The sequence below is a fragment of the Balaenoptera acutorostrata genome, chromosome X, assembly GCF_949987535.1.
Source record: "Balaenoptera acutorostrata chromosome X, mBalAcu1.1, whole genome shotgun sequence".
Classification (NCBI taxonomy): domain Eukaryota; kingdom Metazoa; phylum Chordata; class Mammalia; order Artiodactyla; family Balaenopteridae; genus Balaenoptera; species Balaenoptera acutorostrata.
The window spans coordinates 89,780,761-89,852,849 of NC_080085.1; the positions used below are offsets into that span (position 1 = coordinate 89,780,761).

The 72,089-nt window shown below is 38.3% G+C and overlaps 1 protein-coding gene and 1 long non-coding RNA gene across 2 annotated transcripts; one reads left to right on the top strand and one right to left on the bottom strand.

The window, feature by feature from the left end:
• Positions 1-17,088: 17,088 nt before the first annotated feature.
• LOC102999184 (uncharacterized) lies at positions 17,089-45,300 on the bottom strand. Its single transcript, XR_451221.2, has 4 exons — positions 45,199-45,300; positions 43,927-44,065; positions 34,575-34,726; positions 17,089-17,653 (listed from the first exon to the last, which is right to left on the bottom strand). It is a non-coding gene; the product is annotated as an uncharacterized LOC102999184 (long non-coding RNA).
• Positions 45,301-68,031: 22,731 nt separating this feature from the next.
• Positions 68,032-70,081, top strand: TCEAL6 (transcription elongation factor A like 6). The gene is made up of 3 exons (XM_028167108.2): positions 68,032-68,157; positions 68,710-68,776; positions 69,144-70,081. Exon 3 carries the CDS (start codon positions 69,171-69,173, stop codon positions 69,771-69,773), a length of 603 nt encoding a protein of 200 aa, XP_028022909.2. The 5' UTR covers positions 68,032-68,157; positions 68,710-68,776; positions 69,144-69,170; the 3' UTR covers positions 69,774-70,081.
• Positions 70,082-72,089: the final 2,008 nt, after the last annotated feature.

Here is a 72,089-nt window from a genome sequence, read left to right on the forward strand (position 1 = left end):
ATGGCTGATGCATAATCCATCTGAGCATTGCAATAAAAAGAAAATATCACAAAATATGCATAGAGATTCATAGAAATGAGTGCCCAAACTTTCAATAGATAGGAAGTGAGTATACACACGTGCACACACAACCATGTTCTTTACTTAGATTTGACTGATGTTGTTTGCAGAAAATTAACTCCTGTTGGGTTTTTTATTGAATAGTTCTCTTAAATGGGGCTCTTTATTGAATCAAATAAAAAATACTGTAACCCATACCAAAGTGATAGTATGATTTGAGAGAGTTTAGCTATTTTACCAATGCCAAAGCATCCAGAGAAAATGTAAGGAAATTCTCTTAATCATACATATGTTTTACTATTTGATGCCAAACATCCAGATGCTCTAAATATGTGGGTGTTTTGTCATCACATAAAGTAAGTAGAAAGAACCCCTGATAATTCTTGGTAATTATGTAGATCATTTACGTATCTAGTCATTCTACAAATATTTATTTTGCACCTATTATATGCAATGTGCTCTGTTAGGTGTTGCAAAGGAAACATAGGTGTACAAGGATCCGAATCTGTGTTCAAGAAGCTTACAATTAAGATAGAAGGGATAGAATGTGAACACAAGAAAGAATGAGGTCTATGCTTTAAGTGGCTAAAAATTGTCACCAGAATTAATAAATAAAATAGCCTTCCAAATCTGATGACCAACGTAATGTTTAATCTGAAATTTGAAAAAGTGGATAATAGTTTTATAATCAATGACTAAGAATACAGTAAGAAATACTTAAGCAAGGAAATTTATACAAGAAAATTCCATGTGCATTCATGACGGGTTGTAATCCAGAGGAACAGAGTAATAGATAAAACTGGGAAAGTAGGTTTGATTTATTTAAGAAAGGACTTTGAATGTATAATTTTTATTTAATTTTTAAGTGGCAAGACACCACTAAAGGCCATGTACTATGCTGAAAACAGCTTTAGAAAATCAATTCCTTACATAGGTAATTTTCCCTCCTTCATCTTCAGTTTTTCTATCTGTCAAAAAAGAGAGAGAGATATATATCTAAAGTTCCTTTGGGGTCCAAAAAGTATGAAAAGAATATTTCATTTTGTTGGCAAGAGAATTCCATGTAAGGACCGTGAGCACGAGAAAGATACAATCATCATAATACTCTAGGAAGCTGTATCTGTTATTGATGTGCAGGATGCATTGAATTATGGAGACTGTGAATATAGGGAGAATAGTTAGAGGGCTTTTGTGATTGTCTTCACAGAGCTTGATCTGAGATGACAACTTTGGAAATGGTAAGGAATAGACAGGAAAGACCCTTGTTTGTTTGTTGGTCAGAAAAGTGCACATGGAATCAGTGTATTTTTAATTTTATTTTCCATCAGTCACAACCAGACCATTTAAATTTTTTATAGTAGAGCTTCTAAATATGCAGAGTAAGACTCAAAATTCCTGTACTGCCATATGGGAATGTCTAGGGAGTCTTAATGCTTTTTATTTTTTTCATGTTTGGAAACCCTGTGATGAAAGATACTTTAAGTATCTTTTTTTTAAGTATCTTTTGTTAAGTTTCTTTTTTTAAATTAATTTAGTTTTGGCTGCGTTGGGTCTTCATTGCTGCGTGCAGACTTTTCTCTAGTTGTGGCGAGCGGGGGCTACTCTTCCTGCAGTGCGCTAGCTTCTCATTGCTGTTGCTTCTCTTATTGCGGAGCACGGGCCCTAGGCACGTGGGCTTCAGTAGTTGTGGCTCGTGGGCTCTAGATTGCAGGCTGAGTAGTTGTGGCACATGGGCTTGGTTGCTCTGTGGCATGTGTGATCTTCCGGGACCAGGGCTCGAACCCGTGTCCCCTGCAATGGCAGGCGGATTCTCAACCACTGCGTCACCAGGGAAGCCCCTCTTTTGTTAAGTATTACCACTTTTCATATTTTTCTGTCATTCACATTAACTAATGGGCATTTCCATGAAAACTCGATTTCCTCTCTTATCCCCATGTAAAATACAAATTAAACTACGCTTGCGTGACAGAACACCTTCGCAATATTTATCTAAACCAATTTTAAGCAGAGAAGAACATAATACAGTCATGATAGCTCAATGAACAATGAGATATTGTGTTTGTTTTTTATATAAAGATATGTTTCATACTCTCCTGTTTCCAGTGGGAGCCCTTCTGATGTTTCAGAAGCCAAACACTAAAATGAAATAAAGTGATTTTGAAAACTGACATATCAGAGTTTGAAACTTCAGCCACTGAATAACTCTGTGCTGAAATTCACTTTATTTGTCTGTAAATATTAGAATAATGATATCATAAAATATATGTGGTGCATGTCCAATGAGACAGTGAATGAAAGGTCTAGTTCAATGGCTGACACATACTACATATAGTAAATTATTTAAAAAACTCATAAACAAATTGTAGCTTTGAGGTCATCTTTGCAAGTGGATATGAGTGGGGTGAAAGAGAAAACAAGGTAAATAAGGTATTTAGGAACAATGCCAAAGGACAATTGCTCTTCTAATGTCATTTCCAGAAATTGGGAGGATAGTTGCAAATAGGAATCAAGACAGTACCAAGAGCTATTCCTGAAGACTGGCAATATATTTAATGCTTATATATTAATGCACTGTAAGCCAAGTGTTTGCTTACTATTTATAATCAGATACTTTCTCTAGATACTGGACATAATAAATAAATATGGTCTTACAACTATTGCCCATACAGGAAATGGTTAATAATATGATGATAGTGTAAGTTAATGAAGGTGTTCTTCATATGTATACTTGTCTAAGCCAAATATGACAGATGAACAATTGGGAAAAAAATTACTTCTGGCATTGAATGAAGTGATCTGAAAGAGATAAACAATAAAATATGGAGAAAAGCTAGTTGCTTTAAATTAGATCAAATTACTATTATTTGCAGTGAGTACTTTATTTGAGTCCTTGGAGAGGCGATACATATTAATAAATCAGAAATATCTACTGCTTTTTAAAAAACCTTATATATTCATCATGAAATTAAATTTTATATTGTTTTCTAAATATAAAGCTCGTTTACTTACCTGCACTTCCTTCTTATGATAACCATGGATTTCTTTTCCCCCTGAGAGCCTAGAAGTCTGAAATCTTTAACCTTTGGGCTACAGAAGTTTTGGAGTGACTTCCTGCTGTCAGCAGACATGATGCCATGGAGAACTCTGATTGTGATTGTGATTAATAATGTGTTATACTCTCCAGACTGTTTCTGTAAGTTTCATGATGAATTGCAGTTACAAATTTTCATTGCACTTTAATGGTTGATTTACTGATGTTTATAAAATGAAAGGTCAATTCAATAGTTGAAAATAGTTGCAATAACATTGATAGTGAATGAAAACTTGTTTGTAAAAATGGAAAAGAGTAGAGAAAATCTGGCTAATAAGGTCATAAAGTTGAACAGCTGAATTTGTCTAATTGCCCTATTTTCTTCCAAAGGCCATAAACTTTGTCACATTTTGTAAATGCCAGAGTTGCAGTCTCACATATAGAACTATTCCTAATACACAGTATCAAAGATAGGAGTTCAAAGGAAGATGGAAAGGGAACTTTGCATGAATCCTGCTCTATAAATTATCTGCTCTAAAAGGCTTGAGGAAATTTTGAACTCAATGTTGACAAAAAATAAAAAGAAGTGTATTGCAAGAAGAGAAAATATTTTAAAACTATTTAAGCACTTAGATTTATTTGGTTTTAGATGTCTACATTTTGACAATATTAACCTTTCATTTTGTTCATGAGGCAGAGAAGAAGAGAAAGAAGAATTTATTTGCAAGATAGTTGAAAGTCTGTTCTTGTGCTTAGCATTTATTTTTCTTTCAAGTTTCAGTTGTGATGCTCAAGTATTTTTGGTTTTGGACAAGGAAAAACAAGAAGCTCTTTACAGTGCCAGAACCTGTCTCTAGTATTTCCCAGAATGTGTTGAAGTTACTAATTTCCATTATATTCAAAAATTGATTTATTGATGTTTGTAAAACACTGCACTTATAATTACTTGATACTTATATATTTTCTTTCTGGTTTAAGTGTGAGATTAAAAATAAATCACACCAGGTCATATAGGGTTTTTTTTTTCCTATTTTGTTCTAAAGTCTTGTAATTTTGTTTGCCTTTCTATGTTTATCAAAAATCATATGGGTGTATTTATGAAATCTCTGTTTTGGTTTTATTGATCTATGTGTTTTTCCCTTTACCTAAAACCACATAATCTGGAGTCTTAAAATTGAGAAGTGTAACTCCTGCAACTTAATTCTTCTTTTCCAATTGAATTGTTTTACATATCTTAGCTCCTTTATTTTTTCATACACGTTTTAGAATCATGCTATTTCTATCTCCAAATTATCTTTCTGGGATTTTGATTGGAATTGCATTAACTCTATAGATGATCTGGGGAGACTAGATATCTTTACCATGCTTAGTCTTCAACTCTATGAGCATGATATACTTCTCATTTATTTATGACTTTGATTTTCTTCATCATCATTTGTAGTTTTCAGCATAGAGATCTTGAATATGTTTGCTAGATTTGTGCCTAAATATTTTCCTTTTTTTTTTTTGAGAGAGAGAGAATTATCCATGAAGCTACAATCCATTGTAAAAGAATTTTTTTTTCAAATTTCAGTTTCCAATTATACATTACTAGTGTATAAATATACAATTGATTTTGGTGTGTTGGCCATATATCCAGCAACCTTGTTAAACTCACTTATAATTTCTGGATTATTTTTATAGATTCATTGGGATTTTCTATCTAGACAATCATGCCATCTGCAAATAGGGATAGTTTTATGTTTTTCCTTCTAATCTATATGTCTTTTATTTCTTTTTCTTGCCTTATTACCCTGCCTAGGATGTCCATTATGATGGGAGTGAAGAGAGCAGTCATCCTTCTCTTATTTCCAATATTAGGAGGAAACATCCAGTCTTTCAACTTTAAGTGTGATGTTGTAGATTTTCTTCTAGACATAGTTTGTCAGGTTCAGGTTCAGGAAATCCCCTTCTGGTTCTAGTTTGCTGAATGTTATATATATATATATATATATATATATATATATATATATATATATATATATATATATATATATATATATATAATATGTATTGTCAAGTGCTTTTTCTGCATCAGGAGATATGATCATGTTGTTTTCTTTTTTCATCTGTTACTAAGATAAATTACATTGATTGATCCTTGAATATTGAACCAGGTTTATGTTCTCAAAATAAAATATTAGCAAAAAAGTTTATAGATCTATGGTCATGAGGGCTATTTGTCTGTAGTTTCTTTTGTTTGTAGTCTGTCTGTCTGGTCTTAGTATCAAGGAAATGTCGACCTCATAAAATGATTTGGGAAATGTTTCCTCCTCTTCTATTATTTAGAATAAATTATGGAAAATTGTTAGTTCCTTTTTAAATTTTATATTGTTTGTCAGTGAAACTGTCTAGAACTTGTGATTTTTTGAGGTTTTTAACTATCAATTCAATATGTTTAATAGTCATATTACTATTTATGTAATGTATTTAATTTTGAATGAATTTAGGTGGTTTACAGTTTTTGAGGAAATGGTTCATTTCATATAAATTGTTGAATTTATGCTCAGAGTTGTTCAGAGTGTTCCCTTATTATTCTTTTAACACCTTAGGTGTATGCATTGATATCATTCTTTAATTCCTAATATTACAAACTTGTATCTGTGTCTTCTTGTTTTTTTCAGTTTTGCTATGTTTTATCAATTTTATTTATCTTCTCAAAGAATTGGCTTTGTTTTCATTGATTTTCTCCTGTTTTCCAGGTTTCAATTTTATTGATTTTTGTTCTTATATTTATCACTTTCTTCTTTTTGCCCACTTTGGGTTTGTTTTCTCCTCTTTTTCTAGCTTCTTAAGTAAGAAGCTAGATTTTTAGGTTTAGACTTTTCTTCTTGTTCTAATATGACCATTTAGTTTTATACATTTATCTCTAAGCAATGTTTTAGCTATGTCCCACAAATCTTGACATGTTGTGCTTAAATTTTGCTCAGTTTAAGATATTTTCTAATTTCCCTTGAGAGTTGTTTGTTGCTAAATGGTTGAAATTTGTTGTTTAATTTCTAAGTATTTTGAGACTTTGCTGTTATCTTTTTGTTATTGATGTAATGTGTAATTTCACTTTTGTTATAGAACATACTTCATATTACTTCAATTCTTTTAAATTTGTTAAGGTTTAGTTTATAAAACAGAATATAATCTTCCTTTGTTAATGTTTCATGTGCATTTAAGAAGAATGTGTATTCTTTTTTTTTTTTTGGTAGAGATCTCTATAGAAGTCAATTAGATCCTGTTGGTTGAATGTGTTATACAGCACTTCTATATCATTGCTGATTTTCTGCCTATTAGTTCTATCACTGAAAGAGGATTGTTGAAGTCTCCAACCATAATTGTGAATTGATTTATTTCTCCTTTTAGTTCGGGCAGCTTTTGTTTCATATATTTTGAAGATCTGTTGTTTCTCTAGAAACATTCAAGTAGAATAAATATTTCACTATTGAAGAGGCCTCCTTTCTTGTTCTTATGCCATATATGCATATTATACTCAGTCTAAAACTATAAGCACTAAAATATATGAAAAATAAATTTTAAATTGCTCTCCCCAGATTTTTAAAATAGGGTTAAAGATTGCCAAAAAAAGTGAATTGTGTTCTCTATGAATTGTTGACACCTCCTTAATCCTGTAGTTTTTCTTATTTTTATGTTTTACACAGATATTCACCTTGTATATATATTTGATAATGTTTTATTGTTTAATGAACTGCTGTTCCAGCAGTTTAATGTAATACATGTATATTTCCCTCTATCTTAATTCTGCTTTTTATAGATCTTCCAATTTCCCTTTCTAACAGATATATTTTTAAAAACCACCTGTGTATTGCTTACACAACTCTTTGCATTTCTACTTAAATATGTAGGCCTGTTTTGCCCTTTTCCATCTTTAGGTTTAATTAAATTTTATTTTATTGAAATCTTTAAGTTTTTTAAATATTTTAAATTTATTTGCATAAGGTTACAGAAATCCTTATGCAATACATTCAAAAGTTTAAAGGACAGTCCAATAACCCCTCAAAGTCACCTCTAAAATCACAGGATACTGCTTTGCTTCTTTTATGTTCATATAGCTCTCCATATTAGATGACACAAATTTCAACATTTTAATCACAACTGCTTCATTCTCTCCCAGACACAAATTGCAATAGTTTTCATCTCACATATTTTAAGAGAGGGAATATCTGTTCTATTTGTAAAATGAGCTTGTATATAACTGATACTACGGCCAATATCTGAGTGATTAAAACCTCCACGATGTAAATTCTAACCTGTTTCAGGCTTCTCTTATCAGCAAAAGTAGTTTCTGATCCACTTTCCCTCACTGCCTTGTAGCACTGTAATAACATAGATAATATTGTTGCCATTATCTTCTAAACTCTTATGTGTCAGCTAAAATATTCGTATTTTTATTACTCTTTGCAGATTCAGTATTCTCTTTTACCACTTTCATCAATCTACTTTGTCTATTATTCTCCCATTTCTCTAGTAGATTTTTTTTCCAGTTTCATATTTTTAATTTTTTATATAATTGAATCTTTAAAATATCTAGTGAAAATTGTGCAATATTTATTTAGGGGCCTTAAGAGGACTTAGAGTTCTAATTTTTATTTTTCTTATTAGCCATTTTAGTTTCTGACTTTGCTATATCATCAATGTAAAGTTCTAGAGGATAAGAACTATCACTTTCTTATGCAAGGCATGTATATTAACTCTTTTGTGCATCATATATCTGCAAAAACAATAAATAAAAATAGATATTTCATGAGGTAAATCTTACCATAATGTAATGAGTTTTCTGAAATGTTAGCAATGACTGTTATATAATATTCCTCTTCAAACAACTTACACTCTCTAACAAGAGAATAACATAATTATGACACAATTTTTGGAAAGATCAAATACTAATGTCTTTTTTTCAAAGCCAACTTAATTTTTAGAATCACTTTCATGACTATTCTCTCATATTTTGAGAGTTTAACAAATATTTCCACTTTGAAGTTTTATATATTCTAACTTTAATATGAGTCTTGCCTACCAGACAATTTTCCATAATGGTAAGAAATCTATCTGCCCACCTTCTGTCAAACAGTCTGGAGTTTGCATATATTTTCTCTGAAATTATCCTATTTGATTAAAAATTACCCAAAATATTCCACTTAAGAACTGTGTAATCCCTGACTCATCTCTAAAATCTTACTCATGGATGAATCATATAACAACTAGTTTATTTTGAAAATAACAAATCAAAACTAAACAACATCAATACATCTTTTATACATTTATAAACAATGTTTAAAATTCTAGATTCTCATGTCTCTGTTCTAGCATTGGTAACTTCAAGACCCAGTTGATTCCTAAGAATGAATTAAAAAAAACAAACACGTATATGGAATCTAAGAAAAAAAAAAAGGTCATGAAGAACCTAGTGGCAAGACGGGAATAAAGACGCAGACCTACTAGAGAATGGATGTGAGGATATGGGGAGGGGGAAGGGTAAGAGGTGATGAAGTGAGAGAGTGGCATGGACATATATACACTACCAAATGTAAAATAGATAGCTAGTGGGAAGCAGCCGCATAGCACAGGGAGATCAGCTCTCGGTGCTTTGTGTCCAGTTAGAGGGGTGGGATAGGGAGTGTGGGAGGGAGATGCAAGAGGGAGGGGCTATGGGGATATATGTGTACGTATAGCTGATTCATTGTGTTATACTAACACAACATTGTAAAGCAATTATACTCCAATAAAGATGTTAAAAAAAAGATCATTAATGACATGGATGCATTGTTGCTTATACAGGTCTCTAGCTATTTGGCCTCAGGTCTCAAAGGATAAAAATAAAAATCGTTTTGTTCTCACATAGAGCTTTCTCTTCAGCATGGTAAGAGGCTGAATTTTCTGTCTGGTGCCTCTCAGTATCCTTGTACACTAGCAATGCCCCCCCTTTCCACCCAGACTTTCAGAAACCTGTCCGGTGAGTTTTGGCCACCCCTCCTTCCCACCTTCCAGTTCCGGGAAGTTCAAGCTGCAGTTCAGGCTTGTGTCACGAGGTGGCACCAACGTACCGCTATCGTCAAACTTCTCTACAAAGACGTTTATTCAAGGAGCAAAAAAATACAGTACTCTCCCTTAAATGCCAGCCTTTGAACTTATGCACTGAATAATTCTAATATTGTCTGAAAAAAAACTCATCGTAAAAGAAGACTGTAAAGATATATATTCCAGGGACTGCACACAATGAAACACCAGGTGGCAATAGCTCCTTGGCAGTGGGTGGCAGGCGGGTGGAAGGCACCGCAGGCAGAGGTGACTGAGAGAGGATGGGGCATAGGAGCGATGTCTGGGTAGCTGTGTCCAGGGTCATGGACAAGAGATGCCCGACAGGGGGTGGGGGAAGGTCTGGGAAACCTGTACAGGGTGCGGTAATGGAGAGTGAAATGCTGTGTTCTCTGGGAGGGACCTTCTGCAGCCTAGATACTTCAGCCTACACTGACGGAAGAGATACATCAATGAACGCGATGTAGATTTGTGGTCAAAAGCAGGTGGAACTGTTTTAATATAGATATGAATTTTCCAAAAAGAATTGGTATCATAGTAAACAAATCATATATCGTTTGTTACTTTTGGAAAAGGTACTTTTTTTCTTTAAAACGGGGGGGGGGGGGGAAGGGATGGATGCCATCTGGTGCCCAGACCCAGGATTGCAAGCTCTGAGAGTCTCAGACCAGGGGACTGGTCAACAAGAGGAACGAAGGGATGGAGGTTGTGATCTTGGCTTAGTGATTGCAGCCAGTATTTTCTGGAAACTTGCGCTTACTGTGAGCAGTCCCTCTGTGTCCATCACTTTCTGGGATCTCTAAACCTGAGATAGGGTGTCCAGCCCTGGCCCGAACTAAAGAGAAAGCTGCACTTGTAAGCATGTGTTTGGGGTTATAGAGCTAGAGGAGACCTAGAAACACACACACACAGACACAGACACACACACAGTCAATTCCATTTTAAAATCTACTTCATTTCCCCAGGAAACTGAATACAGTGAATGCTTTTCCAAAGTAATAAATACATGTTCACATTACCTTTGTCAGTCTGTTCACAGTACTTTGTTTTCAAATTTTTATGAAAATGTTTTCCTGAATACTTTCCAAACAATACGTGAAAGTACATTTTCTCACCTCTCTTACAGGCCTGACTCCCGCCCCTTGACCCAAAAGGATCTGTTGTCATAGAACAGTGCCTCCCCTCCAGACGTGTCCCTGTAGGTGAGGGTACATGATCATAGACAACTGCACACACACAGGTGTCTTTTCCTCAAGAGGAATCACATTATTCATCTTTTGCATCTTGTCTTTTCCACTTAATATTCTTCTTAGGGTTTATATTTTCATCTCACTAGTTGTAGTTGTGATGGTTAATTTTATGTGTTAACTCAACTGGCTATGGGATGCCCAGATTAAACATGATTCTGGTTGTGTCTGAGGGTGTTTCTGGATGAGATTAGTATTTGAACTGGTGGACTCAGTAGACTGTCCTCCCCGCTGTGGGTGGGACTCATCCAATCTGTTCAAAGCCTGAATTGAACAAAAGGCAGAGGGAGGAGGAATTCCCCCCCTTCTGCTTCTTGCTGCACTGCCTGACATCTCATCTTCTCTGGCCCTCACTCCGGGATTTAAACCATCAGCTTCCGGGGTTCTCAGGCCTTTGGACTCGGACTGAACTACACCACCAGCTTTCCTGGGTCTCCAGCTTGCAAAGGACAGACTGTGGGACCTCTCAGCCTCCATAATTGCACAAGCCAATTCCTTGTGATGAATCTCCTTTTATATATAAATACATATCCTGCTGTTTCCATTTCTCTGTAGAACCCTGAATAACACACTAGTGGTTTAGGCATATTTTAACATGTTTGCTATTCATATATATATTTATTTGAGTTCTTTGTTGAAATTAGTTGCCAATCATTTGTTACTGAGTGTGCTTCACAAATCATGGATATTAACCCACTATGAGGCGTAGTTTACAAATGTTTTCTCCCCTCTTTTAACATAACTCTTTTTTTTAATTTAGAAAGTTTTCAATTTCAATGATTAGACTTAAAAACAATGCAAGTATTATTTAAAAAGGAAAAAAAAATGTGAGGAGCATGTACTGCCAGCCTCCAGGGAGGTTAGAGCATTCAGAGTCCTGGAGGCATCAGGAGAAAATGGAAAAAATCTTTAAAGTATTTCCACAGTTGGCTGCTGACCTGGAGATAACAAAGGTGTCTACCTGATTTACATAAACTCCCCTAAAATCAGTACCCTGGTATGATGTTGGCCAAAATGATGGGTAACTTGAATGGCTGTTAGGATTAAAGAAGACAAAATATAAAGTACAATTTCTTAAAGCACTTCCTTACATATCACTTTCCTTCCCTCCAGATCACCTGTCTCAAGGGCAACACCTGAGCTTGTCTGAGCCCTACTCCCCGCTTCAGGGATCAGCCAATGGATGTGGCCCAGATACCCAGGTCTCTTGGCAGAAGGGAAAGAATTTCATCTCCTCTGTCATCTTCCTCACCCTGAGGGTTTGGTGAGTGAGTACCCATGGGCCACAATAGCAGGGAGTCTGATCGACCACTTCTCCAGCCCTGGAAGCCCATCTTCTAAAAGGGAGGCTGCTCTGTGTCCTCTAGGGAGGGCGAGGGATAGAACCTCATCCCATCCTGCCACTTATGTGGCCAGGTGACCTAGGCTCTGTCAGCCTGAGCTTGGGCATCTGTGACGTGGGACTCACGATACCTGTGTCACAGAGCTGTCCTGAGGGGTGAATGAGGAAACCTGCCCAGAGTATATGGCACGTGGTGGGACTTCAAAGGCTTTTTAAAAGTCAAGACTCAGTAGCAGGGGCTGGCTGAGACTTAGGGCTAAGGCAGGCATTATGGAAAGGTGTTTCTCCTAATGAGAATATAGATATCTTTATGAAGGAAGCAAATCTCTCTCTGGTATGCCTTGAGTTCAAAGTTTTAAAGACAGAAGGATCTCTAGTTTCTTGGGAGACTCAGAAGCTCCTAAGAGCTGCCCAACATCATGCCTCTGAGCAGACCCTAATCCAGTTCCCCACGCTGGGAAGACAGACTTGCCTTTGACTCACCTGGTGAGCTCAGTGAGAGGTGGCACCAGGGCAGAGAGTTGCGGTGTTTGCCTAACTGCTGCTCCTGGACTGCTCAGCATGTTAATACGTTTATAGGAAAATTCTAGACCTGTCTCCCATTCAACAGTGCAGGGGTCCTCAGTTCATGCGTCATCCAGCCACGTCACACCACAGTTTCAACCATCCGCTGCCTCCCTGAGAGGCAAAATTCCACAAATTACTTCCATTTCTTTGACACACAAGTATCCATCTTACCATTCACTAATAACTGAATATATATTGTTAAATCCCATACTGTTCCATTGGAGGCATCTCATTGGCTCTATATTGGAAATAGGAGGGTAAGAGGGGAAATGAATTATGGGCAAATTCAAAGGTTAAATCTGAGATGACATGGCTCCTTCACATTAACTTTAAAAAAAAATTAAGACTACATTTTTTTAGACAGTTGTGCAATCACAGCAAAATTGACTGGGAGGTATAGAGATTTCCCATATACCCTCCCCCATCCCCATACATGCACAGCCTCCCTCATTATCAACATCCCCCACCAGAGTGGTACATTTGTTACAATTGATGAAACTACGTGGCCACATCATAATCACGCAAAGTCCACAGTTTACCTTAGGGTTCATTCTTGGTGTTGTACATTCTATAGGTTTGGACAAATGTATAATGACATGTATATCATTATGATACCACACAGAGTAGTTTCATTGCCCTAAAAATGCTCTGTGCTCTGCTTATTCATCCTCTTCCTTTCTCCTTGAAAATCCTAGCAATCACTGATATTTTTACTGTTTCCAGAATGTCATATAGTTGGAATCATACAATATGTAGCTTTTTCTTAAGTTATTTTTAAAATAAATTTATTTATTTATTTGTATTTATTTTTGGCTGCATTGGGTCTTCGTTGCTGTGCGTGGGCTTTCTCTAGTTGCGACGAGTGCAGGCTACTCTACGTTGCAGTGGGCAGGCTTCTCATTGCAGTGGCTTCTCTTGTGGCAGAGCATGGGCTCTAGGCATGTGGACTTCAGTAGTTGTGGCACATGGGCTCAGTAGTTGTGGCTCACGGGCTCCAGAGCACAGGCTCAGTAGTTGTGGCGCACAGGCCTATCTGCTCCACAGCATGTGGGATCTTCCCAGACCAAGGCTCGAAACTGTGTCCCCTGCATTGGCAGGCGGATTCTTAACCACTGTGCCACCAGGGAAGTCCCTTCTTATTTTTTATTAAGGTAACATTGGTTTATAACATTATATAAGTTTCATGTGTACAACATTATATTTCTAATGCTGTGTACACTACAGGGTACTCACTGCCAAAAACTTAGTTTCCAACTGTCACCATACAGTTTATCCCCTTTACACATTTTACCTTCCCCCTCTCTGCCTTTGTTTGGCGTGTTCATTTATTTTGTTTCATTGTTTTATTCCACATATGGGTGAAATCATATGGTATTTGTCTCATTTCATATGACTTATTTCACTTAGCATAATATCCTCAAGGTCCATCCATATTGTTGTAAATGGCAAGATTTCATCTTTTTATGGCTGTGTAGTATTCCAGTGAGTGTGTGTGCGTGTGTGTGTGTGTGTGGTGTGTGTATGTGTATAACATCTTCTTTATCCATTCATCCATTGATGGGCACTTAGGTTATTTCCATATCTTGGCTATTGTAAATAATGCTGCAATGAACACTATTAGAATGGCTATTATCAAAAAGGCAAGAAATAACAAGTGTTGGCAAAGATGTGGAGAAAAGGGAACCTATATATAGGTTGTATGTTGGAATGTAAATTGGTAAAATCAGTATGGAAAACAGTATGGAGATGCCTCAATAAATTACAAATAGAACTACCATATGATCCAGCTATCCCACCTCTAGGTATTTATCCAAATATGAAAACACTACTTCAAAAAAGATACATAGTCTTCTTCTGATTGGCTTCTTTCACTTAATAATATGCACTTAAAGTTTGTCCATGTCTTTTCAAGGCTTAATAGATAATTTCTTTTTAATGCTGAATAATAATATCCCACTGTATAAATGTACCACAGTTTATTTATCCATTCACCTAATTAAGGACATCTTAGTTGCTTCCAAGTTTTGGCAATTACAAATAAAGCTGCTATAAACATCTGTGTGCAGGTTTTTGTGTGGACATAAGTTTTGAACTCCTTTGGGTAAACACCTAGGAGTGTGATTACTGGACTGTGTGGTAAGAGTATGTTTGTTTGGTAAGAAACCACCAAACTGTCTTCCAAAGTGCTGTAACCATTTTGCATTCCCATCAGCAATAGATGAGAGATCCTGTTGCTCCAATTCCTCTCCAAATCCAACTCCAGTTGCCAGTGTTCTGAAGTTTGGCCATTCTAATAAATGTGTAGTGGTATCTCATTGTTAATTTGCACTTCTCTGATCATATATGATATGGAGTATCTTTACTTACATTTATTTGCCATCTGTATATCTTCTTTGATGAGTTGTCTGTTAAGGTTTTTGTCCCGCTTGAAAATTAGTTTGTTCATTTTCTTATTGCTGAGTTTTAAGAATTCTTTGTATATTTGGGATGACTGTCCTTTATCAGATGTGTCTTTTGCAAATATTTTCTTCCATTCTTTGACTTGTCTTCTCTTTCTCTTGACACTGTCCTTTGCAGAGCAAAAGTTTCTAATTTTCATGAATTCCAGCTTATCAATTATTTCTTTCATAGATTGTGCCTTTGGTATTATATCTAAAATGACATTGCCATAAACAAGGGTAACTAGGTTTTTTCCTAAATCTTCTAGCCATTTTATAGTTTTATGTTTTAAATTTAGGTCTGTGATCTATTTTGAGTTATCGTTGTGAAGGGTGTAAGGTCTGTGTCTAGATTCATTTTTTCCCATGTGTATGTCTGGTTCTTTCAGCACCATTAGTAGTAAAAACTATCTTTACTCCATTCTTTTGCCTTTGCTCCTTTGTTGAAGATCAGTTGACTATATTTATGTGGGCCTATTTACAGGCTCTTTGTTGTTCCATTGATCTATTTGTTCTTTCGCCAATACCACAGTGTTGTGAACTTTATAATAAGCCTTGAAGTTGGGTAGCATCAGCCCTCCAACTTTGTTCTTCTCCTTCAGTATCGTGTTGGCTATTCTGGGTCTTTTATCTCTCCATATAAACATTAGAATCAGTTTTTCAATATCCACAAAATAACTGGCTGGGATTTGGGGAGGGGGTTATTGCATTGAACCTACAGATCCAGTTGGGAAGAACTGACATCTTAACAATACTGAGACTTCCTGTCCATGAACATGGAATATCTCTATTTATTTAGTTCTTTGATTTCATTCATCAGAGTTTTGTAGTTTTCCTCATATAGATCTTGTACATATTTTGTTAGATTTATACATAAGTACTTCATTTTGGAAGGTGATAATGTAAATGCATTGTATTTTCAATTTCAAATTCTACTTGTTCTTTGCTATATAGGAAAGTGGCTGACTTTTGTATTTTAACCTTGTATACCGCAACCTTGCCATAACTGCTTATTTGTTCTAGAGGGGTATTTTTGTTGTTGATTCTTTTGGATTTTCTACATAGATGATAATGTCATTTGTGAACAAAGACAATTATATTTCTTCCTTCCCAAACTGTATACTTTCTATTTCCTTTTCTTACCTTTTTGCATTAGCTAGAACTTCCAGTATGATACTGAAAAGGAGTTGTGAAAGTGAACATCCTTGCTTTGTACCTGATTTTAGTGGGAAACCTTTAAGTTTCTCACCATTAATATGATGTTAGCTGTAGGTTTTTTGTAGATATTCATTATCAATGTGAGGAATTTCTCCTCTATTCCTAGTTTACTGAAAAGGTTTTTTTTTCAATCATGAATGAGTGTCGCATTTTGTCAAATGCTTCTGTCAAATGCATTGATGTGATCATGCGATCAATCTATTATACTTCCCTTTGCAATTCTACTAGTTTTTGCATCACATATTTTTATGCTTTGCTGTTAAGCACATAAATGTTAAAGACTGTTATGTCTTGGAGAACTGACTTCTTTAATCATTATAGAATGCCTTTCTTTATCCCTGATAACTCACCTTGATTTGAAGTCTGCTCTGTCTGAAATGAATATAGCTACTTCTGCTTTCTTTTGGTTAGTGTTAGGATGTTAGCATATTCCCCACCCATTTACTTTTACTCTATATGAATCTTTGTATTTAAAGTGAGTTTCTTGTAGACAACATATGGGTAGGTCTTGTTTTCTGAAAAATATTATATTCAACTATTTAATGTGCCTACTCACAAGTAGTAGACTTCTAAAGGGTTTCTATTTTTTTTTTTTTACCTTTCCTGCATTTCCCATTTTTATCTACAACAAAAGCACTTGGGTTCTGAAGCAAAAAGAATAAAGAGAAAAAATAAGTATCCCCGGCCATTCCACAGTGGGTCGGTGTCAGATAAAGAACATGCCTAAACCAAGGGAATTAGGTAATGAGGCGGCCACAAAATTAATTTATGAATCTATCCACATGACAGTCCCATTTTGGTAGCTTCAGGGAAAATATAATTGCCTAGGGGAAGGGCAAGCATGTCTCTCAGATAAGCCTTAGATTTGACAGTCAGATGACATCTCCACTTCCCTGGATTTTAGATAAAAGTAGTTTCACAACATTCTTTATGTACTCTCCCAAATAAAGCTCCTTGAATTAAAAGAAGGCTCATCAGCTTAACCTCCCAATAATCTAAACAATGAATGCCACAAGGGAGTAAAAGGGTGACAGTCTGCATGGGATCACCCAGAGCTCAGCTCCACAGCATCCAGAGGGGGAAAACCCTTAAACAGTGGGATTCAGGGTTAAAGTTTAGTCACAGGCTTATTCAGGAGCAATCAACACATGCATATTAAAACACCACTGAATCACCTTCCTTGTGCAATTAAGAATAATAAAAGGCAAGGAAAATATACACATGCCCAGCACTTGTAATACAAAATCAGATCAAGTTCAAAATGGGATGCATCCTTAAGCCAATCAAGGGATATGGGTAGTAGTCTGGAAACAGAAAAACTAAATTTCACCAGGATGCTACAGATTAGATTCTAGATACACAGGCCTACATGAGTAACTGAATGAAAGCCAGTACATTAGGCCTGAACTTTGAGCTAGATGGCACTTGGGAAACTAAGCCTTTGAAGACATCAGGGAAAAAAGGGTTGAAAATAGTATCTGCAGAATGTGTTAGTGCTCCCTACTGCACATAAGCTAAAAATAATGATTGTGTCCATTTTAGTAGCTCTGCAAGAGAATACACACGGCAAGGAAGGCATATATGGCAGGTCACAATGTTGAGATGTGAATGTGTATTTGTTCTCCTTATGTTTCTTCCTTCCTCCTTTCCATCAGGTAGCCAGCACCTATAGATACAACCATGCAAGAAAACAATACCATATTTCACTTAGGGATATATACATACGTAATAAAATTAATATATATATACATAGGTAATAAACTATAAAGAAAAGTCTTAAGTATGGAAAACCCAAAGTCTTGATAAAAATTACCTCTGGGGAAGAAGGAGACTAATATAGTCAGAGAAGATTCAAAGTGAGTTTCAACTGCATATGTGATATTTTATTTCTCAATTTGAATAAACAGAAGTCTGTTATATTATTTTCTATAAATCTATGTCTGAAATTTTCAAAACAAGCATTCTTTCTATGAGCTTTAATTCTGCTCTGAAAAATGATCCATTACTAACTTAGAAATTGTGGAAAATATTGTCAAGTCCAGAGATAAACAAATAAATAACCAGAAACCTACCATTCAGTGATTTAAAAATAATGTATGATGTTTGTGCATTTACTCTAATCATATTCTCCATGTATGTACATATAATGCTTATATATTACATATGGGTCTCATATCTCTGGAGGCTCAACATTAGCTATAAAGATCATGAAATCAGTAATTAAATTTGCCCAGCTCACATCTAACTTTATCTAACACCAAAGCCCACGTTGCTAACCATTGGGATATACAAACTTTTTCTGTTATGGATGAGGCCAACACAAGGGAAATGACTATGCTTGGTCTTATAAAAAAATAAATCTGGTATTTAGGACACAGGTATCCTGATTTCAGTGTGTTATATGGCAGACCCTTCTTAATACTCTGTTATTTTGTACTTTCTTCTTTCTGGCACTCAATGGGTTAATGCTATTCCAATGTGAAAATGGAAGATAAAAGGGGGAGAGAAGAAAATACATTAAAAACTAATAAGAGAAGTGATGTCAGCAAAATGGCAGGCTAAGAAGCTCCAGGCCCTCATTCACCCACAAAAAACATTATAAAAAATAACTAGAGACTTGATAAAATAGCTTTATAAGAGATCTGAGACTAGTCAAAGGTCTACAGCAACTAAGGAACACCCAGTCAGGAAAAGACCTAATTAAAAATGGTAGGGAAAGTTTTGAGTCATTACTTACCCTTTCCTTACCACCTGCCCAGTGTGGCAGCAGTTTTGAATTGGAGGAGGTGGCAGCCCAGTTCCCAGTCCGTCCTTCAAACCAGAGAAGTAGAATAGACCTAATTTCCAATATTCTAACTTGTCTGAGTGCTGCCTGAAAGACTCCTCTTTGTTTTTCCTAACTTTGAAGACAGGCAGGAAAGGCGACAGTGCCTGTGAAAGGTGCAAGAAGACTATAGGTCTACAGAAAGCTGAGACAAGAGATTATAGGTGGAGGCATACAATAGACTATCTAAGGTGCCAAGAAGAATCTGGCGTGAGACTCTTTGGGAAATTAAGACATTTAAAAGTAGCCATGTATAAAGGGGAACTGAGATATTCACACACAGGCCCACACAACATGCATGTGCAGAAAAGGCCTGAGAAGATCTTAAGCTTTCACTTCAGGCTAATTCCTATGATCAGAGCAAGTCCAGCTCATTGGTAAAGGATTACCCTTGTAGAGAGCAAGTCTGCAAAGACTGGTAGAGGTGTTGTTATTTGAGATGTTCATATTGCAACCAAAAATGACAAAGCATACAAAGAAACAGGAAAATATAGCCCATTCAAAGGCACAGAAAAAATTGATAGAACCATCTCCACCCAAAGAAGCCCTGACATAGGACTTACTAGACAAAGATTTTAAAGCAACTGTCTTATATATGCTCAAGAGACAAAGGAAAACAGACAAAGAACTAAAGGTAATCAGGAAAAAGAAGTATGAATAAAATGAGAATATCAGCAGAGACAGAAATTTTTAAAAGGAACGAAACAAATTCTGGAGCTGAATAATATTATAATGTAATTGAAAAATTCATTAGAATGGTTCAATTGTAGATTTGATCAGGCAGAAGAAAGAATCAGTGAACTCAAAGATAGGACATTTGTAAGTATTGAGTCTGAGGAGCAGAAAGAAAAAAATAATGAAGAAAAGAGAACAGAGCCTAAGGGTCTTATGGGATACCATCAAGAGGACCAAAATACACATCATGAGAGTCCCAGAAGGATAAGAGAGCCAGAAAGTGGCAGAAAGATTACATGAAAAAAATAATGGCCAAAAACTTCCCAGCTTTGACATAATATGTTAATGTACAAGTAAAAGAGGCTCAACAAACCGCAGCTATGACAAACATAAACAGTCCCACACCAACAAACATTAAAATCAAACTGTCAATAGGAAAAGACAGAGAGAATCTTGCAAGTAGCAAGAGAAAATCACCTTATCACATACAAGGGATCCTCAATAATATTACCAGCTGATTTGTCAGCTGAAACTTTAGAGGCCAGATGTGGTAGGATAATATATTTAAAGTACTTAAAGAAAGAATCTATCAAATGAGAATTCTATATCTGTCAAAACTATCCTTCAAAAATGAGGGTGAAATCAAGGCATTCCCAGATAAACAGAAGCTAAGGAAGTTCATTAGCACTAGACCTGCCCTACAAGAAAGACTAATGGGAGTCCTTCAAGTTGAAATGAAAGGACACTAAACAATAACTTGTGGCTATATAAAACTATAAAGATCTCTGGTAAGGTAAATATATGGACAAATATAAAAATCAGTATTTAAAAATTTTTGGTTTCTAAATCCACTTTTAATTTTGTACAGGATTTAAAAGACAAATACATCAAAAAAAACTATTTTAATAGTTGCACAATGTATAAAAATGTAATTGGTGATATCAATAACATAAAGTGGGTGGGAGGAGGACAACACTATAAACCAACTGGCCTTAACAGACATACAGAACACTCCAACAAACAATAGCAACATATACATTGTTCTCAACTGCACATGGAATATTGTCCAGAATAGGCCATGTTAGTTACAAAACTAGTCTTAATAAATTTTGAAAGATTGAAATCATACAAATTATCTTTTTAAATCACAATAGAATGAAACTAGAAATCAATAACAGAAGGAAAACTGAAAAATTCACAACTGTGTGGAAATTAAACAACATACTCTTAAACAACCAATGGGGCAAAGAGAAAACCACAAGGGAATTTAGAAAATACCATGAGTCAAATATAAGTGAAAATGCAACAACCAAAACTTATGGTACAGCAAAGCAGTGCTGAGACGGAAATTTATAACTGTCAATGCTTACATGAAAGAGATGATCTCAAATTAACAACCTAACTTTACAGCTTAAGGAACTAGGAAAAGAAGAACAAACTAAACCCAAAGCTAGCAAAAGGAAGAAAATAATATGTGTGGTTTAGAGTGGAGATAAATAAAAACAGAAAGTAGAAAAACAAAAGAAAAAACCAATGAAACCAAAATGGTCCTCAGAAAATATCAACAAAATTGACAAATCTTTAGCTACACTGACTGAATAAAAAGAGAATACACAAATACTAACATCAGAAATGAAAGTGGGGACATTACTACTGATTTTACAGAAATGAAAAGGATTATAGGAGAATACAATGGACAATTATACACCAACAAACTAAATAACCTGGATGAAATGAACAAATTCCTAGAAACACACAGCCTGCCAATCGAATCATGAATAAACAGAAAATCTTCCATTCATTGCTGGTGGAAGTGCAAAATGGTATGGCCACTTTGGAAGACAGTTTGGCAGTTTCTTAGAAAGCTAAACATACTCTTACCTCATGATCTAGCAATTGCACTCCTTAGGATTTACCCAAATATGTTGAAAACTTATGTCCACACAGAAACCTGCACAAGGATGTTTATAGCAGTTTTATCCATAATTGCCTAAACTTGGAAGCAATCAAGATGTCCTTCAGTAGGTGAATGGATAAATTGTGGTACATTTATACAATGGAATATTATTCATTGCTAAAAAGAAATGACCCATCAAGCCTTAAAAAGACATGGATGAACTTTAAATGCATATTACTAAATTAAAGAAGTCGATCAGAAAAGGCTACACATTGTATGATTCCAGCTATATGACATTCTGGCAATGGCATGAATATGGAGACAGTAAAAAGATCAGTGATCGCCAGTGGTTGGGGGAAGGGAGGGATGAATAGGTTGGGCATAGAACAACTTTAGGGCAGTGAAATTTTTCTGTATGATATTACAATTGTGGACATATCTCAGCATATATTTGCCTAAACCCACAGACTGTACAACACCAAGAGTGAACCCTAATGTAAGCTATGGACTTTGGGTGATGATGATGTGTCAATGTGGGTTCATCGATGTGCCACACTGGTGTGGAATTTTGATAGTGAGGGAGGCTGTGTGTGTGCTGGAGAAGGGGTCATATGGGAACTCTTTAATTTTCTGTCAATTTTTCTGGGAACCTAAAACTGCTATAAGAAAATGGTCTATTTTCAAATATTCTCAAAGTATTGAAGAAGAGGGAACACTTCTTTTTTTTTTTTTTTTAATATCTGTTTCTTTTTTTTTTTAATGATTATTCTGTGTTTATTTTATTTATTTTTATTAATGGCTGTGTTGGGTCTTCGTTTCTGTGCGAGGGCTTTCTCTAGTTGTGGCAAGCGGGGGCCACTCTTCATCACGGTGCGCGGGCCTCTCACTATCGCGGCCTCTCTTGTTGCGGAGCACAGGCTCCAGACGCGCAGGCTCAGTAATTGTGGCTCATGGGCCCAGCCGCTCCGCGGCATGTGGGATCTTCCCAGACCAGGGCTCGAACCCGTGTCCCCTGCATTGGCAGGCAGATTCTCAACCACTGCGCCACCAGGGAAGCCCGGGAACACTTCTTAACTCATTTTGTAAGACCAATATTATTCTGATACCAAAACCAGACATATACACTACAAGAAAAGAATACTTGGCCAATATCCCTTATATTGATACAGATATCCTAAAAAATGTTAGCAAACCAAATTCAGAAGCATATAGAAGGATTATACACAATGACAAAGTGGGATTTATTCATGGAATACAAGTGTGGTTCACCATTCAAAAACTAAACAATGTAATATACCACATTAACAGAATGAAGGTAAAAAACACGCAATCAATTCATGTTTAAAAAGCATTTGATAGAATTCAGTACCCTTTCATGATAAAAACACTCAACAAACTAGGAATAGAAGGAAACCACCTTAACATAATAAATGCCATATATGAAAACCCACAACTAACATCACACTCAATGGTGAAAACAAAAGCTTTTCCACTAAGATCAGGAATAGGAGAAGGATGCCCATTTTCACCACTACTGTGCAACATAGTTTTGGAAGCTCTAGCCAGAGCAATTAGGCAAGCAAAAGAAATAATAAGTATCCAAATTGGAAAGGAAGAAGTTCAACTATCTCTGTTCAGAGATGATATGATCTGACATGTAGAAAACCCTAAAGATTCCACACACAAAAAAATTATTAGAACTAATAAGTTAATTCAGCAAAATTGGATACAATATCAACCTGCAAAAATAAATTATATTTCCATACATTAAAAATAAATAATCCAAGAAGGAATTTATGAAAAATTACAGTTACAATTACATTTACACTAAGAAGAATAAAATACTCTTGGAATAACCTTAACCAAGGAGGCAAAAGACTTGCAAACTGAAAACTACAGAACATTGTTGAAGGAAATTAAAGAGAACATAAATAAATGGAAAGATATCCTGTGTTCATGGATTAGAAGATTTAGTATTGTTAAATTGTCAAAACTACCCAAAGTGATCTACAGATTCAGTGTAATCTCTATCAAAATTTCAATTATGTTGTTGAAGAAATTTTAAAAACGTATCCTAAAATTCATATAGAATCTTAAGGGATGCAGAATAGCCAAAACAATCTTGAAAAAGAAGAACAAATTTGGAGGACACAAATTCCTCATATCAAATTTATTTCAAAAATATAATAATCAAAACAGTGTGCTATTATCATACAGACAGACACATAGATCAATGGAATGTAAGAGACAATCCAGAAATATACACTCACCCCTATGGTCAAATGATTTTCAACAAGGGTGCAAGACCATTCAATGGGGAAAGGACAGTGTTTTCAATAAATGGTACTGAGAAAACTGATATACACATGCAAAAGAATGAAGTTGGGCATTTATCTTACACCATATACAAAAATTAACTCAAAATAAATCAAAGACAAATGTAAGAACTAAAACTATAAAACTCAGAAGAAAACATAGGGGAGAAGCTTCATAATGTTGGATTTGGCAACAACTTCTCAGAAATGACACCAAAAGCACAGGAAACAAAAGATAAAATAAATAAATTGAACTTCATCAATAACTTTCATGCCTCAAAGGACACCATCAACAGAGTGAAAAGGCAACACAAAGAATGGGAGAAAATATTTGCAAATAATATATCTGATAAGGGATTAACATCCAGAACATACAAGGAATTCCTATAACAACAACAAAATGAACAATTTGATTAAAAACTGGGCAAAGAAATTGAATAGACATTTCTCCAAAAAATATGTACAAATAGCCAATGAGTACTTGAAAAGATGCTCAACATTACTAATCATTAGGAAAATGCAAATCCAAACCACAATGAGAACAACCTTACACCTATTAGGATGGCTATTAATAAAAAAAACAAACAGAATAGACATTTTTGCAAAGAAGACATACAGATGGCTAACAGGCACATGAAAAGATGCTCAACGTCACTAATCATGAGAGAAATGCAACTCAAAACCACAATTAGGTATCACCTCACACCTATCAGAATGGCTATCATCAAAAAGTCTACAAATAGCAAATGTTAGCATAGATTTGGAGAAAAGGGAACCCTTGTACACTGTTGGTGTGAATGTAAATTGGTGCGTCCACCTTGGAAAACAGTATGGAGTTTCCTAATAAACTAAAAATAGAACTACTGTATGATCCAGCAATTCTTTTTTTTTTTATATCTGAAGAAAATGAAAACACTAATCTGAAAAGATACGTGCACCCCAATGTTCATAGCAGCATTATATACAATAGCCAAGATATGAAAACAACCTAAGTGGCCATCAACAGATAAATGGACAAAGAATATTTGGGAGATATATATATATATATTACACAGCCATAAAAAAGAATGAAATTCTGCCATTTGCAACAACGTGATGGACCTAGAGAGTATTATACTTGGTGAAATAAGTCAGACCAAGAAAGACAACCTATGTTATCACTTATATGTGGAATCTAAAAAGTAAAACAAATGTATATAACAAAAAAGACTCACAGAGAACAAACTGGTGGTTACCAGTATGGGGAGAGGGCAGAGGGGAGGAGCAAGAGAGAGGTATGGGATTAAGTGATATGAACTGCTATGTTATAAAAGAGATAAGCAACAAGGATATAAATATTGTACAGCACAGGGAATATAGCCATTGTTTTGTAATAAATTTAAATGGAGTATAGTCTACAAAAATATTGAATCACTATGTTGTACACCTGAAACTAAAATATCCTAAATCAACTACACTTCAATTAAAAATTAATAAATAACAAAAACCAGAAATTAGCAAGTGTTGGTGAGGATGTCGAGAAATCATTACTTTGTGCCTTGCTGGTGGGAATATAAAATGGTGCAGCTGCTGTAGAAAACAGGATGATGGCTCCCCAAAAAAATTAAACAAAGAATTTTCATATGATCCAGCAATTACACTTCTGGGTATATACCCCAAATAATTAAAAGCAGCACTCAAACAGATATTTGCACAACAAAGCTCTTAGCAGACTATTCACAATAGTCAGAAGGCAGAAACAACTCAAATGTCCATTGACAGATGAATGGAGAAACAAATTGTGGTATATGCATACGATGGTATATTATTCAGCCTTAAAATGGAATGAAATTCTGATACATGCTACAACATGAGTGAACCTTGAAGACATTATGCTAAGTGAAATATTCCATACACTAAAGGACAGATATTGTATTATTTCATTTATATGAAATACATATAATAATAAGTCATAGAGACAGAAAGTAGAATAGTGGTTACCAGGGCTTCGGGGAGCAGATAACAGGGAGTTATTTTTTAATGGGTACAGAGTTTCAGTTTGGGATGATAAAAAAGTTCCGGAAATAGGAAGTGGCAATGGTTGTACAACAATGTGAATGCACTAAATGCCACTGAACTGTATATTTAAATATGGTTAAAATGATAAATTTGTTATGTATATTTTGCCACAAATAACAAAAGAGGAGGGTGGGAAAGAGAAGCATGCTGACACTCTTTTTCTGTCTCTGAATGTTGTTAATTGGGTGTGAAGCCTGGAACTATGGCAGCCATCTTGAGATCACGAGAGCCAGACAAACCAACACACTGACGATGGAAAGAACCTGTGTCCTTGATGACACTATTGGAACAGCTAAATTAAACCAATCATGGAATTGGCTTTCTGCCAGATTTCTTGTTAAATGAGAAAACTCCCCTTATTGTTTAAAAATAAGTATTGAAAGGATGATTACTTCCTCTTCCTCAACATCCTCAGGTATCTCATCCTATAAGAATGTCAGCAAAGCTTATCCATCATATAAATATGCATATATTTCATTTCCTTCTGCTTCAAATTCAATTGATCTCTATGAGATATTCATGTTAAAGTCTCTTTTATGGGAAGGAGAACTTTCCTAACTACGACTCAAAATTCAAGCACATTAAGGAAAAAAGATTAGTAAATTTGACTACATAAAAATAACAATAACAATTTGGCATGCCATAAAACATGCTAGACAATTAAAAAGACACAAGAAAAATATGTGTAACTAATATCTAACAAACTGTTGATATTCCTTCTATATAGAAGCTTATCAGAGTCATTAAAAAACAGTCATTAATAAACAACAACCCTATCAGAGACATGGAAGAAATAAACAATTAATGGAAAAAATGCAAATTGTCTTTAAACATATGTAAAAGATGCTCAAACTTGCTTTTAGTAAGGGAGATGCAATTAAAACTACAGTAAGATACCATTTCTAAACTATTAGATTGGCAAATCCAAAAGATTATCAACACACTCATTTGATGAGGATGTAAAAAAAAACATGTCCTTTCACATACTGCTCACGGCGATGCAAAAGGTTATGATTACCGTAGTAGGTTTAATATTTGTTTCCAAAGATATCAGATCCTAGGGCTTCCCTGGTGGTGCAGTAGTTAAGAATCCACCTGACAACACAGGGGACACAGGTTCGAGCCCTGGTCCGGGAAGATCCCACATGCCATGGAGCAACTAAGCCCATGTGCCACAACTACTGAGCCTGCGCTCTAGAGCCCACGAGCCACAACTACTGAGCCCGTGAGCCACAACTACTGAAGCCCATGTGCCTAGAGCCCGTGCTCCACAACAAGAGAAGCCACCGCAATGAGAAGCCCACGCACCGCAACGAAGAGTAGCCTTCGCTCGCCACAACTAGAGAAAGCCCGTGCGCAGCAGCAAAGACCTAACATAGCCAAAAATAAACAAAATAAATAAAATTTTTAAAAAAAGATATCAGATCCTAATCTCTGGAACCTATAAATCTTACTATATTTGGAAAAAGCGTCTTTGCAAATGTGATGAAGTTAAGGATTTTGAAATGGAGAGATAATCCTGATTATCCAGGCCCTAGAGGCAATCATAAGTGTCTTTACAACAGAGAGGCAGAGGGAGAATTGACACAGACACAAAAGGAGAAGGCAATGTGACCAGGGATGCAAAGGTTGGAGTGACACAGGCACAAGCCAAGGAATGTCAGCAGCCAAGAGAAGCTTGAAGAGGCAAGGAACAGATTCTCCTCTAGAGCCTCCAGAAGGAGCGTCATGCTGCTGACACCTTGAGTTTGGCCCAGTGAAACTAATTTTGGACTTCTGACCTCTAAACCAGTGAGTGAATTAATTTCTGTTTTTTATAGATACCAGGTTTGTAGTTATTTATTACGGTAGCTATAGGAAAGTAATGCAACCACTATAAAAGGGAATTTGATTATACCTAGCAAAATTATATATGTTCTTATGCTTTGACTAAGAAATCCCATTTCCAGAAACATTGTATCTATATACTAAAGATATATGGGTAATGACACAAAAAGATGACAGATATAAATACAGGTATTCACTGAGGCACTATTTGTATAAGAAAAAATGGAAGCAACTTAAATATCCATCAATTCTGTGCTGGATGAACTATCACACAACCCACAGTATATACTAAGTAAGCTCAAAGAAGAATTATGAATAGCTCCACATAAAGCTACGGTGGGACATCCAGGATATACTGCTAAGAGAAAAAGTCCATGTACACAAAGGTATATAGCATGGTATTTTTTTAATCTAAGAATTGGGGGAATTCAAATACAGTTGACCCTTGAACAACACAGGGACTAGGGGCACTGACCCTCCACACAGTCGAAAACCTGCACATAACTCATAGTTGGCCCTCCATATACTCAGTTCCTCCATATCCATGGGTCCTCTGTATCTGTGGTTCCGTATCTGTGGTTCAACCAACTTTGGATCAAATAGTATTGCAGTATTTACTACTGAAAAAAAAATCCATGTATAAGTGGACAAATCTGTATTGTTCAAGGGTCAACTGCATATACACTTGTAGTTATATTAAAAAATAAAAGGAAATGACTTTTGTTTGGGGGACAAGATTTAATAGACACACTTCTCCCTATTACTTTGGCTAGGTATGCTAAAAATCCTGGATATTACAGGTAAAACAAATATAAGATGCCTCTGAAAAGTGAAAAGAAAAAAGGCAGACTGGCTGGGGACTTTGAGATCCAAGTAATAAGGCAGTGAATTCCCTTGGCTTTATTTTTACCTCATACACGCCAGATGGGGTGCTGGAGAAGCAGGAGACCCTAAAACACCAAAAGGAAAAGACAAAAAGAGCTCTAAGAAAAGCCTGCTGTATTTAGACACAGAACCAGAAAAAGGAGGAACCTAGCAAGAAACAAAGCTTTTAGACAACAACTGCCCTAAAATCACAGAATGAAACACAGCTGCGCCCTCACCATGGCAGCAAAGACTGAGTGGGAAATGTGGATTCCATGCTCACTTGATTATAAACAAATACCCCTCCCCACTCTTTGGGGTGGTATCAGAGAAGACCCCATGGGAAAGAAGGGCTTTCATCCCCACCTGGTGGAAATGAGCACACACCCCACCCATGGTGTCAGTGGAGACCATGCAAGGAGTCTGACTTCCACCCACATCCAGTGAAAATTAGGCTCCCCTTCCCCTCCTCTCTCATGGAAGGGAAGGCACCCTTCCCCTCTCTGGGCTGGTGCCACCCGAAGCCAAGCGAAACAGTGGAACTTTCACGACCATCCGATGAGGAGCCCTCCTCCCCTCCACAGTATCAGGGCAGGCCACAAGGAAGGCAGGCAAGAAGTGCCTTCCCACTCCTACCTGGGTGGTGTCGGTGGAGACCTGGTGGGGAGTGAAATCCTTCTTCCACCAAGCAGTAGTAACAGGGCTCCACTTCCCTTCCACCCCCATGCCTGCCCCATCCCCCATGTTAGTAGAGCCTGAGTGGGGAACCTGGACTTTTATCCCCACCTGGCAGTAATGAACACCCCCTCCCCCTGGGATGGTGTCAATGGAGGCCACATATGAAACAGTAAGGAGGTGTGCTCCCTCTCCCAGCCAGGGTAGTGTAGGTGGAGGCCTGGTGGGGAGCCTGAAATTCCACCTCTACCAAGCACTAATGAGGCAGGCACCCCTTCCTCTCCCTCTCTACCCTCCAACTCCTGAGTCAGAGAAGACTGAGTGGTGAACCTGGACTTTCATCCTCACCTGGCTGCTATGAGACTGTGATCCCTTTCCCCCACTGGCATGGTGTCACTGAAGCCTTGCTAAAACAGATGACTTAAATAAGACACAGTCTCATAACATAATACCCAAAATGTCCTGGATATAATCAAAACTCTTCTATCCAAAAAATCAAAAAATCTTAATTGAGTGAAAAAATATAATCGACAAACAACACCACCAAGATAATAATACTGGAATTTTCTAACGTAAATTTTAAAGTAGTCATCATAAAAATGTTTCAAAAAATATTGCAATGAGAAAGTACAAACATGCTTGAAACAAATGAAAAAAGTAGAAAGTCTCAGCAAAGAAATGGAAGATACACAGAAGAACCAAATGGAAATTTTATTTAATTAAATTAATTAATTTATTTTTTAACATCTTTATTAGAGTATAATTGCTCTACAATGGTGTGTTAGTTTCTGCTTTATAACAAAGTGAATCAGTTATACATATATATATATCCCCATATCTCTTCCCTCTTGCGTCTCCCTCCCTCCCACCCTCCCTATCCCACCCCTCTAGGTGGTCACAAAGCATGGAAATTTTAGAACTGAAACATACTGAAATAGAAATTCAATGGATGGATGTAACTGCAGAATGGAGAGGAAAGAGGAAAGTTAACGTGAAGGCAGAACAACAGCAACAACCCAACTTTAACGACTGAGAAAAATAGACTAAAAAAATATAGAACAATGCCTCGGGGACCTACCTATGGGACCATAAACAAAAGATGTGATATTCATGTCATTTTTTCTTGGAAGGAGAGGAGAAAAAGTGCATGGGAGAAAAAGTGTTTGAAGAAATTATGGCTAACAAATTTCAAGTTGAGCAAAAGACATAAACCTAGAGATTCAAGAAGTTGAGCGAACCCCAAAAAGAATTGTTCTAAAGAAATCCATGAAACACACATCATGATCAAACTTAGGAAAATATTAAAGACAAACACCCCAAAAAAATCGGAAAAAAATTGAAAGCAGGGAGAGAGAAATGATGCGTTATCTAAAGGAAAAAAACAATTCAAATAACAGCAATTTTTTCATCAGAAACCATGGAGTATAGAAGGAAGTGGCACAACATTTTTCAAGTGCTGAAAGAAAACTGTTAACCTAAAATTCTATATCCGGTGGTTATGTTATCCTTCAGGAAAGGTGGGGTATGCAAAGACATTGTCGGATGAAGGAAAATGAAGAGAATTTATCACCAGCAGAATGTAAAGTAAACGAATGGCTAAAGGAAGTTCTTAAGACAGAAAGGAATTGATAATAGAGGTGCTCTTAGAATGTCAGTAAGGAAGAAAGAAAATTGGAAAGTGCAAAAATATAAACATAGTAGCTTTTCCTTTTCCTCTTGAAATTTCTAAAATTCTGTTGAATGGTTGAATCAAAAAGTATTACACTATGTTATGTGGTTCTCAATGAATGTAGAGAAAATACTGAAGACTATTCTACTACAAAAGGTGGATAATAATGGAACTTTGTTGATCACACAATGGAAAGAGTTGGGCATGCAGATACTCACCACTGTTTGAGCTACCTATTACCCATGTAGATATGAATCAGTGAATGAATGAAAGATATCCTAGGATAAGGGCACAAATATTCCCCAGATTCTAAATGATAATTAAAATCTCTACATCATCTCCATGAACACTCACTTACTTTGGTATCATGCTCTTTCCTCTGCCCTTAGAAAATATCTCTATCAGAATGCAGTGCTTTTCAGATGTTTCAAATCTGTTCTAACACCACCAACTGCATTCTGTAATATCCACTCCCTGGTTATTAAATGATTCTATTCCAACGCCAAGGGACTCAGGGAAGCCCAAGAATTTTACCCTGCATCTTCATTAATCCCTACCTTCAGTAAGTTGGCAGAGAGATGAATTTAGAGGCAAGGAAAGAGGCATTGTGGGCCCACATGGTAAACTACTGAAGCCCTCCAAAAAAGATCCAGTGATAGGGCCAACTGTCTATGAAAGAACGTGTGCAGATGACATGGCTGAAATCCAGAAACAAACTATTATATCCCAGGAGAAATCCTGTGCAGAGACTCTACTGAACAGGGTTGAAAAAGGTCAGGAAGTATGGATGATAACACATTTAATTAAATATACTGAGCCCATGCGTCTACAACAGCACAGAGTTACCCAAGCAGAAGGGAGGAGGGGTTTTGTCAAAAAAGATCTGTTTGGGGCAAGGGTCAGATCTTAACTCTGCAGAAATGATAAATGCACAAGAAAAATATGTGTTTTTTTTTTAAAAAAAAGCCTAAACTTGTCAGAGCAGTGCTGTGTTGTGATACACCTCACTGAACGGATGAAAGGAGGAAAGCAACAAAGGAGGAGAAAAGCCTGAGTGACCTCAGGGATGACGCAGAGACGAAACAAAGGAGAGTGTGGGAAGAGCTAACAGGTGGACAGAGTGTTCTGGTTAAGAATGTGACTTCAGGAGGCAGGTAGAACCTCGCTGGCAGATGGAGTCCATGGAACCTGGGGTCAGAGAGAAACTAGAGGGTGTATGGTTTCCAGATGGTGTGGGGGATCCATTAGTCGTGAATCCTCCCCCTTGATGTCTGCTTCCTACTTTAATGGAGGTTTAGGGAACTGAGCATCAACTCAGCTTCCGTACTGTCTGTGCTCCCGGTTCTTCTCTGCCCCCACGGACCAGCAACACACCAGCAGGGCACTTTCCTCCTTACCATCGTTGTCCCATTTCAGTGTATAAAGGGGCTATGTAGTGTCCCATGGAAGCGAATGTGTTCCTTCCCCAATCAGTCCTACACCTGGACAGCCTCAGACCCCTGGAGTGTCCCATCAGTTACCTCTGAGCTCTGTCTCCTCACCCGGGAGCCCCCACTCTTCACTCCAGTCAGGGTGGACTTCCCCCCCACTTTCTCCCATACAGCCCCCATAAGTCTGGCCCACTGTCCCAGGCCCAGCTCCTCTTTGAGGAGACTCTGACAACTTCCTCCTCTTTATAAATTAAGAGGGTTCTACAGAGGTGACCAGAACACCACAAGGAACAAGAATGTGTGAAATCATAAACATGACCTCTGTAGCCCCTGAGTCAGTAGAGGTATGAATAGTGACACATGCTTCATAACACACAGCAGGGGAAGGAACTCACCTTGGGTGGCTCAGGCTCTGGGACCCAGAAAGAGATCCTGATTCTTGTTCCAGTGTCCCTCCCTGCCAACCCCCAGTCACCTCTTCCTAGAACTCCAAGTAGGTCCCGAACCCTCAGGTCACCAACAGAGGACGGGAAAAGCACTATTATTCACTGGAAAGAATGAGGATTTTTCCCCAGCCCAACTCCATTACACTGCATATCACAGAGATGGCACTGAAATTCCTACATAATATAGTTAGGTGCGTGGTTCCCTTCCTTTTCTTACATCCCCAAATGCTCACTCAAATATTGTAATGCTATTGAGGTTAATAAACAACAACCCTGTTAAAGATTGGAAGTTAGGATAGGAAGGAAGCAAACATTGGTGTTGTGGACGATGTGCCAAATACTGTGCTGGGATCTTGATGAAATTTTACCCTTGAACTCCTCACATCACTCCTTTGAGTGTAATGACCAGGAGATAGACACATAAACACACATACACACATATAAATATATATATACACATATACATATGTGTGTATATATATACACATATACATATGTGTGTATATGTGAGTGTGTGTGTGCACACGTTATATATTAAATAACATATGTGTGTATATGTGAGTGTGTGTGTGCACACGTTATATATTAAATAACTTAGCAAGCTAGAGGATAAGAACACTTACTCTGTGTGTGTGTGTGTGTGTGTGTGTGTGTGTGTGTAGTGCCAACATGCAGGAAAATATTATAATTTGTTTAGGAAAGTTCTCATATGGAATGAAAGGATATAGCGATGCATGGGAATAATCCCTTTCTGGATACTAATAATATCCCTTTAATAATAATATAGCGATGCATGGGAATAATCCCTTTCTGGATACTAATAATATCCCTTTAATAATATTAATATTAATATTAATTAATTAATTAATATTAATTAATATTAATATTAATTAATTAATTACTATTAATAATAATATTAATACTAATAATCCCTTTCTGGATACTAATTATCTCTAGGAGAGAGGAAGGGGATACAATCAGGGAGGAGTAAAGTTTTTTCTTAATCTGGATTGATTTTATAGTTCTATGCTCTTCATCTGAAATCCTTCATAAGTAGTAGCACTTTTAGGGGATTCAGTTTTTTTTATCATAAACGTAATACATACTCCATTTAGCAAATGTTTAACATTTTGAGTCAAATGCAGTGTTAAAAAATATCAATACCCAGCAATCCCATCATCATTGAAATTCACACTATGCTATTTCGTTCCATTATTTTCCTCTGCATGTAAATATGTAAACGTAATATAAATGTATTACATACACATTTCCTATAACTATTATCTTACTCTATATACAATTCAGTATCCTTTTTTATTGTTGTTATTTTGGTTTTGCTTTTATCTTAATTCTTGCCTTGAGTACTAGCATGTAGAGAAAGTTTTCTGATTAAATGACAAGGTATAAGATGAGATGTAACTATGATTTGTAATGAAGCCTTTACCAGTTAACCCAGCCCCAACTCTTGAACAATATATATGATTGGAAATGCCATACCTGTAACATATTAAATAATGTTACATGTCTGGGTCTGCTCGTGAGCTGTCTATAGACCTCCTTTTATCTGTGTGTCAATCACTCTATCCAACAGTTATAAAATCATAGTTCGGTGGAACACTGTAATGTCAGGCAGTATAATCTTCACTCCTATCATTCACCCTTTGGATGGGTGGTAGGAATAATAATAATAATAATAATAACAATAATAAGCAATAATAAAAGACACCAATGATCATAGAGCACATAATAGATAAACTGCTTTCTTAAGATCATGCAACCAGCAAGTAATGAGTCCCAATGTCAAATCCCAGTCCTTCTGACTCCAAAGCCCATGCCCCTAACCACTGTTTCTATATTTAGTGCCCTTCTATATTAGGCCCGAGGCTAGCACGAGGGAAGGGACTCACCCAAGGTCCTGTGCTCTGTTGATAGGTCTGGCTACTGGGACACATGTTTGATGATTCTCATCTTCTGTCTAGCTGACCCATTATTATTCCTTCTCTTCTGCACTATTTCTTCTTCCTGGGGCTCAATAAGAAACTGCTTCACTCATATCAAACTAGAAGGAAAATAAGGAGACAGGAAAGCACGTGGAAAAAAAAGAAATGATGAGATGGGACCAAAGTTCACTTCTTACTTATACAATTCCAGATGCTGGTTCAAATCTTCTATCTTATGGGACAGAGGAGGCAGGATGGGCCAGGAGTAATATATCTCAAAATCCTGCTACATGCCAGACATTCTTTGAGGTTTTTATTTCCTTTTCTTCTTACAAGTCTGGAAATATGCACTCTTAGTCCCATTTTACAGATGGCCAACCTCAGACTCACGGAGTATGTAAATTTTCCAGGGTCAAATGTCTACACTTTGCCCGCTACACAGATCAACCAGCAGCCTCCTGTTTAGATGATAGAATTCCAGAGCTTGAAGACTGATAGTGGAAAACTCGCCTGATGTGGAATCTGGGCTGTGTCATGCTCCCCATTGGACATGAAGATGATGGTAGGGAATGAAATCCTACTCCGTGGGCCAAGAGGACTGGGTGTGGGGGCCACAATGACTAGCTGATTCTTGAGGTGCTGAACTGGACCCAGAAAGCAGCACAAGCTGTCACCCTTTGGAAAGAGAACCTGAATGGCAGGATATTAACATGTACACAGCTACTTTATGAAAGGGGTTTTACATTTTATCTCATTTAATGCTAACTCTATTTAAGATGAATAATTATCCCTATTACTCAGATAAGGGAACAGAAGTAAAAATTAAGCAACTTGACCTAGGGAAACAACCTTATAAATTACTGCTCCAGGACTCAAAACCCAAAATGACAAAAAGACTAAGTTTTTTTCCCCCTCTGTCCTGTGAGCTAACATTCAGATTACCTCAAAGCATTACTATTCAGTTATACTTTTTCAAACAATGGAGTGAAGCACTCTTTAAATAATGAAAATCACTATAAAATATAAAATACCATGTGAATAACAAAAATTAAAAATCAAAATGTGTGTGAAAAGTTGGGAAAATTATTTACCACTTATATTCAGACATAAGGTTTATAACCTTGACGTGCAAAATACTCAAACAATAAAGATAGGTCAATGATATCAAGTGATAATGTGCATAAAAAGCAATATAAATTCCCAATAAATACTTGTAAACATTCCATGCCAAATAAATTAAATGAAAATGAATTTTATTAAATGAAATAAGGAAGTCATAAAGTATGTAGAATGTGATTCTATTTCTGCAAAAGAATACACATCAATGTGTGTATGTGCGTGTCATTAAATATGTTAGTGCATTACATACAGAGAAAAATCTGGAGAGTAGGCACCAATAAATTAAAAGATGATACCTGTATTATGATGAGCAGAAGATGGAGGCAGAGGGAGAGATAGAATAATTTCAGTTTCTTAATATACATTTCAATATTGTTTAAAGCTTGTTAAAAAACAAAAAGTATTAACTGGTAATTTGAAAAAGTTATTGAGATAAAGTTTTGTAAAATAGGAAAACCTTCAAGCCAAGCCACAAAATGATAGTGCAAAGATCCATTTATTGATTTAGAAACATGTTCATATACTGTTGTGTGAAAATAACACATTAAAAAGATTTCTTTGGGGCTTCCCTGGTGGCGCAGTGGCTGAGAATCTGCCTGCCAATGCAGGGGACACGGGTTCGAGCCCTGGTCTGGGAAGATCCCACGTGCCGCGGAGCAACTAGGCCCGTGAGCCACGACTACTGAGCCTGCGCGTCTGGAGCCTGTGCCCCGCAACGGGAGGGGCCCGCGCACCGCGATGAAGAGTGGCCCCCGCTCGCCGCAGCTAGAGAAAGCCCTCGCATAGAAATGAAGACCCAACACAGCCATAAATAAATAAATAAATTAATTAATTAATTTAAAAAAAAAAGATTTCTTTGATAATAATTCAATGTGTGTGGGTTGATGGAAGAGAGAGGATACTTTCATTTTATAAATTTGCATTTCCATAGTGTTTTAAATATGGAGCATTTATTGTATAAAATGTTAAAAACATAATAATTATGATCTGGTTATAAATATCATGCTCATATATTCATTGCTTTGGAAACATGTTCATAGCATACTGTTTTATGAGTAAAAGAAGCAGATCATAACAATTTATTTGACACTGTTTCTCTGTATGTGTGTATTTCTATGTCTCAAACTTCATACCAATTACTCATATACCAACTCATGCAGCTTTCCATTTAGCTCACATGGGATGGGACTTCTAGCTTTAGGGCTTCAAAATCCCAGAATGGGCACAAATATAGAGGGATCACCACCAGTATGTGGAAAGTTCCAGAAAGCTTTGGCCTATACGATGGAATTCATTCACCCCCCACCCCTCAATCCCCCTTCCATCACCTCACCCTTTGCCAAGCCCCTTAGGGGGCTGATGATTCTGACGCATATCACCAGGTGGCATCTTTCTCCATTTTCTATGGATTATTTTTTCCCCAAAAAAGGCATAATTTTTAGAAATAGAAACAAAATAGTCTCTGAAAAGTAGATAACTAAATAAGTACAGGAACTTTCCTGGTAGTCCAGTGGTTAAGAATCTGCCTTCCAATGCGAGGGACACAGGCTCGATCCCTGGTCGGGGGAACTAAGATCCCACATGCCACAGAGCAACTAAACCCGCGTGCTGCTGCTAGAGAGAAGCCCACAACGAAGAGCCCATGCACCACAATGAAGACCCAGCACAGCCAAAATTAAAAAAAAAAAAAAGTACAGTGTAGTTCCAACCCTCTTTGTAAAATTCATATGTATTTAAAAGACTGAGAGGACGTATACTTAGTTTTGTTTCCTACATCTACATCTGCATCTACATCTCTTTTATTTATTAATGTGTACAGTCTACTGTGTACCAGGCACTGTCAGTCCAATTCCACATTTGCATCCCACGCCTTCCCTCTCTTGATCTCTAGACCTGCATAACTGGAAATGCTCACAGGGAGCAAGATGGATGTTAGTGCCTACCCAAAACAGACTCCATTCCAAGCCAGTGTAGTCCAAGCTTCACTCCGAGTCCTGGAAAACCAACATCTAAACAGGAAATGATGCCGTTGAGTGGGGAAAGTTTGCCACCTTGGGAAACTGAGGCATTTTATAATCCTCATGTCTGTTATTTTGCATACTAATAAGGGGCTACTACCTTCTGACAGGATCTCACTCTCAGATACAGAGTGAAGGATGCAGTGACCCTTGTGTGATTTCAGTTTGATTCTCCTCATGGGTTTTACTTTCTCTTTACTCCTTGTCTAGGTCTGGTGGTAGATTTCAGAACTGGTTTTGTGTCTGTCTTATCCCTAGGGGATGGTCCCTTCCATTTAGTCATCTGAGAGGTTCATGTGAGGTGACATGGAGTTTCTGCTTCAAGTAAGATCTCTACCAGTAAGCAGGCCTGGCCCAAGTTCCACAGGAGACAGAAAAGAGTAGAGACCAAGTTCTCAAATACAAGCACAGGACTGGGACACTGGTCTAAACATCTAATTCTCCTGATTTAGTGGAACAGTTTTTGTAGACTTCTCACATGATGGACACCTCCCCTCAGCATTCTTCTTATACCCAACACCCTAATATGATCCAAATTCTCTTCTCTATCTCCTGCCTGTTAAAGTACACTGTCAGAGAAATTCTCCTATGACCTGGTAGTGGAGAAAACTTGTTTAACTATGACGTAAATTCCAGAAGTAATAAGGGGAAAGAGTGATATGTATAATTTGTTTTCTCATTAAAAATTGAATGGCTAAAGAAAAACATAAGTAAAATGAAAAATTAAAAACTGGGAAAAATACTTACAATTTAGATAACAGTTATATCCCTAATATGTAGAAGTCTTATGAAAAAGTGGATGCAAAAAACAACATAAGAGAAAAAAAGGGGCAATAGATACAAGCAGGTATTTCACCAAAAAGATGTAGATGCAAGAGTAAAAAAAAAGTCTTTAAACACAAGAAAAATGCTCAACCTAACTCATGATAAGCAATGCAAAGAAAAATAACTATAATGAGATACCTCTTCTTACCAATTAGAGAGTCTGTGAAGAAATAGACATTCTCATATATTGCTGGTGGTAATGTAAAATAATACTGCCCTATAGAGGGGATTTGATACTATCTAGTAAAATTACATAGGTATTCAGTCTTGGAACCAGTAATCTCTCTTTTGAGAATTTATCCCCCCAAAACAATGCAAAAATACAAAAAGTCATAATAAGCACAAGGCCATTCCTCACAGAACAGTCCATAACAACAGAAGATTATCAACAAGACAAATGTCCACCAACAGGGGGCTGGTTGAGTAATCTAAAGTACATCTACATCAGAGAGTACTCTGCAGCCATAAAAAGCAATGAGGATTCCCTCTCTAGACTGTTAAGGAGTGATCACCAGGATATAATGTTACATGAAGAAAGCAAGGTGCAGAAAAAATGTATAGAGCTGCTGCTAATATGGTAGCCACTAGCCAGAAACAGCTATATAAATTTAATTTTAAAAAAATAAATGAAACTAAGAATTCAGTGATTGTACTGGCCACATTTTAGGTGCTCAGCCGCCACTTGTTGCTAGTGGCTATAGTGTTAGTGCAGATAAAGGACATTTTCACTTCTGCAGAAATTTCTATTGGACAGTGCTGGTGAAGAATGTGCCACCTTTTACATCTGGATGGGGAAGGAAACTAATACACATATTTCATTTGCTTGCATATTTAAAATACGGAAAGTTAAAACAAAAACGGACAAAATTACCTACAAGCAGATGGAGGAGCAGCCCATGATGCAAGGCAATGATGTGTATTCTCTTGCTTCATGCGCTGAAAAGTTCAAGAAACAATGACCAACCCAGTAGCAATGCTCAATTCTAGTCCCCAGATTGAGTCGTCTGAAAACATGTCCCACTAAAAGGAATCAGGCTTCCTTTTAGGTCTGGGCAGGGACTGTACCAGGTGAGTCTAGACCAAACTCTCATACCAGAAAGCATATCAAAAAGACTCAAGCCAACCCGAAGGGCACCCCCCCAGACAAAGAGAACAATTTGAACATCAAAAAGATTAATGACTACAATGGGTTAAACCACATCAAATATGTAAGCATCTGTAAGCTCACTATGGCACTTAAAACAAACAAACAAACTAACTCACTGCTCACCTTTGGTGGATCCCAGGGAAAGAACTCATTATTCTGAAAAGTGGAAATAATGCAAAAGAATTACACATACATTCCTCCTACCTTCCTGTATGTACCACACCTCAGTGTAACCTCATAGTTACTTTATAGAAGAATTCCAGCTAATAAATGCAGAAGAAAGTATAGAATTAAAACATCACCTTTCTGCAACCTTTAAAAGCAGATCTAGGCAATGAACTTCAGAGGCTGCAAAAAATGTGTGATGAAAAGCAGATGCAAAATTTGAAAATGGATGGATCAGGCTGACAACACCTAAGACCCAGTGATCAATCTCAACAACACAGAAGGAGAGACAACCACACAAGATGAGCCCCCAGGTATAACACAACAGGAAATGCACCACCACATCTGAGGTACTCTTGCCAAAAACCTGAATCTGATCAAGCCTCTAAATCTACTTACCAATTTAAAGGAAATAGGAGGGGGCCAGTAGAACATAATAAATACATAAAAACACAATAGGGATACAATCATCAAAATCCAGAAAGCAAACTCCACAGGACAAAAGTTATAGTTTCTTAAGCAAATAAACTGGAAGGTTAAAAAAAAAGAGGGTAGACATTCTTTAGATAAAAAGAGATTTCAGAGAAATTAAAATTAAAATCACATGAGCTACTATCACATGAGCTACTACCGCACACACAGTAGAAGAACAAGAATGAAAAAGGTGGAAAATACCAAGTGTTGGCAAGGATGTGGAGCAAATGGAACTCTTATATCCTGCTGTGGGGGAATATAGATTGGAACAACTACTTTGAAAAACTCATTGGAAGTACTGACTGAACATACACATACCCTTTGACTCAGAAATGCTACTCTTAGGTACATACCCAAGAAATGAAAAAAAAAAAAGCCCATTCAAGAAAGTTTATAGCCTCATTATTCAATAAGACAAAAAAGTGGAAAATATCCAAATCTCCATAACAAAGATATTGTGAAATATCCACACAATGCATTTGTTTTCATAATTATTCCCTTTCTGTTTTTCTTAAAACTCTAGTATATGACAAAATGACTCCTGAAGCATAATTTCCACACAAAGAGATACGACCCCGCCTAACCTTAACCACTGTGGGCTGAGATAGTTCAAAAAAGGTCTTTTTTCTTCTTCCTAAGTGCACTGGTTCAGAGTGTGGGTTCTAGATACACAGTCCTGCCACTAGTTCTGCCACTTACAAACTGTGTGAGTTTGAATAATTTTATTTCACCCTACAGTCACTCAATTGTCTCATCTGCAAAACCAGGATTATACGGTACAGTAAGTCCCCTACATACAAACCTTCAAGTTGCGAACTTTCAAAAATGCAAATGTGCGTTCGCATGTCCAGTCACGTAAGTTAGTTCACGTGTCTGGCGTACATTGTCACGTGTGTGCATCCTCTACAAGTGGTTGTGCTTTTGTGTACTTTACTGTACAGTACTGTTGCTGTGCAAAATGAGGAGCTTACTAATGATGACCTGATGGAATTGGAGGCCCAGAGAAAGGACAACGAGAGACAAGAGGAAGAAGTAACTGAAGAACTAAAGAGATTCATGATGCAAGAAATGGCAAGAGGATTTTCTTTATTTGAGGAGGCACTGCTAGTTTTTGAGGAACAGGACCCAAATGTAGAATAGTACACGAAGGTTGCAGCAGCCATTCAGAATGCAATCCTGTACTACAATGTCATCTATAACGAGAAAAAAGAGCTACTACCCAGCTATCACTGGATTATTTTTTCAAGAGGGTAGATAGAATTGAATCCAGCAAGGAACCAGAACCTGTGCCATCAACGTCAGGCGTAAGTGAAATTGCAGGTTGCCCTCCATCTCCTATTGCTGATGATCCTTCAGCTCTACCATCTCCCACTTCCTCTCCCTCCTCCAGTCAGTAACTCTTCTTGCCTGTTCACTCTATGCCAGCCCCTGTATGCCAGCTGTTGTACTGTACTACTGTACTTTTCAAGGTACTGTAAGATTAAAATTTTTAAAATTTTTTGTGTTTGTTTTTTCTGTATAATTCGTGTGAAAAGTATTATAAACCTATTACAGTACAGTACTATATAGCCAATTGTGTTAGCTGGGTACCTAGGCTAACTCTGTTGGACTTAACAAACAAATTGGACTTATGGACATGCTCTAGGAATGGAACTCATTCGTATGTAGGGGACTTACTGTACTGATCATAGAAGAAAAAACTTTTTAAAAATATTGCCTTGTGTTTTGGTTTTTACAAGGATAAATGTTCAAGAATCACATTATTTTAAAAAAATCAACTGCAGAGACATTGGAATACTGTACTCTCTGTGATCTTGGGAGAGTGAAAGTATCTCAGTGTCTCTGTTTCCTTCTCTGTAAAATGGCAAAAACAATCATCTGTACCTCAGGGGTTGTTGTTCTGAGAATTAATACATGAAAACTCTTAGAACAGTACTAGACATACAATAACAACTCAATAAATGCTAGATGATTTTTAGAAATACAAGTTGAGATTTTTATCATTTTGATAGTCTGAGTTTGCATGTGTCTTTAATAAAGCTTAATGATCTAACAACTGAATCCTATTCATCAATTGATGCATATTTAAATCACTAAATTTCACTATAATCACTGTTGAATGACCTAGTTCTTTGGAGAACGTCTCAAAAGCACTTGGAACAACTAATCTCAGGAAACACACCACCATTTCTGCACATGGCCAAACATAAAGCTGAGGCCCCATGCAGGATCCTGCCTTATCCTCACATACCTCCCGTGCACACACACTGCAAGTCCCTCCTGCCCTACCTCCAACATGCCCTGTCCAGGCCACCCATCCTCTGCACACCACTGCAGCTCAGGGCTGATCCACCCTCGTCTCTCCCCTGGACCCTGCAAATTCTCCTAATGGTTATCCCCATAGCTATCCTGTCCCTGTCCAGTCCATTCCCCACACAGCGGCCAGAGTCACCTTGTGAGCACGTGAATCAGAGCATGTCACTCCCACCCTCTAACCCTCCATCCTCAGAATAAACTCCAAACTCCTTACACAGCTCACACCATGTGGCTCCTGTCTGCCCTTGACCTCATCTCCTACCATCTGCACTTTGTCTGCCAAACAACTGCCACTTGAGCTTGTCCTTTGCTCCTGGAACAACTGGTGTGACTCACATCACAGGGTGAATGACCCAAAGGCCTGCCTTGGTTTCCTCTTGTCATTCAGGATTCAACTCAAATGTCACTTCCTGATAAAGAGATTCACTGACAACTATTGGATAATAATCTATTGTATAATAATCCCTGTCCCAGTCATTTTCTATTCTATTTATGTGTTTATTTTCTTCAAAGTGCAAATCCCCATATGAAATTGCCCCGTTTATTGATTTACCTCCTTACCTCTAGTTTTCCCAAACTAGAATGAAAGTTCCAGGAATCCTGCCTGTCTTGTTCTCTGTGCTGTGTCCCCAGTGCCTCTCATACACATCATTGAATAAAAATTATGTAAATCAAGGAATTGTTAACCTATTTGACACAAAGGAGCAGGCACAGATTTAAAGCTGAGTGTTAGGAACAAATGACAACAAAATTAGACATCAAAGGATTCAAAATTTTAAGAAGATATTGTTGCAAATCTATAGCAGTATTTTTCAAACTTGGGTGAGTACCATAATGAACTGAAGAAATTATTCAAAAGTAGATACCTACCACCCCACCTCCCTGGTTTGGGCTCAGCAACCTAGGGTGAGCCCAGGTATCTGCAATTTTAACCAGCACCACCTGACAATTTTGATGAGGTGGTCCACGGACCACAGTTGGAAAAACCCTGAGCTAAACAGCTGACATTTGTGTAGCATTAATCTGATGCCTACCATGCATCTGGAACCATGCACCAGAGTTCTATGATATCTGGGGTGTGTCTGTTAATATTATTACTTGAAAGTGCACTGGTCCTTCCCTCCCACCTACAATCACAGATTGCTTTCCCACATGGGCTCATACCTAAACTCCACAATACTCCTGGGCGGTCGGAAGCATTGGGTACTGTTATCCTGTTGTATACAAGACAATGGAGGGAAGGGTGGTGACTTACCTGAAATGTCCCAGGGATGGGGCCTGATCTCTTCACTCTTGCTCCAGGAACCTCTCTAGCAGATTCAACATCACACTTGGTTCTTCTCTACTGGATCCTGTTTCTGTGGCTCAGAGTCCATACCTTCTCTGATGTTCCACTGTAAGGAAGAGTAAGAGGATAAGACAGCACATGGAATAGAGAGGAATGTGAAAGGATGGGAAAACACGTGAAATGCAGGGGAAGGGGTTGAGGATGTGCTTGTCTGTCCCCACTCAGTTCACTGCAAGTTGTGCAATGATACTTTTCCTCTTCCCCAGCTCCATCACACAGCCCCCTCCACACACAGCAGTGACACTGAGGCTCTCACATCATGGACATGTGTGCTTATTCCTGCTTGTGTTACATGTCCAACCATTCTCTCTGGAGGTCATGCTATTATGGTAATGTCAGAGGCATCAAATTGACAGAATGAAGGAGGTCATGTTGGAATGGAGAAATACAATTTGGTGAGGGCCTACTAGATGCCATACACTGTTGGTTGTAATTTTTGGACTTTTCCTCTTCAAATCCTCAAAGCAATTCTCTGAAGTGGGCATCATTATTTCCTTTCTACAGACAGGGAGATCGTCAGGCTCTGAGAGCAAAGTACATGATCAAAAAATTCTAGGGAGGTGTCAACGGACATAGAAGCCAACCTGAAGGGGCTAACACTGGCCAATTCTGTGACAATTTGCGCATCAAAATATATAATGATAGTAACAAATGTAAAAAAGGTAACCCTTTGAGCAAAGTAGGAATCTGTGAGTTATACAGATATAAATACATGAATAAACACATAAATAAGGGGGAGGGAAAAGCTCTACCGTGCACTCAAGTGCCAACTAATAAAACTGGAAGGAATGAAGGAATCAGAAAAGCAGCACTTGACAACTATCATAGTAACAGATGACTCAGCCAAGAATCAAAAATGGATGATCTGTCTGCACTAAATCCCACAGCAGTCACTGAGCCACCATGGTAACCAAGCTGGCCAAGGAAAGCTGCCAAAACGAAACAATAACCCAATTTGGTTCCTAATATGTGCTAGGAACTGAATAGGACAGACACACGTGCACACACATCCATACACACACGCACGTGCTCTCTCCCTCTCTCTCACTAGCCAAGACCTTGCCTTATCCTCCCTTGCCCCTGTTTTTAAAAGGCAAATAGCTCCAGGACACCCCTGGAGCAAGACACCACACTCACTGGGGCCGGGAGGGACCCCAAGGGCAAATCTCTCTGCCTCACCAGACAGCCGGGACACCGATTCCCAAAGCAGGAAAGACACGACTTGGATCCCTTTGTCTCCCCACACCCCAGGGCTGTTCAGCCCTCACCGCCCGGATCCACACCCTCAGCTGAGTCTCAAACACCTGAAGGCGGGACCTGCTCTTCTCGTCAGACCACGTCTGTCTCTGTAGAAAAGTCGTCACGGTCGCCATATTGACGTCAGGTTTCTATGGCAACTGCGATGCGCTGGTTAGTCCCCCACACTGGAAATGCCACTGCACACTCCTCCACCCCCAGGCTTCTCGCTTGAAAGCAAAACACCTTCGCTCTTCAGGCTACCACATGAGAAAGCGTAATAATTAGAAGAATTAGACTGGGATACAGACGGAACTCTGCCTAGTTTGGTGGAACAGAGCATGTCCCTGCTGTCAGGAAGTTTGTTTGCTCTAAAGAGACAGTAGGGAGTATTATCAGTACACAGAGATCCAGGGAGGTATCCTAGGGTTCTTGGAGATGACCTAGCCTTCAGAGGGTGAACATGTAAAATCGCAGGCCATGCTAAGCAGAGAGTTAATGTGGCAGAAAACTAACAGACTGTCTATAATTATGTGACTGGATGATGTAGGAACACCAAAAGATGGTTTGATGATCTTCCCTTACCATAAATACCTCAGAAAAGTCATCCTGCAAAACAGAAGTGGTCCCAAAACTTCATTCTACACATTCTACACATTTTACATCTTGATGCTACATTTCCAGGTGGTCTTTATGGCAGTTATGCTGTTTGGTTTAGGCAAAAGTCATTTTTTCTCTGGGAGAGAGGAGAAAGGTGGGCCAAGATTAACATTTGTTGAAGTCCTACTGCATGTTATACACTCTGTACAGGGTTTTTCATTTGCACCTCACAACAGTTCTGTAAGAAAGACATCATGAGTCTCCTTTACAGATGACCAAGGGCAGGCTTACAGAGGCTAAGCAAGTATTCCAGCATCACACATGAAGTTAGGGGCAAAAATGGGGGTTCAACTTTTGCCCACATCACAATATACCTTGCATTCATAACAGAAGCAGCATCACCTCCAAGGAACTGAAAATTGATTCTTAGGGGTGAAGAGATCTTAGATAGTACTATGTTGTGTTGCCCCCAGAAAGATCAAGGTACATAAACAGATATACACCACATCTCTGGTATTAAAAATTTCACATTCTGTGGATGGGGCAATGATTAGAGAAAAAAGTGTCTAAAAAACTGCCATAAAGTGGATGATAATGAAAAAAGGTTGAGAAACATTCGTATATTCAGTGATCTAACATGTAGATGATGGGCCACCAGGGTTTAAGGACTGGTCATTTTACATTCCCTCATCAATGCTCACTCTTTAACGGCCAATCTTGGTGGTGGTGGTGGTGGTGGTGATGATGACGATGATGAAGAAAATGAAATCCTGTTCCTGGGGTCAAAAGACCTGGGTATGGAGACCGTGTGAACTGACTGGTTTTTAAGATGGCAGACAGGGGCTCAGTCAGAAGAGTAGGTGTCTCTTCTGGAAAAGATGATCTGGAAAGTAGGATATTAATGTTTTTAAAACTAACATAAGCAAGTGGAACTCTAAGTTGTGTCTCCTTTAATTTTAACATTTATTCAAGTTACACGTTATTAAATCCATAATTCAGATCAGACCATCGTAAGTTTGGAGATGGTTAAGTAAATCAGGGAAATTTCTTTGCAAATGCCTGCTCAGTAGTTAAAGCTGGAATTATTCTAAAGCTTTTCCCATTGTATCTGGGCAATTGATGCTATCCAATATACTGCTATTTTTTAAAAGATTTATTGATTTATTGATTGATTGATTACTATGTTGGGTCTTCGTTTCTGTGCTAGGGCTTTCTCTAGTTGCGGCAAGCAGGGGCCACTCTTCATCGCGGTGCGCAGGCCTCTCACTATCGTGGCCTCTCTTGTTGCGGAGCACAGGCTCCAGACGCGCAGGCTCAGTAGTTGTGGCACACGGGCTTAGTTCCTCTGCGGCATGTGGGATCTTCCCAGACCAGGGCTCGAACCCGTGTCCCCTGCATTGGCAGGCAGATTCTCAACCACTGTGCCACCAGGGAAGCCCATATACTGCTATTTTTTTATAGTGAATTGTATTATATTTTTAATTAAAATAGTATTGTAATTAAAAACATTTTGTATGGCAAAAAAAATCAGCAAAGCCTGTCTGAAAAGGCTAGAGTAAATATTTTCAAATTATATGAGGGTAATTCTTTTTTAAATTTATTTTTATTGAAGTATAGTTGAATTACAATGTTGTGATAATAGGCTAATTCTTGTGATATATAACAGATGGGCAAATGAAGTGGTAGGCAGCCTCCAAGAAGACACTCAATGATCCACACCTCTGTATTCATGCTCTTTTGTAATCACTTTTCCTTGAATGTGGGCTGAGGTTAGTTGCTTCTAGGGAATAGAATACTTGTGAAGTGGTGGGATGTTACTTCTGAGATTAGTTACAAAGAGCATGTGGCTTCATTTGAAGTACGCTCTTATGCTCACCCTGAGGAAAGCCAGCCACCATGCTGTGTGTTGCCCACATGTCAAGGAACCGATGTCTCTGGCCAGCAACCGGTGAGGCCCTGAGGCCTGCCAAAAGACAAAAGTGTGAGCTCAGAAGTGGGTCCTCACCCAATTGACCCTTAAGATGACTGTAGCCCCAGCCTATACTTTAATTGAATCCTTGCGAGAGACTCTGGGCCAGAAGCACCCAGCTAAGCCACATCCAGATTCCTGACCCCCCAAAATGGTGAATTACTACATGTTTGTTACTTCAAACTGCTTTTATTTTGGAGTATGTTATTATGCATCAATAGATAACTAATACATATATAATCACAGAATACATGTAAAGAGCAATATACATGTTCAACAAACATTTGAAAACAGTTTATCTAATGAAGTACAAATGAAAACTAGAGATATACTAAATTAGATGAAAAAAGGCATGTTGCAGAACAATAGGGATAATGTGATTCTAATATTGAAGAAAAGGTATGCGTATTTTGTGTGTCTGTGACTATATGATAATAATTCACCTACAAAGAAACACATCTGGTGAACACGCAACAACCTATTGATATTGAACACCTTTGGCTCAGAGCGTGAGAGTTAGGCAAGAGTGAGATTCAGGGTGATTTCATTTTATGAATATAAAATATATTTATACATATAAATATGCAAATTTATACATAATATGTAAACAAATATATACATTTAATATTTAGAATATAATTCTATATTGCTTGAAATGCTATAAACAGGACATAGTATGAAGATAAAAATTTAAAAACAGAAGTGACATTTAAAGAGATTAAGAGATAATTTACTAATCATTTTATTGTTTTGGAAATATATGGTATGTTTGAGTGTACATCAGCATGCTTCTATTCCTGAAACTTGATACTATCTGTGTGATTGTATGTCTCAAACTCTATCACCCTAAATATTCATGAGCTGTAGCCATTATGATTTGGGTCAAATCCACAATGTGTCACTTTCTAAGTGTGCAAGCTTAGGAAAAGTACTTAACCTCCCTGTCTCTCAGTTTCTTCATCTGTAAAATGAGGATGAACAACCTCACAGTGTAGATGTGAGAATTAAATGTCGTTACTTGATCCAAAGCAAATGTTAGCTAATTTTAATACTTTCATTTTTTATGAGCATCAATCTTTTTGCAAGCACTAAAACCTATAATGTAAATGGCAGATTATTGACATTGAACGACATTCAGTATATATTAGTAGTGAATAAAGGCAGGTTACAATATTACAGGGAGGAAAACATCTTAAATTTTAAAAGTATCATGACTGTATTTGCAGAGGCAAAGCAACAGAAATGGTAAATGTCTGGGTAAATAGACTATTCATCTCCTCTTGAGTTCATTAAAATTTTTAATCGTTGAAAGCAAAAAAATATAATAACATTTTCTGATGACATGTCAGTGAATGTAAGTAAAATACATTAGAGAACCATAACCTTAAGAGCAGAGGGCAAAGGGATCTACAACATGGTAAGGTTACTACATGTCATTTGAAGTGGTAAAATATTGATTTTAAACAGACTTTGAAAAGTTGAATAGGGAGTTTTATAGCAACCACTAAAAATGGTTATACAAAACCAAAAATGTTATACAAAGAGACATTGTCAAAATCAAAATAGAAAAATTAAAATGAAGTATCAAGTAATGTTCACATAAGCCAAAAGAAAGCAAAGAATGCAAAGAAGAGGAAGCAGAGGAATGAAAACCAGAGGGAACAGACTGAAAAGGAACAATAAAGTGGTAGACCGGGCTTCCCTGGTGGCACAGTGGTTGAGAATCTGCCTGCTAATGCAGGGGACATGGGTTCGAGCCCTGGTCTGGGAAGATCCCACATGCCGCAGAGGAACTAGGCCCGTGAGCCACAACTACTGAGCCTGTGCTCTGCAACAAGAGAGGCCACGATAGTGAGAGGCCCGCGCACCGCGGTGAGGAGTGGCCCCTGCTTGCCGCAGCTAGAGGAAGCCCTCGCACAGAAACGAAGACCCAACACAGCCAAATAAATAAATAAATAAATAAATAATAATTTTTTAAAAAAATGGTAGACCGAAATTCAAATATTTTAACAATTACTGTACATGGTCTAAACACACCAATTAAATGACAGAGATTGTCTAGATGTTGTATCAATTTTAGAGGAAGGAGTTTTGAAGTCTGAATAAATTGTAGATTTTTTTTACTTCAGTCCTATCTGAAATGTAGTTATATGTTTATATGTCTATAATTTGCAGGTCTGCTGTTCAATGAATACACATTTAGGATTGCTATATCTTGTTGGTGGATTGACCCCTTTATCATTATGTAATAACCCTCTCTGTGTCTGGTAATTTTCTTTGCTCTGAAGTCTACCTTATCTGATGCAAATATATCCACTCTTGCTTTCTATCAATAAAATTTGCCTGTTGTTACCGTTTTACATCCTTTCACTTTCAAGCAACCTATATCATTGTATTTGAAGTGTGTTTCTTATAGGCAGCATTGATTTGGGTCACATTCTTTTCTTTAATCCACTCTGCCAATATCTGTCTTGTAATTGGTATATTTAAATGATTTATATTTAATGTAATTATGGATATGTAATGGATTGTCTGTAATTTTATTTTTTGTTTTGTTTGTTCCCTCTCTTTTTTGTTTCTCTGTTTTCTTTTCCCTGCTTTCCTATAGGTTACTTGAACAAATTTTAGAATTCCAATTTTATTTATTTATTGTTTTCTTGAGTCTATCTCTCTGTATAGAATTTTTTGCTAGAGATATATTATCACTGTCTGTTGTTGTTAACATTTCACTACTTCTACTGGGTGTTAATGCTTTCAAATACCTTTTGAAAGCATCTATAGACGTGGGCATTTTTCTCCTTGACTCTATTATTACACTAGATTATATTAATGGATTTCCTGATATTGAAACAGCCTTCTGTTCTTAGAATAAGCTCCACATGTTATGATCTACTTTTTAATGTGCTGTTGGATTGTGTTTGTTAATATTTTACTTAAGAATATTCCTTCACATTCATGTAGAAAACTGTTCTATAATTCTCACTTGTGATGCAATCTTTATTAGGTTTGGAATCAATTATATACTTGCTTCATCATAAGAATTTAGAAGTGTTTCTTCTTTTCCATACCCCCAGAATAGTGTGAGGAGCATTGAGATTATCTTACCTTTAAATGCTTGGTAGAAAACAAACCAAAAAAAGAAATAAACAAACAAAAAGGTTTGGTAGAATTCTCCCACTGAAGCATCTGAGCCTGCTACATTTTCAGGGGAGAAATTTAACCAATTTCTCTATTTCTTCAATGTAATTGGTCTGTTTGAACTTTTTGTCTCTACTGGGGTAAATTTTTATAAGTTGCATTTTTCTAGAAACATCTATTTCATATGTGTTTTCAAATGTATTTAAATAGAGTTGTGTAAATTATTCACTTAAGAATCTTGAAATTTTTCTTTGATTATATGACTATTTCTCAGGAATTCCCTGACGGTCCAGTGGTTAGGACTTGGTGCTTTCACTGCCGAGGACCCGGGTTCAGTCCCTGGTCTGAGAACTAAGATCCTGCAAGCCACTCGGTGTGGCCAAAATAAATAAATAAATAAATAAATAAATAAAATAAAAATAGATAAAACTGGATGACTATTTCTCCTTTGACATTTTAGATGTTGTATATGTTCATTTCCCTCTGTTTTCTTGATTAATTTACCTAGGGATTTGTTCATTTTGTTGACCTAAGTTCTGCTGTAGTTTTTTCTAACTCATTCATTTCTACTTTTACCTTTAATGATTCTTTCCTTCTGCATTTTTAAACTTATATTGTGGTTCTTTATCAGGCTTTTGAAATGAATATTAATTAATTTTAATTTTTATTGTTATAGTTATTTAATACCATAAAAATTCCCTCTGACAACTGCTCTAGCTGTAGATTCTGATATGTTGTATTTTCATTATCATTTTTGTAATCAAATTGTGCAAAATTAATCTATTTCCACTTTATCCCAAATTTGTCTAGGAGCCTCAGATACAGTCACTTTGCATAAATATTCCATGTTTATCTGAACTGTAGTTTTTTGTTTTTTTTTAATAAATTTGTGTATTTATTTATTCATTTCTGGCTGTGTTGGGTCTTCATTTCTGTGTGAGGGCTTTCTCTAGTTGCGGCAAGTGGGGGCCACTCTTCATCGCGGTGCGCGGGCCTCTCATTATCACGGCCTCTCTTGTTGCGGAGCACAGGCTCCAGACGCGCAGGCTCAGTAGTTGTGGCTCACGGGCCTAGTTGCTCCGCGGCATGTGGGATCCTCCCAGACCAGGGCTCGAACCCGTCTCCCCTGCATTGGCAGGCAGACTCTCAACCACTGCACCACCAGGGAAGCCCTGAACTGTAGTTTTGTTCTCTATTAGCAGGCATCAGTGTTCAATACATTAGATCTACCCTTGGATTATGTTCTTTAGAGCTTCTCTATACTTAACTGAAATTTTTTGTCCACTTGAATATTCTTGGATTGAGGTAAGTTATAGTAGAATTATATATTATTGGTGTTTTTTTCTATTTCTCCTTACACCTCCTGTGGTGTTTATTTTATGAATATTTTTGTTATGTGTCTGTGGACATAAATATTAATAACACATCTTCCTTGTGAATTGTAGTGTTTACAGTTATCAAGTGTGTTTTTAAAAATCTCTTTTAATCCATTTTGATCTCAATTCTTACTCCTTAAACACCAAGATTATAACCTTTTCTTTCTTTTTATTTATAACTGCCTGGTATATATTTGCTTATTTTAGAATTTTATCCTCTCTGACTATCTTTGTTTTAGGTATATCATTTGAAAAAGCATTGTGCTGGGTTTTGCTTCAATAGGCAATATGAGAAACTTTTTAATAGATGAGTTAAACTCATTTACAAGTATTTGATATGACCAATGTGTTTGGTCATTTGGGCTCAGTTTTGTCATATGGATTATACATACATAGAAATGATATATATTTGTGTATATATATAATGAATAGAGAGATTGGCAAATGATATCAGCAGATAATTCACATAAAAAAGCAATATACAGACTGATAAAACTTTCTAAAATATACCAAATTACAACAGCTAAAGAAATTCAAGTTAATATCCTAGGCTATCATGACGAGTGAAAAAGGCATGATGCTGAAAATTATGTATGTGATCTTAATCTTGCAAATGATATATGTATATCCATTGTTATATGCATGCATAAACACAATAATGAGAGAAAATGCCAGACAATATATATTTTTTAAAAATTAATGAGTGGTAGTGTTACTGATTAGTTACATATTTATCTCTGTACTTTACTATGTTTTCCACTTTTTCTAAATTTGTATGGATCATTTTAAAAATCAAAATCAAAGCTCATAGAAACATTACTTGTTATTAAATATTTCAGATATTCAAAAAGTTACAGAAAAGAATAAAACAGACTTCTATGTACTCAACTTAAGAAATAAAACATTACATATGCAGTTGAAACTCACTTTGAATTCTTTTATGATTACCTTAGTCTCCTTCTTCCTCAGAGGTAACTACTATAAAGAATTTGAGTTTTCATTCTTAGGAACTTATAGTTTTATTACATATGCATATATTCCTAAGTGAAATATGGTACTGTTTTGTTGCGTGTGTTTATCTGTAGATGCCTGGATGAATGATAGAAAGGAGGAAGAACAAAAAAAAGGAGAACAAATACACATAACAGCTTGACAGTATGACCTGTATATGTGCCTTCCTTGCAATGTGTATTCTCTTTCAGAACTTCTAAAATGGACACACCCATTATTTTTTCAGTTTAATATGCTGAAGGAGGCACTAACAGAATCTGCACATACTATTTGCAAGCACTTTTTTCCTGATGTGTTCAAAGTCTAAGAGTTTCCCTGGTACCAGCTATTCTAAAACAATGTTCAATGTATTCTGAACATGAAACATCTTCATATTTGTCTAGGCTTAGTTTTCTGTCTTTTATTCATGCTGTTACTCCTTTAGGCCTGTATATCCAGAACTTAATCTGGGCCATCCTGGTGAAAAAAGACACAAAAGATTAGTTTTCTGGTGTCCTGACTAACACCCATAACCTTAGGTTGGTATAAAGATGCATTCCATTTTGAACTTTAGCTGATTTTGTATTACAAGTGCTGGTCATGTGTATATAGTTGCCTCTTTGTTTCCACGGGTTTCACATCTGCAGATTCAACCAACTATGGGTGGAAAACAGTTGAAAAAAATATTCCAGAAAGTTCCAAAAAGCAAAGCTTGAATTTGCCACAAACTGACAACTATTTACATAGCATTTACATTGAGTTAGATATTATAAGCAATCTAGATTTGATTTAAAGTATACGGGAGATGAATAGCCAAATCAATCTTGAGAAAGAAAATTGAGCTGGAGGAATCAGGCTCCCTGACTTCAGACTATACTACAAAGCTACAGTAAACAAGAACATATGGTACTGGCACAAAAAGAGAAATATAGACCAATGGAACAGGATAGAAAGCCCAGAGACAAACTCACACACATATGGTCACCTTATTTTTGATAAAGGAGGCAAGAATATACAATGGAGAAAAGACAGCCTCTTCAATAAGTGGTGCTGAGAAAACTGGACAGCTACATGTAAAAGAATGAAATTAGAACACTCCCTAACACCATACACAAAAAAATAAACTCACAATGGATTAAAGACCTGAATGTAAGGCCAGACACAATAAAACTCTTAGAGGAAAACATAGGCAGAACACTCTTTGACATAAATTGCAGCAGGATCTTTTTTGACCAACCTCCTAGAGTAATGAAAATAAAAACAAAAATAAACAAATGGGACCTGATTAAAAGCTTTTGCACAGCAAAGGAAACCATAAACAAGACGAAAAGACAACCCTCAGAATGGGAGAAATTATTTGCAAATGAAGCAACTGACAAAGGATTAATCTCCAAATTATACAAACATCTCATGAAGCTCAATACCAAAAAAAAAAAAAACAACCTAATCAAAAAATGGGTGGAAGACCTAAATAGACATTTCTCCAAAGAAGATGTACAGATCTCCAACAAACACATGAAAAGATGCTCAGCATCACTAATTATGAGAGAAATGCAAATCAAAACTACAGTGAGATATTGCCTCACATCAGTCAGTATGGCCATCAAAAAATCTACAAACAATAAATGCTGGAGAGGGTGTGGAGAAAAGGGAACCCTCAAGCATTGTTAGTGGGAATGTAAATTGATACAGCCACTATGGAGAACAGTATGGAAATTCCTTAAAAAGCTAAAAATAGAACTACCATATGACCCAGCAATCTCACTACTGGGCATATACCCAGAGAAAACCATAATTCAGAAAGGCACATGCACCCCAATGTTCATTGCAGCACTATTTACAATAGCCAGGACATGGACGCAACCTAAATGTCCATCAACAGAGAAATGGATAAAGAAGATGTGATACATATATACAGTGGACTATTACTGAGCCATAAAAAGGAACGAAACTGGGTCATTTGTAGAGATGTGAATGGACCTAGAGACTGTCATACAGTGTGAAGTAAGTCAGAAAGAGAAAAACAAAAATCGTCTATTAAAGCATATATGTGGAATCTAAAAAAATGGTATAGATGATCTTATTTGCAAAACAGAAATAGAGATGCAGACATAGAGAACAAACGTATGGACACCAAGGGGGGAAGGGGGGTGGTGGTGGGACGAATTGGGAGATTGGGATTGACTTATGTACACTGTTGGTACTATGAATAAAATAGATAACTAATAAGAACCTACTGTATAGCTCAGGGAACTCTACTCAGTGCTCTGTGGTCACCTAAATTGGAAGGAAATCCAAAAAAGAGGGGATATATGTATACATACAGCTGATTCACTTTGCTGTGCAGTAGAAACTAATACAACATTGTAAAGCAACTATACTCCAATAAAAATTAATTTAAAAAAATTAAGCATATGGGAGGGAGGATGTGCATTGGTTATATGAAAATACTACACCATTTTATATATTTTATACAAGGGACTTCAGCATCCATGGATTCTGCTGTCTGTGGGGCATCCTGGAACCAATCCCTTGTGAATAACGAAGGACAACTGTATTTTTCTCTCCTTTTATTATTTTTAGTTGCACAGGGAAAATATATCAAAGGTGTTTTAATCTGCCTGTGTCGATTGCCCTGGGGTCCTAGGCTGAAAGAGACTGTGATTAAACTTTTACTCTGAAAGCCTCTGTTTACGAATTCTCCCTTTCTAGAAGCTGTGGGGCCGAATGATGGGTGATCTCATGCAGACCCTTTCCCTCCCCTTAGGCACTCACTACCTGGCTAACCGGGTGGTTAAATATGGTTTCAATTCAAGGGGCTTTACTTGGGAGAGAACAGAAAGAAGCATGTTGTGAAACTATTTTCATCTCATGACCTTCACAAATATCCAGAGAAGTGGAGACATTGTCTGACTGTGGAATATAGGTTTATTTGAGAGACATGCTTGTGCTTGCTCTTCCCTAAGCATCTTTAATTTCTCTGGAGCTGCCAAATGGGGATTGTCAGGTGGTAGCCTTGGCTTAGGGATGTTCCCCATTATGACACTGAGGCACTTTCCTATGGAAAGGGCTAGGAAGTTTTTTATTTATCTTTTCACTTCCAAAACCAAGACACTTTCATTGTAGATAAAGATGGAAAATGCAGGAAAGAAAAAAAAATCATTAAAAACCCTTAAAACTCTACTAGTCTTGAGTAAGCACTGTTATCGTTTGAACATACATATTGTTTTCAGAATTCTATGCAAATATAGCCACATATTTAATTATAACCATATTTAAGAGTAACAATGAGATGTTATCTTACAGTTTTGCAAACTGATTTATTTATAGAAAAACATCATATTATGAATGTCAATCCATGCCGATCAATATAAATCCACATAATTAAAATGACAGTAGAAGCACTAATGGTCAATTCAGGTATGAAAATAATGATGGCAATGGTTACTATTTATTGCTGACTTCCTCAGTGCCTGACACTGTTATAAGTGCTAAACCTATATTACTCATTTAATCCTCACCACAACCTATGAGGAGGAGCTATTGTTGCCCAACTTTAAACATAAGAAACTAAGAGCAGGGGCTTCCCTGGTGGTGCAGTGGTTAAGAATCCACCTCCCAGTTCAGGGGACACTGGTTCGAGCCCTGGTTCGGGAAGATCCCACATGCCGTGGAGCAACTAAGCTTGTGCACCACAACTACTGAGCCTGCACTCTAGAGCCTGCAAGCCACAACTACTGAGCCTGTGAGCCACAACTACTGAGCCCGTGTGCCACAACTACTGAAGCCCGCATGCCTAGAGCCCATGCTTCAAAACAAGAGAAGCCACCGCAATGAGAAGCCCATGCACCTCAAAGAAGAGTAGTCCCCACTCGCCGCAACTAGAGAAAGCCCATGCGCAGCAATGAAGACCCAACCCAGCCAAAAATAAATAAATAAAATAAATTCTAAAAAAAGAAACTAAGGGCAGGGCTAGCAGGTGGTAAGGGTAAGATATACTGTATGGCTCCTGAGCCCATACATCTAACCAGGATATGCTATTGCCTCTCCTATGACAAGGCCTTCAACCTTACTGTTATTCAGGGCAAAGTAAGATAAAAGAACCTGAGGTGCCATGTTTTTTTTCCCCCAGTTAACTAGGCAGAAATTTAAAATATTGATAATAATTAGTGTGGTTTGGAGTTTTGGGGAAATGTGTCCTGGTATATTGCAAAAGTTCTCCCCATCTTGTTTCCCTTCCTGTGCCTCAGGTGCATTCCCCATTCTAAAGCTGAGTGAGTTTCCTGTTGGTAGAACTGAAAATATTTGTTTCCATACCATTTAATTATTTTGTATTGCTGCAAGATCAATAAATGTGTACTATAGGTAAAAATATATAACATAGAAAGGAACTAAAGTAACATTACCCCAAAACACACCATCTAAAGCATACCCACTGTATTTGTTTCCTAGGGCTGCCTTAAAATAGTACCACAAAGTAGGTGGCTTAAAAACAGAAGTTTATTGTCTCATGGTTCTGGAGGCTAAAAGTCAAAATCAAGGTATCAATTGGCCATGCTCTCTCTGAAACCTATAGGACTTCATCCTTGCCTCTTCCTAGTTCCCTGCAGTTTGAAGGCAATCTCTGGTGTTTCTTGGCTTGTAGATGCATCGCTCCCAATCCTCCATCTCCATGTGACATTCTCCCTCTGTCTCTTCATATTATCTTCTATCTGTGTGTGTCTCTGTGTCTAACTTTCCCCTTTTTATGAAGACACCAGTCATATCAGATTAGAGCCCACCCTAATAACCTCATTTTAACTTGATTACCTCTGTAAAGACCTTATTTCCAAACAAGGTCACATTCTGAGATAGTTGGGATTAGGACTTCAGCATACATTTTTCAGAGGATACAATTCAACCCAGAAAAACCACTAATGTTTTCATCTGCATTGTATTCTTCTAGTAGTTTTCTTATGCAAGAATTTATATAGTTATGCATGTGTGCATGCATTTATAGATTTATGTACAAATATAAGATCACATTTACGTTTAGTTTTGTAACCTGCTTATCCCACTAATAACATTCCTCAGTCAGTGACTGTGAATAAACATCAGTCTATACCATATGGATAGTAGGTATACTAATGCCTGATAAAGATAGAGAAAAATAAATTAATATGAGTAAAATTTTTATGCGTTGAGTGCTTTTCATGTATTGAGTCATTTAATGATCACAGCACCATTATAAGGTAGATATGGTGTTAATCCTCATTTTATAGATGAAAAACTGAGGGACAGGGGAAATAAGGACTTGACCCAGGACTGAACATTTAGGGAGCAGGACAGCTTGGATTTGTACCCAGAACCTCATGCTCCAGAGGCTGGGAAACTGTCAAAGATTTGTTAAGTGACAGGAGCAGTCTGCACAAACATTCATATTTTGGGAGGTCATTAAAAGTAGCAATAAGTATGTTAATATATTATGCAAAATATCTCGACCTAGTGACAAAAAGGTGTTTTGTGACCATTTTGAGAGCATGTGACAGAATCCATAGTGCAGTGGGATAATGAGTCAGTTGGAAGTGAAGAATGTTAACAGGGAATGCAGAAAATGTCTTTGAAGAGGGAGACAGAGAGAGAGAGAGGGACATTGGGGGTGAAGCGAGAGAGATATCTTGCGGCTGAGTGGGGATGAGGGGTCCAAAGAGAGTTTTTTTTTTAAATCTTCAATGCCTTGAAACTTGAGTAAGTTTAAAAGTTAATGTTAAAGAGCCATCTCTTCTCAGATTTAATCCTTGAATTTTCCCATATATTCATTTCCCTCCTTACCCTCCTATTTCCTCTATAGATTTAATGACACCTCTAATGGAACACTATGGGTCTTAAGCTCAATATGCATTTAGTTATTAGTGAATAGAAAAATGAGTACTCGTGTATCAAAGGAGTGCTAGTCCTTTTGGGATTTTTGCCTCTCAGGGAGGCAACAGGTAGCTGGAGTCCTGGTGGATGTAGCTGCTAGGTACTGCATGCTCTGAGGATGTCTGCACTGGTGACTGTGGGATGGGTCCAGAATTTTCCTATAAACGTATTAACATGCGGAGCAGTCCAGGAGCAGCAGCTAGGCAAGCACCACAGCTTGCTGCCCTGGTGCCATCTCTCACTGAGCTCATCAGGTGAGTCAAAGGCAAGTCTGTCTTCCCAGCGTGGGGAACTGGATTAGTATCTGCTCAGAGGCACAGTGTGGAACAGTTCTTATGAGTTTGTGAATCACCCTAGAAAGAAGAGAACCTCTGTCCCCAAACCTTTGAACTTAAGACCAACCAGAGAGATATTTGCTCCCATCATTTGGATGCCTGCACTCTCATTATGAGAAAACAATGAGAAATGATTTATAACTTCTAAACTGTTACCAATGGAAAAAAAAAAAGATGGTACCCAACTGTATTTTTCAATATGGTACAGCATACAGTGCTAATTTTTCTTTGACTTAATATAATAGAAGTTTATTCTTCTCTCATAAAACAGTCCAACTCTGGTGTTACTTGTCAGGTTTTTTTCATGGATGCCTTTCCTGCAAGGGGGTTACAGGGACCCAGGTTCTTCCATCCTGTAGCCTTGCCACTCCCTTGATATTCAGAGTTCTATGACCAATTCTCTGCTGACAGAGAGTGAGGGCATGGAGTATTGCTTGGGAGGTTTTTAGAAGCCAGATGTAGGAGTGACAAATATCACTTCTGTCCACATCCATTGGATAGAACTCCATTGTTCCGTGTTTCAGTTTGGGTTCCCCCCAAAGCAGAACTTGGGTGCTGATAGTTTATTTGGGAGGTGATCCCAGGAAGCAACAAAGAGGTAAGAGCCAGAATTGAGTCAAGAAAGAGTTAAAGCCAATATAACGGTGCATTGTCAACATGACTGCTGTAGGTAAGTAATGGGGACTAGGGTTAGCTGTGACCTCTGAGAAGCATACAATATGTCTCCCAGAATTGTCTGCTAAAAAGTTGGAGGGCTGGAAGGTTTATTTATCTCTCCATGTCTCCATGTTCTGTTGGTTAAGGATTGCTCCGGGAGTGGGGGAGGGCATTAATTCCCCTGCAATTCAAGGATGAGCTTCTGTGGGGGTTATGAGGGTTGCTTGAGTCGAATAAGAAGAATCTGATACAAGAAGGTGAATGAAAGTGGCCTGCTTGAGTAGGACACTGCTGCTATCAGTGTGAGCTCACAGGCAACTGTCCACGATAGCTGTGGATGCATGCTAAGGAGATATGATAGGAGGCACCAAAACTTCCTGCTACACATGACCTTCACCTAATTACAAGGGAAGTTAAACAATGTAGTATAGCTGTGTCCTGTAGAGGTAAAGAAAATTGGAAACAACCTAAGTTTTCATAAAGAAGTAGAGTATTTAAATAAATTATGAAGTGCGTTCATTAATGGAAAGTTCTCTGAAATGCATTTTAAAGGGAAAAGAATGAATTGCAGAGCAAGTCAAATAATATTACCCAGATATCAGGAGTGAGGTATGGACTTGGCGAGTCATAATTGTATAGATATCATGAACTAGCTGAAATTATCTATTAAGTAAGGAATAGATAGGTAGGTAGATAGATAGATAGACAGACAGACAAAGGTTTTTGGACTGCTTATTTCACCCCTTTTTGTTTTCTGTTTCAGGCAATGCTGAAGCGAATATCCTTTTGCCAGCCTATTCTTGTACATGTGAGAAAATTTCCCTATATTACATGCTTACACATATATTCCCTGGGATTTTATTTCAATAATTTAAACTCTCTCAAAAAGTATATGAGAATTCTCATTTCTTCACTTCACTTCTATTCCTGGTGTCACCAAAATATTTAAACTCATGTCTAATTGATAAGTGTGCTTCTATTTCCTTGATTTGTATTGAAGTTGAGTCTCTCTCTCTCTCTCTCTCTCTCTCTCTCCACACACATACAGAGCCAATTTTAAAATTCTTCTTGTGTAAATTTTGGTCCATTTTTGGGGCTTCTTTCTATACTTAATTTTTGTCAGATGATAGGTGATAAAAGTTTACTTAGATGCTTTTATTTACATTCCTAAAATTATTAGTAAGTTTGAACTTTTTCTTGTAGCTATTGACCAGCTACATTTCATCATCTGTGCACTGTTTACAAATTTTGTCCATTTTGCTATTTTGTTATAGGGGCTCTTAAGGAATTATGGCTAATATCTTTTGCTGATACATATATTTATTATTTCAACAGATATTTATTGGGTGTTTATTATTTGCCAGACACTACAGCCAAAATTCATGTCCCAGATCTTTCTTCTGAGATCTAGATGCTTATATTTATTGGAAATGACCACTTGAAGAAAGAAAAGTATTAGTATCCATCCATACATGCATGAATTATCAACAAGAACATACACATTTCGGGCTTCCCTGGTGGTGCAATGCATAAGATTCTGCCTGCCAATGCAGGGGACAGGGGTTCAATCCCTGATCCGGGAAGATCCCACATGCTGTGGAGCAACTAAGCCCGTGCACCACAACTACTGAGCGTGTGCTCTAGAGCCCGTGAGCCACAACTACTGAAGCCTGTGTGCCTAGAGCCTGTGCTCTGCAACAAGAGAAGCTACCTCAATGAGAAGGGCATGCACTGCAAAGAAGAGTAGCTCCCACTCGCCACAACTAGACAAAGCCTGCGTGCAGCAACGAAGACCTAACACAGCCACAAAAAAAAATACACATTTCAAAACACTTATCCCTAAGTCCCGCATGACCACGAAATAAAAAGGATTCAGTGTGTTATTTGAGGAGAACTACTGGCTCAGAGTTAGTTTTTCTGTGATAACTATACCTATGGGAAGATGTTTAAAAATTACCTGATGTTTCTGAGTTTTCTTCTTCTCATTTGTAAAATGGGAATAATTTTATCTATATCAGACAATGTGAGAAGCAAAAAAGCAAAATATTTCAAGTGTCATACACAGCATATGGTTATTTCGTACTCAACAGACGTGAGTTCCCTTCCTTTCTCACATCCATCCTTCCTTTAAAGAAGACTCCTTTGACATAATCCAAATAGCATGATTACTTGTTAATCACATGGAAATGTTAATTAAGAAAATGTACAAGCTTCCATTAAGTATTAACTTCAGTGTCATTTCTATGTATGGATGTGATCTCTCTGATAATTTAGAAAAAAGAAAAACAATCACTGGGCCAGTTCCATAGGGTTTGCAAAAGAAAACCATCACCCCATCCCATTTTATTTCATATATTTCCCCATCCTACTTTTTAATTCTATGTTATTTTCTCAAGAATAATTTGTGCAACGTGACCCATAAGGAAGAGGCTTTGCAGTGGAGCATTGCAATAGAACACTGGGCACCAGGCACACCATAGGGTCTTGGGTAAGTAATCTCCCCTGCGCTGGTTGTTTTTTGGATAACATCCCAGATAGATGTAGGGGTTTATGAGATCCCATCTGGGAAAGCACATATGATAAAATGTCATATAACTAAATACACACACTCACACAGAAATGAGTGCATGTAAAATGGTGAAATCTGAATAAGGTTGGTGGGTTATATCTGTTGACAAAAAAATTAATCAACAGTCAATCTAAGAAAGAAATGGAAAATTTATTCAAGCCAACCTGAGGATTACAACCCAGGAGACAGTCTTTCAGAAAGCACTGGGTACTGTTCCAAAGAGGTAAAAGGGGAGATCAGTATATATGTGATTTTAGAGAAGAGGTATGTACAATCAAGCACACATCTTGGTAGAAGGTTACTGCTATTCGCAAGGGACAGATATCTTAGTTAATGGTTTTAGTGCTTTTCTAAGTATGAGAAGATGCAAGAAACTGTATTCATAACATTTTTCTCCTGAAAATATCTAGCTATCTGAAGGCCAGTTCTGCCACTTTTCCTGGAGCACAGAGTGCCTCATTCCTGATCTCCACCCTGAACTCCTTTCAGGGTGTGTTGAAGGTCAGAGACTTGTAGAGCCTCATGGTAAGCAACCTTCTTTAGTTGGCACGGCTCCCTCATAGTCATAAATATGACCAAGGGTTGGGAGACATTTCATGACCATTTTGTCCCATGGTGTTAGAAATGCTCATTCCCAGGTCAGGTCAGGATTTCGTTGACAGGCCACTCAATGTGCTATTACTGGACTAAGCCCTATTAACAGTAGCTAAAACTCTCTAGACCGCCTGTCTTACTAGTTTGTTATGGTCCAGGAAAAGATTCCCTCTTGTTGCTTCTTCACATATCTAGAGTTACACTATTACAATCATTATTCTCATATAGAATTACATATTTGGTCAATTGTTTCAAGTCTCCTAGTCTTCATTATTTTTATTGGAGGCTCAGTCACACATTTGGTAATGCAAGAAAAAAAAAACAATCATAAAATAGGCAGAATACAAGTAATATACATAGTAACATTAGTAAGGTCATAAGTAAGTGTTTAAGCTAAGACCTTCCATTAGGTGGGGCGCCCAGTATCTCCCCAGGTCATATGACCAGCCTGTTCTTCACCAATCACTATCTTTACGGGAAGTGATATATTGTCATTGTACATAAAGTTCACCAAAGATGTTTGTACGTACAAGGTGAACGATGGGTCATCGTGTCCCCTTAACATGATTAAGAAAGCAATGTTATCTTCTAAGGAGTTACATGGCTGGCATCAGAAAAAGAAAAATTGTCCTTTGTGGTTGAGCAGGTATTTCTGCTGTTGGGGAGGTCTGGTCAATGCATAATGCAGATGCACAATGCACACTAGAGGAGAGGGAGAGGGACCAAAGAAGTGGAGAAAAATTTTTATGTTTAAATTTTTCTTGTCTTACCTTAAACTATGAATTTTATTTCATCATATCAATGTCAATTTTCTGTTTGTGATATTTTATTGTAGCTACACAAGTTACCATTGAGGGAAAATGGGTAAGGGGCATAAGACATCTCTCTATACTGTTTCTTACAAGTACCTGTAAATCTACAATTGTCTAAAAATAGGTTTTTCTCATTTAGGAAACTAAGAAAACCCACCGCCAATTGAACACTTGCTATGTGCTAGGCAGTGGGGCATGTGGCTTTTTTATTTATTTATTTATTTATTTATTTATTTAGTTTTGGCTGTGTTGGGTCTTCGTTTCTGTGCGAGGGCTTTCTCTAGTTGCGGCAAGCGGGGGCCACTCTTCATCACAGTGCGCGGGCCTTTCACTGTCGCGGCCTCTCTTGTTGCGGAGCACAGGCTCCAGACGCGCAGGCTCAGTAGCTGTGGCTCACGGGCCTAGTTGCTCCGCAGCATGTGGGATCTTCCCAGACCAGGGCTCGAACCCGTGTCCCCTGCATTGGCAGGCAGACTCCCAACCACTGCGCCACCAGGGAAGCCCAGGCATGTGGCTTTACATGAATTACCTCTAGGATAAAAATACTTCCTGATCTGCCCTGAACAGAAGGGTTGCCTGTTGACCTGGCATCCCATATAGTTTAACATTTGTCCCAAAATCTTCATTGTTAAACAATGTATTATTATTGCTGATATTTACATTAAAGTGTTACTGAGTCCAAGCTCACACCACTTGCCACAAGACAGGCCAATAAATCGAGAGACAAGGTGTTGGGGCAAGGAAAATCGACTTTGTTCGGAAAGCCAGCAAACTGAGAAGATGGCAAATTAATGTCCTAAAGAACCATGTTAATTTGGGGTAGAGTTCAAGCTTCTTTTATGCTAGCAAAAGGAGAAGCAGGAGGAGGTGAGGTCAGGTGGTGAGGAATAGCCTCAAGCAGCTGTGCGTGGGTGGTGGTCTGAGGGAGGTTATGAAACTCCCATTGAAGTTAATCAGGTCTGGTCAAGATGTTCCTGCAGAACTAGATAAGACGAACATTAATTTTTCTTGTTCTTGTTTCCTTATCACCTCGGGGGGGAGGTAGAGTTTTTTCAAAAGGGGGCTATCACCTACACCCCAAGCTGCAGGCAAAATTCCTTCAATGATTAATGTGGTTATGTGCAGAGCTAGCATAACTAAGCAAAGGCAACTAACAACAGAATACAAAGGTAAGAACTAAAATAGGTTCAAGATAGAGTAAGAGTTGTTCTTCCTTGTTACAAAAGTAAGCCAGAATGGGTTTAGTAGACCTTGTTTACTTGTATTAGTTTCCTAATGCTGCTATAAAAAAATAACCACAAACTTGAAGGCTTAGAACAATACACATTTATTATCTTACAGCTGCGGAAGTCAAAAGCTCAAAATCAGTTTTACTGGGCTAAGATCAAGTTTATTAGCAGGGCTGTGTTCCCTCTGGAGGCTCTAGAGGAGAATCCATTTTCTTGCCTTTTCTAGTTTATAGAGCTGCATTCCTTGCATCCCTTGGCTCATGGCTCCTTACTCCATCTTTGAAGCCAGCAATTTAGCACCTTGCTTCAGTTGTCACATTGCCGCCTTCTGTAGTAAAATCTCCCTCTATCTCCCTCTTATAAGGACACTTGTAATCGTATTTAAGGCCTACCTGGATAATCCGGGATATTCTTCTTGTCTCAAAATTCTTAATCACATTTGCAAAGTCCCTTTTCTAATTCAACATAATTAACACATCCCTTTCAAGGACAACGTGCAGGGTATTCACTGTTAAAATGAAGTAAACTCACACAGGAGCAGCTAGAGAGCGAGCCCCTTTTTGTCCTGAGTGGTAGTGACAAAAGCATTTGATGCTGCTACCTCTGCTGGTTATATGTGATTAGCTAGTTGGGCCATGACCATGCCAAGGACATTTAAAATGCATGAAAATGTATGAGAAATATGTGAGGGAAGTAAAAGCTGAGCTGTGCTGCCATGGAGCTTGAACATCCTTGGTACAGTGGTTTTGTCATTTATTATGCAGTGTAAATCTACATCTATATTTATTTTATTGTTGGAAATGATTCTTCAATCTCTGAATAAGATTGAATGAAAAATTAAGTAACAAATTCTGTTTTCTTTGGTGATAAACATTTAACTCCCACAAAATGTTTGCTGACATTTACTATGCACCAAGGGGACTGTAGTGATATTATTGACCTCAAGAAAACCCAAATCTACAAACCTGCTAAAGAAACATTCGCATCTACTTCAGAAGATAGTAGTTATTTTTAAAACAATATGTCAATTTAGTACATACAGATGCAGAAGTTGTGTTAACTTCTCATTCTATGAACAGAACTTCTAATTTAGAAGAAATTATTTTTCTTCTAATTTAATTATTCAGATTTTGAATCCCAAGTTTTTGTGTGCATATTCAAAGGTAGGAGCGATAGCTCCTAATATGTTGGCTCTGTTAGCAAAAGAACTTAGGAAACAATTATTGATGATAGTTAAAATCAGCATCATCAGATGATTACAAAGAAAATCAGTTACTAGCAACAGTGATTTGATATTACTTTCGTCAAATTAATGGAATAATAATACAATAATAATGCATTTTTTGTATTATTGATGAAAGGGAAACATGTAGCCTTGTTATTAATGGCATTGTGAATTCAGTTAATAAATTCAACTTTGAGGATAAAATTACTTGTGATGTGGTGTTAATGTGTTAATGAGAATACACATTTTGGTGGAATAAAATGTTGTAGGAAGATAAATGCTTTACTAAATTAAGAAACACATGCATCAGAAATATAATCAGAATTGGTTGTGTCACACATGTAATTAATAATTGTGTAAAGAAGATGTGGTATTTTGCAAATCAAAATAGAAACGGTGGTGTCCCATAGTTACACATATGAACACTCAGACACACGTATACCCTGTGTGTGTTTGTGTGTGTTGTCTGTGACAACACTGTAGAAGCTACACTATTGGCAGTTTTCTAGTCTTGGGTTGGGTGGTGGTTTCACAAATGTGAAAGAGGAAAAAAAAAGGGAATGGAAGAGAAGGAAGAGGGACAAACATGGGTTACACGATGCATCTGTGCACCTGTGGTCCATATTTTTAAATGTTTTAATGCATCCTTTTTTTTCTTTTTTCACTTTTTAGCAGTCTGACATTCTCTGTAGATGAGAATAGGTTAAACGTTGGAGTGCAAGTTTCCAGTGTGGAGAGAAGTGAACAGAGAAGGTGAGAAGTAAGTTGGTAAAATCAGTTTGGGGTTATGGATTTTGAGGTCCCTCAGGGACATTCAGGCGGTGGTGTCCAATAGACAGTTGGCAAAGAAGGTCTGAGACTCAAGGGAGGGAATAACCTGGATATGTAGATTTGGGAATCATCTGTGTTTAGAGGGAAATGAACAGAGACCAGCCAGGAAGAGAGAACACGTGGGCCGAGAAGAGCAGAGGCTCAGGACGTAGCTGCTACTAAAGGAGGCAGCGCAGCTTCCTGGCGGACACCACCACCAGCGCTCTGGAGTCAGGCGGAGCTGGTCTTGAAAGCGGGCTGTGGGGCTCCGTGTGGAGCGCTCTTGGAGAAGTCGGGTACCCTGCCTGTGATCAGCTGTCACAACTGGGGATAAAGGGCATCTCAGAGGGATGCTGAGCGAGGACCTGAGAGGCGCCAGGTAAAGCACCTGCATTCAGGAAGCCTCCCCCGACCTGCTCTGTCGGTAACTCCTCCTTCTCCAACCACCCCGCCCCCCCCACAGTCCTCAGCTGTACGGTCCTTCTGGGATGGGGGTGACGGGCGGGGTGCAGGCGGAGACCGAGCTCCGGTGACGTGGCGCTCACGTGACTGGCCGGGCACCCTGCAATCGGGTCCCGGCGCCGTCCGCTCGCGTTGCCCGCGCGGAACCAGCTCCCGGAGCTGCCCAGGCGGCGGGCGAGGGGCGAGCGGGCTTAGGCGAGCCAGAGGAGGCGCAGGCCCGGCCCGGGCGCTGCAGGTCAGTGTGAAGGTGGGCGCAGCTGGCGGCCCGGGTTGGGGTGGAAGCGGGTGGGACTAGGATCCGGGAGCAGCGAGGAGAGGGGAAGGGATCCCGAGATGGGTGAGGAGGGGCACGGGGCGCGGCGTGGGCAGGTGGGGAGGGAGGACCCTGCAACTGGCCCCGCCGCCTCCTCGACGCCCCTCCTCTGCGCCCTCCATCCATTTTCTAGCCTGAAATGGGGTCGGGGGGACGGGGAGGGAGCAGTGCGACCGTGAAACGTAGACAAATTCTGCAAATAACCCCCCTCTCACACTCTGAGCCTATGAGGAAATATTGACCTCAGTGTAAAGGGGTGGGGGCGGGGCGGGTTGCCTGCCGGGGAGGGGTCCCAGCGACCCAAACAGTTTGTAAAGCATCCTGGTCTGGTCCTGAGGCCTGACAAAAAGATATGGCGACTGAGGTGCGGGGTCAGGGGAGGTCAGGGGGAACCGTTGGATGAGGAGGGCCCGGATTCAGGAAAGGAACCTCAATCCACTGACCGTGCAGCCCCTCTCTGTCTCCTGTCTGCAGGTCTGCGTGTCTGTTCTCAGCACTCTGCAAGGCTAGAAAAGGAGGAACCTGTCCAGAAACCCTGCAGGTCAGTGAAAGGAGGGAGAAGCACTGGACAGGCACGGGGCTGGGGGCCGGGTGTGGAGGGCACAGCTTGGGCAGAATTTGAGGGCCCCACTGCCCATCCCCCCACCATATGTAATATACACACTTCCTGCCACGCTGAAGGATGGTACAAGGTGGCAGGGCCTGCCAGGGAAATGGTTGGCTCTCAGTGCAGGAGGAATGGTGGGGTAAAGGGTGGCCAGAAGGCACACTAGGCTGGGCCAGGTCAGGGGAACGCTGACAAGGGTGAGATGCCAGTACTATCCGGACCTGCATTCCACCCCCTCAGTCTCCCTTGTTTCCTCTTGTCTCTCTCCCCCCACCCCACCCCATCCCATCCCATCCCCCAGGACAGGAAAACGAGGGGACATCTCAACATGGAAAAACTCTGCAATGGAAATGAAGGAAAGCTGGAAGGCAAGGGAAAGCCAGAAGATGAAGTAGAGCCTGAAAATGAAGGAAAGTCAGATGAGGAAGAAAAGCCAGAAGTGGAGGGGAAGACAGAACACGAGGGAGAGCTCCAGAATGAGGGACAGCCAGAAGATGAGGGACAACCAGAAGATGAGGGGAAGCGAGAAAAGCAGGGCAAGTCTGAAGCTGAGGGAAAACCACACGGTGAGGGCAAGCTGGAATCCCAGGCAAAGCCAGAGAGTCAGCTGTGGGCTGCTGAAAAGCGCCCCGCTGAAGACTATGTGCCCCGGAAAGCAAAAAGAAAAACGGACAGGGGGACGGACGATTCCCCCAAGGACTATCAGGACAACTTACAGGAAAGGCATCTGGGCAGTGAGGAGATGATGAGAGAATGTGCAGATATGTCAAGGGCTCAGGAAGAGCTAAGGAAAAGACAGAAAATGGGTGGTTTTCATTGGATGCAAACAGATGTACAGGATCCATTCACCCAAAGGGGCCAACGGGGTGTCAGGGGAATGAGGGACGGAGGTAGGGGCCAGAGGGGCTTACATGATATCCCATATCTTTAATGCCTTTGACCTTCAATTCTGACTCCTCTGATGAGAATATCGCTGACCCTGCTTTCCCTGGCAGGCATTTGCCAGGCTATGTGCTTTAACCTTAAGCTGATACTTTGCTTTAGGTGTCACTCTCATTACCAGCAGCCTTTTGATCCAACTACAGTGCTCTCTGTGTTTCAGTAGGGGATTTTCACCCACGTGCATGGAAGAGATGTTCATGGTACACTGTAAAATAACATTAAAGAAAAAACAGTTTTCAGAATGGAATATATAGCATCAAACCATTTTTGTAAAAGTATAAATGTTTGTGTAATGCATCTGTGCACAGAGAAAACTAAAAATTAAGTGATGTTTTTTTCTTGAATGGTAGCCAAAAATAGGTCTCACCTGCACTCAAAAATAAGTCCAGTCACCTGATGGTACCTCCACGCCATTCCTCTGCAGATGTGCCCATCCCCATGTCTTCTCCTAGTTGTAACCATGTCAATGGGCACTGCTATCCCTTCTCTGAGGCCTTTACCGTCCTATGGCTCCCACCATGTGTGATTCTTTATCTTTCTTTTCTTTGCTCACTCATCTCCACTTTTTCCTAAATGATATGCATTATGTTAGTCATTAAAAAACAACTAAGGGACTTCCCTGGTGGCACAGTGGTTAAGAATCCACCTGCCAATGCAGGGGACACAGGTTCGATCCCTGGTCCGGGAAGATCCCACATGCCGCGGAGCAACAAAGCCCATGTGCCACAACTCCTGAGCCTGTGCTCTAGAACCTGCGAGCCACAACTACTGAAGCCCGCGTGTCTAGAGCCCATGCTCCACAACAAGAGAAGCCACTGCAATGAGAAGCCTACACGCCACAAAGAAGAGTAGCCCCTGCTCGCTGCAACTAGAGAAAGCCTGCGTGCAGCAACGAAGACCCAACGGAGCCAAAAATAAATAAATAAATTTACTGGGAAAAAAAAAAAAAACTAAGACCAGAAAACAATACATGATAAGTGATTGGACTGTTCAGTGAGTTTATGAGAGCAATGAAGACACAATATTCCTGTTGTTAGAATGTACAATAATAGGTAAAACTCATATTAACTCTGGTACCCAGAGCTAGAGGAATCAACTTGGCAGTTATAACAGACACACTGTTGTAAGGGTCAGTGTTGTCATCTGTAAAATGGGGATAATATTTGCCTCATGGGACTGCCAAGTGGATCAAATGAGGTACTGAGTATATGAGATGTGTTGTGACCTAGCCCCCACCAGATACCTGGCGGAGGAACGGCTCCTATACCACTCTCATGCAGTAGCAGGTACGTGGATGGAATCAGACTCTTAGAGGAGAACTGAGGGAGGTCTCACTTGTGCCCAGGAACAAGTTCAGGCAGCTGAGAGATAGGTGCCACCCTCTCCGGGATACTGCCATGTCTGCTGGGCACTGTGCCTCTTCTCCTGGGTCCTGTACTCATTACTGATACTGTGTAATGAGCTGGAGGGTGTAAGGTGCCAAAGCCATATCAATTTCTCTGGAGTCAGTGCCCACCTACCCTTGACCTCTATAGAAGTGTGGATAAAGCCCTCTCTTCACTTTAGAGTTACGGTTACCCTGTTACCTGTGAGTATCCCCCTAGTGCTACTTGAGACTAATACCTTTCAGACTCTTTTTAAGCAAAATGATCATTTACGTGTATTTTGTTGGTTTGCGTGTTTTTGCATACATAAGCATCCTTCTTACCAAATTCAGATGTTGCAGGTTAGACCAGGGGGGAAATATCTGCATGGTAGAAACTGTGCTATTCTCACAGGTTAATATCTCACCTGCAGTCTCTCTTTCCTAGGTTGAATTCTCTCCCAGGAAACTCTTCTCAGGCCCTGCATTAGCAGTTCAGCAGCCCCATCAACATATTTGATTTTTAGATCCTTAATAGTGAATATGTGGTGCATACACCAGCTGCATCAGCATAACCTGTGAGCTAATTAGAAATGCAGAGTCCCAGGCCCTACTCAGACCTACTGAGTTGGAATCTTTATTTTAACAAGATCCCCAGATGATTCCTATGCACATAGAAGTTTGAGAAGCACCGGCTTAGAGGGAGACTCTTTTTAGGCTCCCCACTCCCACCTTCACATGAAGGATGTGCCTGAAAGGATAAATATATGCCCCATATAAGATACACATCATAGATAATTAAACAGACCCATGTTTGTCAATCTGCAGTTACCTCTCCCCCCATGCATTAGTAGGTCTTGAAATTAATTCACTGGGTCAGGACTTGTAATTTTTTAATGAACTAGAATAAAGTTGATTAGAGTCAAATATAAAATATCAAAT

Coding starts and splice junctions, on each gene's coding strand:
- TCEAL6 (XM_028167108.2), top strand. CDS start 69,171: ATGGAAAAACTCTGCAATGGAAATGAAGGAAAGCTGGAAGGCAAGGGA.